This window comes from Dermacentor albipictus, unplaced genomic scaffold, assembly GCF_038994185.2.
Source record: "Dermacentor albipictus isolate Rhodes 1998 colony unplaced genomic scaffold, USDA_Dalb.pri_finalv2 scaffold_16, whole genome shotgun sequence".
Classification (NCBI taxonomy): Eukaryota; Metazoa; Arthropoda; class Arachnida; order Ixodida; family Ixodidae; genus Dermacentor; species Dermacentor albipictus.
In genome coordinates, this window is record NW_027225570.1 from 12,654,733 (window position 1) to 12,726,821 (window position 72,089).

General features: G+C 45.3%; 1 long non-coding RNA gene across 1 annotated transcript; it reads left to right on the plus strand.

Annotated features, from left to right (window-relative positions):
- Positions 1–16,114: 16,114 nt before the first annotated feature.
- LOC135921757 (uncharacterized) lies at positions 16,115–31,160 on the plus strand. Its single transcript, XR_010570608.2, has 4 exons — positions 16,115–16,448; positions 17,759–17,845; positions 23,928–24,141; positions 30,849–31,160. It is a non-coding gene; the product is annotated as an uncharacterized lncRNA (long non-coding RNA).
- Positions 31,161–72,089: the final 40,929 nt, after the last annotated feature.

Below are 72,089 nucleotides of genomic sequence, written 5' to 3' on the forward strand. Positions count from 1 at the left end.
CCCACGGCGGAGGAACGGTTCGCCATTATGGGGCCAACATACACAGCTGCACTGGTCATCCTTCTTGACAGAGTGGAGTTTTTACACTGGCCCGGATAAACCGACCGCTTATATGTATTTGTGACAAAATCAACACGCTCTTAGGTACTGAGGTTCTCAGAAAGAAATTTCGCGCGTTACCACTATCCCTGCACATTTTGTACCCTATTTGATAATATCGCATCTTGATACCCTATCCTATTCTGTCGCTGGTGCGAGGGTTGGTTGCAGCCCTAAAATGTCACGGCCAATGAGGAGGAAGGTACAGTTGAGATTCCTTTCTACTCAGGGGATAAAATAAATTCACTACCTTTGATTTTTTTTTGGGGGGGGGGGTCTTTTGCTGCAGCACTTCTCGACACCCTCGTATTTGAGCACTTGAGCTGTGAACGCAGCAAAAGGAAGCTTGCATGCTCAGGCGTTGTCGCTGTTACCTGCTCTGACGCCAGGAGGATCACAATTGATGAGGCAATAGGCATCGATAATCTCAGGCTAAAGGAGAATGCAGGTTAGGACATTTAGTGCGATCACTTCGACATAGATCTCCGTGCTTGTAAGAGTGGGCGCCATACTTGGTAATTGGTATACAAATAGTGCGCCCCCCTCACCTCCCCCTCCCCCGCTACTTCGAACCACTCAACTTTCCATATAGAAAAAAATTTAAAGAATAATGTTATACGATAGAAATCACCGAAAAAGTTGAGTATTTGCCTGGCATCTTGAGCGTAAATACTGCCTTTTTTGTCTATTTCATCGCAATGAAAAGTTTATCAGAAAGATTAGTAAACATCTGTAAAGCAACCAGACAGGTCTTATATCTTGTAGCACAAGCTGAACGACAAGGACAGCGGAAAGGCATATTTGACGCACACAGCGCTAACTTTCAACAATCGATTTATTTCCACTTCTCGTCGCTCGAATCATACGATGCTTGTGAAGAAGGGAATCGCGAAGATGTGTTCATTTGAAGCAATAAAGAAGTCAGGCCTTCACCGAATGCACGATAGCTTCGGATGGCAAGCCTCACGTTTAAGCAGCGCTGGTTACCCGAGCCACGTGCTTGTGTCAGTCGCAGCAGTTACAATAACTAACTTTATTGTAACAAAGTTACAATAAAGTAACTTAAGTAGGCGCAGGAAAGCAGTTCGGAGGAAATGGATGGTACAAGTATTGACGTAAACAATGGAAATGTTGTCATCATCCCCTACATACATTGGTACTCCCACAAAATAAAAAAAGATGGCTGGAAGGAGTGGCATCAATATTGTAGCTGCGGTGCCTAATAAATTGGTTAGCCTGTGTAGAAACACAACACCAGAAAGAATCACAGGTACCGCATGCGAAAAAGAACATAAAAATAAATCCATTCATTGCATCGCGGGTGTGGTATACCACATTCCTCTCGAGTGTGGACGATCCTACGTTGGTCAAACATGCAGATGCATAAATGATGGGCTACGAGAACACAATAACAAAGAAAACAATGGGGCTGCTGGTGGCTTTCTTGGCTGGTTCCCTCCCCGCGTTCGTGGTCGTGGCTTGCCTCGTAGTGCCAGAGCACTGTCAGTGAAATTAAGAGTTGACTCTGAGTTGGTGCGCGCAGGTTTGCATCCTCAAGGACGTGTGTACAGTCCGTCGTGTACGTCCTGTGGCTCCTGTGAGACAATTGAACAACTTATATTTGAGCGCCCTGCATTCGTCACACCACGTGCACTGCTAATTAAGGAACATGGACTGATTGGACTCAAGTGTACGACCCTTGATGATTGCCTGTTTCCGAGAGGGAGCGTTGCTCAACGCGACCAGGCCCGTAGAGCCTTGCTAAGTTTCATGCAGTAAACTGATTTCGCCTCCCGTTTATAGATATTTATTTCCGTGTTCCTACTTTATTTCGTCCGAGTCTGTCATTTCTTAATTTTTTTATTTAATTTCCTATTTCTTTGTTTCCTGTCTTCTTCTCCTCTTCTTTTTAAATTCCCTCCTCCCAAAAAAGTAAGCAGGCGTTGTGTCCCACTCGGTGGCAGTTGTCAGCTTGCTCCCTCCCTGTTTCTTTTGTGTTTGTATGGTTCCATAAATAATAATAATAATAATAATAATAATAATAATAATAATAATAATAATAATAATAATAATAATAATAATAATAATAATAATAATAATAATAATAATAATTATTGCCACTTTGTAGAGGCTACAGAGAGGTTCAGGCCCGTCAAAGCCAACAGGTGCTTGAAGGACTGGGCCCGGCAGTTTACGGCAGAAGTTACAAAATGGCAACAACATGCAGAACATTGAAAGGAACAATAGGTTCAGCTGAAGAAATAGAAAAACAAGGCAATCACAAAACCAGTATCAAGGACATGCATACTAACTCCAAGGAAACAAAGCTCATAATACATAATCTCATACATCTAAGCACCAACTGTAAAAGAATACAAGAATCAACTCAATGTTTTCAAATGAGTTTTTAGGTTCCGCATAGAGTTGACAGCAAAAAGTTCTTCTGGTAGCCCATTAAAAATTTCCGGCACATAAGCACACCGTCTTGCCTTTCCATACCTTGTTACACTCCGTGGTACAAAATATCGAATGGTATTTCTCAACTTCCGGTTAGGCTCATATTTAATTAAGAATTCTGAATTCCAAAAGTGGCGACGAACAACTGTTTGTACAAAAAGAGTATGGAATGAAGGAAGGCGAAAGAAGCTGAAAATGTCGGCCCCGGAAGGGATATGACAATTATATGCAATGCTCTTTAACATGTTTTTTAAGATACTATCAATTCGGCAATGCCAACGGGAAGGACAGGACGCAAATAAGGTAATTCCATATCTACGAACACAATACGCAAGTGCATAAATTACAGTTTTCTTTACATACATAGGAGCCAAAGATCTGATATTAAAGAGTAACCATGAAACCTTCCGCAGCCTGGTACAAACGTAAGCCAAGTGGTCATGCCATGATAAACTGCTATCGAAAATCACCCCGAGGTATTTGAACGAATTTACATATTCAACGGGTTCGCAACGACAAGAGAGAGAATTATGATCATGTAAAAATACAGTGTTTGTTTATAAGGGCTGTCTTTAGCGGATTTCTGAAACATAATATTTTGGTTTTCTGTGTGTTAACTGAAATTCCGTAATCAGCGAACCATTTCATTACATGAATCACGTTTTCCTGCGATGTATTAACTGCAGTCTCGTAGTTTATATGTCTTGTGAGCAAAACAGTGTCGTCTGCATACTGAAATATATTATTATTATTATTATTATTATTATTATTATTATTATTATTATTATTATTATTATTATTATTATTATTATACATCATTTGATTAGAATCTTTTCACATGTGCGCTATTTTTAGATGTAGCGAAAGCGTTTGACACCCTGAATCATCAAATCTTGTTAAGTAAACTGCATTTTTGGGGATTTCGTGGGCCTTTTTACAAAGTCCTCGAAAATTATTTGAGCAATAGATTTCAGGTGGTCTCTACCGATGATAAGGGTATATTTAGTTCTAAGCTGTCGGTAAAAGCTGGAGTTCCTCAGGGGTCCATTTTGTCACCATTGTTGTTTAATATCTTTGTTAACGACTTCCCTTTGGCAATTTCGAAATCTTCAGTATTCCAGTATGCTGACGACACTGTATTATTAGCGAAACACCTTTCTTATAAAACATCAACTGAAATGTTGCAAAATGACGTGCACAAGGCAATGCTTTGGTACTCTAATAATGGAATTGTTGTAAATGCCCAAAAAACAAAACTTGTTTGTTTTCGCTCCCCACTTAAGACTACTGTTATTAACTTGCCTCTCTACCTGCATGAGTCAGACTGTGTTCATTGTAAATGCGCACCTATTCCATACGTGGATTGTGTGAAATATCTCGGAATCTATTTCGATAGTAATTTATCGCGGCAACATCACTTATCACTTATTTGTTCCAAACTGAGGTCAGTAGCCTGGCTGTTATTTAATATCAAAAGTATTGCACCCTTGTGTGTAAAAAAGATTATAGCACAGGCACTAGGTTACAGTGTGTTAAGGTATGGCATTACAGTCTTTGGCTTTTGCTCGGACCGTTGGAGATGTAGAGTTGACCGGATTCTAAAAAACATTCTTAAAAACGTTGCGTACAATTCCCCAATAGTAACATCTGCAAACATCTTCCGTGAACTTGGGCTACCAAACTTCCATTCATTACTTATAGAAACAGTTGTCGTTAAACATTTCTGGAATTCCGATTTCAAACAAAAACGTGCCGCCGCAAGGGAGCTAAGAAAACATGTCTGTTATGTTGTTCCACGTTCAGCCACAAGGTATGGCGCGGCCAGACGCTGTGCTTATGTGCCTGACATATTTAACAAACTACCAGAAGAGTTATTTAACGCGACATCAAAAAGAACGCTCAAACACATCTTAAAACAGCTAGAATAAAATTACCCTCTTGTACGTCGCTTTTTTTTTTCATCGCAATATTTACCTCTTCAATTTTTTGTTATATGTAGATAAACAAATGTTATCTTGTTCTTAATTTTTTGCCTTTCATTTTTTTCTTTTTTTTTCTTTTTCTCTCATCAATTTTTGTACATCTTTTGCCTTGTCTATCATATTCATTGGCACGGTCCTACAAGCCAACTAAGGCTTAGACCGGCCTGCTTGTGTTGTTTTGTATATTGTGTGGCAATAAACATTATTATTATTATTATTATTATTATTATTATTATTATTATTATTATTATTATTATTATTATTATTATTATTATTATTATTATTATTATTATTATTATTATTATTATTATTATTATTGAAAACACCTATTGCCAAAGATGCCAATGCAAAGCCCGATTTAAAGACATAGTCATCAAGAGTAGAAGCAGGGCCGCTATATTGTAGCGATGCCTTATGCCTTATTCTGTGCTATTCTTATCATCCACCACACACGGCCGCCTGATCGCGTTGATAATGTGGGCAGACCGTCGCTCTGGCCAGTAGCCAAGCGCGAGAAGCCTGAAAAGGCATAGAATCGGAAAAAGCATCGCTACGAAATACCGGCCCAGGCGTGAGATGACGTGTGTGATAATAGAAGCTAGGTACACATGAACATTTGGTGACACGTTCATCATTAAGCCTTCCATTTCATTATCTGCAAAAGAGCTCGACTATTTTAGAGCGCAGCTCTTTGGCGTCCGTTCCTGGGTTTCGCGTCGTCGTCGGCGTTGTCGTCGGCCTCGTAACCAGCTCGCCGACGAATCTGCTCCGCCGCCGCGCATGCGCGCTGTCGGCTCTCCGGGCGAGGGAGGATGATGGAAGGGAGGAGGAGAGACTGTGGAGGAGGGCCGGCTAAACAAATGGCTCTTTGGCGTCCGTTCCTGGGTTTCGCGTCGTCGTCGGCGTTGTCGTCGGCCTCGTAAACAGCTCCGCCCCCCTTTCATCCCCCCCAGCGCTAGCAGCGACCGACTGATACCGCTTTCGTGAGTCCGCTACCGCACTCATGAAAGACGTCGTGCACTTCCTGCAACTCGCATTAACCGTCCATCGATCCACACCGATGTTAGTAGTGGGGGACTTTATAGTTGACATAAAGACAAACAGCAATTTCCTAACACTTATGCGGGAGAACATCCCGTTCCTCTCGCTCGTAACGCGTCCCACGGCTGTGACAACCTCGCGAGGCACTTGTATAGATCTCGTCTTTGAGAATCAAGCATTGGTGTACCAAGTCGAACATATATCAGTCTATTTCTCCGACCACAAAGCTTCCTTCATGACTGTCAAGAACTGTTAGTGGAGTCTTTGTTAAAGGAATACGTGTGAAAAATAAAAAAAAAAATTCTGTGACAGCGCATACATGTGTTGCTCGATTTCTTTGCTTCAATCTATCGAAAAGGTGGAACAGCTTATTTGCTGCGCTCAAATTTCGCATTAGGAAGTAACGTAATCGTCGGTAATTTTTTTTGTTCTCGTTGAACGTTACATGTCTTTAAGTCTGTGTGGTAAAGTGCCGCGAGTGATTCGCAGTTTTGTTTTTGTTCCTGTTTACTGAGATTTTACACGTGTTGTGTGACGTTTTGAGGATTTATATATAGCGACGACAACTTAAAATGCACCTGTAATTGAAAGTTAGCGCTGTGTGTGCCAAATGTGCCTTCCTGTCGTCGTTCTCATTCAACTTGCACTACAACGAAATAAGAGATGCCTTACGAACAAGCCCCTATAGCTATCCTCATTTGCCAGACAGGCGTAAGTAGAGAGAGCACTAGATTACCTAAAAGTTGAAATAAAAGTAAATATACAACACGACACAGATGCAAGAAGCGCCATCAGTAAAGTAACTAAGAAAATAGTATTTCTGTACTTCACATGGCATTGCTTTCTGGCAGTCAGGACGAGTCTTCGTGTGAGTGAACGTTTCTTGGGCCAGAGCAGTGGAGGCGCTGTCACGAATGTGGCCAAAGAAATGTTCGAGTTGTTTCGCGCGCCCCGCCGCAAACTGCGTAGAAAGTGACGCACGATGTTTCCCTCCGATCGCCCCAATTCTTTCACCAGCACAGCTGACAGCTGGGTAAATAATTTTCCGCAGTGAAATTAAGGTAGCGTCTACTGCGCAGTCTATAGGACAAGATATAATTAGAATCCTTCCAAAGGAGCTCGCAGTGGCATCAGGGCCAAGTAAGCCATGTCGCTTGCGTAAATTTTCTTTGTTTCGGCGGACAGCAGTAAGGCATAAGAGAGATTATAATGTCTGAGCCACAGGACACGGTGCAAAAAAGAAACCAACGTCTCATGAGAGGCTTGGAGGAGGCATGAAAGAAAAAAGAGTGCGCAGCCAGGAAAGTTGCTCTCCACAACTTGGGAACCAGACAGTGCGGTGAAAAGGAGCTGTCTCGAAGGGAATTCCAAAGTGATTACCCGTTTGGCGTTGACAAGTTTGTTATGACGGCACCGCTATTGTCTCCATCTATGTGGCGGCTGCTGCTGAGGGAGGGCGGGACCCCTTCATCGGCATGGCGGCAACGTGTGACGCTTGCTGGCGTCGCAATACGAAAAGCAATTGCCGCATAGAAACTACGTAGAAGCTACACAAAAGGCTTGATGACGCGCACAACCGCCGAGATGGTGACAGCTTGACGGCTGTTCCGGCTTCCTGGTGTCGGTGTTTCCGCTAATTCTTTCCCCGATTTCTTCGTGCACGACAGTGATGGGTTCTGGTCTGAAGCAGCTACGTACTTTCCGGCGTGACTATGATGCCTAAAAAAAGGGGACACATGTGAACTTTTAGGATTGCAGTCGTAGCAAACGTTCAGTTTCTGAACATTGTTGCAAGCACCTCTGCGTGCCTTCTACATTTGACAAGATTTTGTAGCTGTTGCCATCATAATTTTAATATTTGTGTTTCACTTCCTCAGATGCATCCTAGCAATACTTCACGCTTGCTGAAGTTCAAGAAATTAAGGTAGTTCTCTCCTACAACAATAGTCATCAGGGCGAGTTATTAAAGTGTCGTAATAAAAGGAAAAGGAGTGCAACCTGGACAGAGACACAAAGAAAAGACGACGGTATGAGCGCTTACACAGAACTAGTTGCTTTCCCTTAAATACGTGTATAATTGGTAGAATCGCGAAGAGTAAAGAACAAAGTTCACTAGGCTGTTTAATAATGTACAGAAACTATTCAGAGAACACTAGAAGTGGTTTTCAAGGTCGCATATTTTTTGTCACAAAATGAAACTGTGTCATGGCTATTCCGTACATATATATTTTCCTATGAAATGTCTCGACAATTTCCCGCGGTGTTGGTTTATTATGTCTAGCCATGATAACTGTGGTATGAAGATCAAGATCAGAGCATAAAGCGAGGCCATGTGCTGCCAAATGTGAATGGAAAAATGTCAAGGGATACTTGTGTTTCCCTTGGTCGCGTTAGTACATCGACCACGTTTTTCCGCGTCAGTTGTGCGCCAGGTCACGGGGATCTGGCACACTACTGACGCACTCTATGGCACAAATTTAGTGACTGCTTCACGCGGCAATCTTTGCTTGATTCTTCCTTGGCTCAAAGGCAATGCCTGCAGCTGAATAAGTGTTCATTGGCAGTGACAGAGACAGTAATGATGATCATGCACATGCGCCTCTTTTGTGCATTTTTTATACTGACTGGGCACCCACATTTGTCAGCTATGCGTTCATAGTCACCTGCCATGCATATCTAGGAGTTTACTACACTCCTTACCTCGTAAACACGTCACCTTACTTGCAACATTCAAACAAGAAATGCTGACTTCGTCAAGCATACGTGATCAAATAATGACCTAGCGAGCGAGTGAGCGAAGCAACATTATTAGGAATGCCTGCAGAACGATTATCCTTCCCCTGTAAGGGAGGCGTCACCGTGATGCGGCCATGACGTCTTCCCGGCGTGTGGCGCCTCTACTTCGGCCATGGCCGCGCTACTCCCTGACCAGTTATTCCCGCAGCATGCTCAGGATATATAGTATAAAGTGTCGAGCTTCAAGACTGCGTAGCCAAAGTAAACTTGATTACGACATCACATTTGCTTTGCCACCCACCTTTAGTATACTCTACTGCATTGCTACAGCCGAGTGTTGCGGTAGAAAGTGAGTACGTACTTCGTTAACGTGAATGCCACTCTTGAGAAAACGCTGCTTCGGCTGACCGGCAAATGCAGACAAGGCTGGTGGGCTAACAAAGTACGGCGTATTCCGCAACCCACACACTAGAGCAGCTTAAGCCGATTTTAGCGAACATAATATTAGCGAAATTACAAACGAAAACTGATTTTTTGAAAAGATAGGCAAGCATGCTATGCGTCACATGAATTACCTGCTAATATACCATGATGTGCTCTTAATCTATGCTATGTTATTGACAGGAGCCTTTCCGTCGGGGTAACGAAGTTTGTGGAACTTCTGCTTCCTGCAAATAGCTTTGTTCCCCTGGTTGTTTCTATTTTTGTTGCTAGTAAAAACATAAAGAAACAAGAAAGGTCAGGCACAATATAGTGCGAGTCTGTTAAACACGTCCATCTTTTTAGGATTGGCGAGAGTTTGTCTCAGCCAAGGTGGCAACAGCACCCACGTTTTAATTCGCGAAAGTTCAGTACGCCTGTGTCCGAAAATAACGTTGGAAAGCCGCAATTGTTAGGCTATATACAAATACTCTTCTCACACGCGTCCTTTTCCCTTGGAGGTGCTCGTACCTCAATATTTGGTATTAATATAGAAGACAACAACTGCCCCCTCTCGTGTACATACCATCATCATCATTAATACTGAGGTTCAATTTAATATGAAGATAGGGGAAGCCATGGTGTGCGTTTCGATTCTTTATTATCGGTGCCGAAACCCTAGACCGAACCACAGATCTGCAGCACAAGTGTCACCACAGAAATGGTCGCCCTGTCCGCCGAAGCCGCCAGAACACCGAATGCGGATGTATCTCGCCACAGCAACGACGACGGCTTCAAAGTTCATAAGGCTGACATAGCTTGTGTCATCTTGAAGCTTGATCATCGAAGCGCAGAACTCGAATCTACCGCCTGTGTGCCTGCTGATCTTCGGCGCCTTCATTGCGCCGATCACTATAGCTTTGCGAGGCCGGGATGCTGTGTTTCCGTCCGTCTGGATCATCCAAGGGGCTTTTTCCTTAGAGCAGCCAGCGCTTTAGTAGTGGTATCATTGAATGCACGAGCCACGCTCAACATTGACCGTGCACTTCATTCAAGTCCACTTGTCGGAACCTTGGCTCCCGCTTTTAACTTCTCGTTTTGCTTGTCGTCTGAGGTAAGCATGAAAGAAGAGCCCCATCGAAGTGGGCGCCTCATGCATGACTAGTTTCGACGGTAGCAATGCGTTGTGTCGCTATGCTGATTAAGTCGTAGATCATTAGCGTCGACAGTTATCGTTTGATATTCTCTGCCGCACTTTTCTTCTTTCAGCTAAACGAGTCAGTTAGTAAACTTCACCGTTGTAGGTCTCGGACGTTTGATTAACCAAGACTCATTGTAAAAAAAAATTACTGAAATAATCTTCTCTTCCTGTGTTTTTCTGACTACGAAATTTAAGCTGCCGAAAGGCTATATTACCGGCCTTTTGTAATAGAGCGAGTTTCGAGAATAAATGAGTTTCAGGAAGCCTAATCTAGACACATCCACGGTGACCCCTGCACCCTGTGGGACAAGGTCAAGTACCGGTTCTGCTCAATATTACAAGGCTGCCTTAATCGTCATGCTGACGCCCACGGAGGAAACCAAAGCCATATTTCACCTTAATAATTTTGGCATGAAACTATCAAACTATCATTACGCTTTTTATGCCGTCTTGCGTGATCATCCTTTCATTGGCCTTCTTAGCCACATGAGTACGCGACAAGTGCTGTGCCACGGGAAGTATCCGCAGCAATACATTTTATTGTTTAATGATATTACATCTCTGTTTCTGTTAGTTCTACGCCCTATTCAAAATCCCAGCATTGCCCATCATGAATTTTATGCTGGGCATGATGGAAAATGTGCTGGGCATGATGGAAAACATGGTGGTTATGGTGGAATTCATCGTGGGTATAATGGGTGGATGGTGGGTACAGTGGTAGATGGTGGGATGTATTGGTGGGATACATACTGGGTGACTTGTCTCAATGGTGGGCGGGCTGGGTGAATGGTGGGTGTAGTGGGTGGATGGTGGGATGACTACTGGGTGACCTGTGTAAATGGTGGGTGAATGCTGGGCGTGCTGGGAGGATGGTGGGTACATACTGGGTGAACTGTGGGAATGGTGGGTGAATGATGGATGTGCTGGGTGAATACTGCATGTACGTACTGGGTGAAATGTAAATGGTGTGCATGCTGGGCGAATGGTGGGTGTACTCGGTGGTTCGTGAAGCACATAGTGAAGAAAAATTTTGCTTTATAGTACGATTTCTACAGCTTGATTGCTATGATATTTCAACCACACTAGAGGCATTATACTGTCAAGCAGGAACAGGGAACTTATTGAAGAAGGCAAAGAAGACAAAATTAGTCACAATGTGACGTCATGTCCCACTTTGAAAACACAACCTGATGAATATTTAATTAAAAATTGAGAGACCTCTTTAAGAAAATGTAAATTTCTTTGTAAAAAACAAGTATAAAAAAAATATTTTCTCAACCGGGATTCGAACTTGGGACCTTCGGATCACGAGTCTAGCATCTTACCACTGCACCACGACTGTTTTTTTTTCTTTATTGCCTGCTATGCATACAACAAAAGCAGATACAGTGCATTGTCACTTGTAAGAGTGCTGTCACATCACCTTCAACACGTAAGGGGTTAAAAACGCAGTTGTTTCATGATAGAGAATTCCCCTAAAAGGGGGTACCACTCAGGCTTTTCAGTTTGAACTGTGTACACTTCTCTCAAGTATTCTACACTCTCAATGAAATACTCTCGTGCCGGTCCCGAATTCAAGTCCTCGTTGCGCACGGCCATCCGCGTCCTCCACACGCTGTGGAGTACTAGTGCCATGAACATGTCGTAGGGCACACCCCCTACGTTCTTGACAGGCAGAAAACGGATGCCGTACGGGGTAATGGGCAAGTCTTTCTTCAAGGTCCTCTGGAGGATGTCCCAGAGAAAGACTGCATCACAGCAATCCAGAAATACGTGTTCAACTGTCTCCGGCTTTTTGCAGATGATGCAGTCTACAGACCAGGCAACAAAAATGCCCTTTTCTCGCAGCCAAGGTTTTGTAGGGAGTGTGCCACTATGTAGCTGGAAGAAGAACGTTTTTACTGATGGTCGTACAGGCATCCTTTTAACTCTTACTAAAACATCGTCCCCTGGACCTCTTGAGTACAATGATCGGTATACAGGAAGCGGCAACATGGTTTCTACAAGATCTTTATATAATTTCTTACGCGTCACCACAGAGAGATACTCCATTGAAAAGCGTACTTTTAGGATTTCAAAAGCACTAATGATTTCACGCATATAACCCCTTGGCCGTCTTTGTTCGACATTGACCGTTGAAACAATAAATTCCTTCAAATAATTTGACAATCGCACATGTAACACTGTTCTCAAGAAGCAATCGCTTTGATCGCGTAAGAAAATAAACCTAGCCACGATCTGCCGCAAGAAAAGGTGGACTAGGCCTAGCCCCCCACTGCGGACCGATCGAAACAAATTTGTGCGACTGGTTCTTTCCCACGTAGAACTCCAAACAAATACTGCCATCACTCTGTGTAGCTTTTGAACTGCATTACGTGTCATAGATAACACTTGAAGAACATACCACACTCATGAAACAAGAAATATGTTGCACACAATTGAGCGCGTAAACATTGAAAATTCTCGGCCACCCCATTTTTGAGTCTTCTCGCGTAGTTGCTCCGTTTCATTCTTCCAATATTCTGTTGTGTCCCGGTAGTGCTGGAGTGGTACGCCTAGATACTTATCAGGCGTCACCGTCCATGTAACATTTTCAAACAGTGAGGGTGTACTTCGCCAATTCCCATGCCAGATACCAAGGCATTTATTCCAATTAATTCTACTACCGGTGCACCCACAGAATGTCTTCACATCATTTACTGCCACTCTCACACTTTCTTGATCATCACAGAACACTGCGATATCATCCGCATAACTAAGCACTTTGACTTCCGCGGTCATCAAGCGGAATCCACGAAGTCGTTCATTCTGAAGCATTTTTTGGCAAAGGGGCTCTAGGTAGAGGGCGAAAAGTAATGCTGATGCAGGACATCCTTGTTTTACGCTTGATAAAACTGGTATGCTTTCGCTGAGCTGTTTGTTCACTACAATCCTCGTAGTGCATCCCGTGTATGCCATTCGTACCCCATCCAAAACCACAGATCCCAGTTTTACGTAGTCGAGGATGCACAAAAGGATCTCGTGACTCACGCGGTCAAAGGCTTTCTCGAGATCGATCTGTAGCATCGCTACCCTACTCTCAAAATCTTCACAACATTCTAAAATATTCCTTGCAACGTGAATATTCGTCGTTATAGATCTACCTTTGATGCCGCAGGTCTGATGGGGCCCTACGATTTCTTTAATAACAGTTTGAAGTCGCCTGGCCAACACACTCATAAACAGTTTATAATCAACATTGGCCAAGGTTATGGGCCGATACGATCCAATAAATTGCTGTTTCGCGGGATCTGTTGTTTTCGGAATCAACACAATGTGTGATCTGCGGAAGGACCCTGGTAATTCTTTCTTTTCATATGCCTCGTGCAAAACTTCACATAAGGCTGCTGCCACAGGGCTTTTAAATTTCTTATAGAAAGCTGCGCTTAGGCCATCTGGACCAGGTGTCCTTCCAGAGGTCATTTTCTCAATTGATTTTTCAATTTCCTTGACGGTGATAGGTGCCTCTAAGCTTGCCTTTATGTCGTCGTCGAGCTGCGGCATAAGTGATAAGAATTCATCCTTGAATGTGCTACTGCCCTGTCTTATGCTTCCTAATAATTCGCGATAATGTTCCACAAACGCTTGTTCAATTATTGCTTTATCTCTTGTGACGACGTTTTGATATTCTATCACCTTGATTTCATTTTTAGTCGCGTAGGTCCTCTCGTCTGCCAGCGCACGTTTCGTGGGCATCTCGCCACACCAATGCCTTTCGGCGCGTGCGCGCACCACAGCTCCCTTATATCTTTCTACGTCCATAGCCTCCAACTTTCTTTTCACGTCTTTAATTTCTTTACTGCGCATGCCCGGTTGCACACATTCTTGACAGAGTAAAAAATCTAACTGGCACTGCAACTGCTTTTCTTCCTTCATTTGGCGGTGTTTTATACAAGATGCTCTTTCAATCGCTTTCATTTTTACTTTTTCTTTAAAAGACTCCCATGTATGAATTGCACCACGACTGTGGTAACAGTTTAGCAGCTTACCACTGCACCAGGACGCCGTTACGTTTTAGCGTGCATTTTGGCTATGTCAACAGTAAAAACCGCTGTCTGCGTTTCTGTTTACATTTGTATTTTAAAAGCCAAGATGCGGGTTCCCTCCACAGCGCCAGCTGCCGCATCTCTAGAAGAGCACAAGTGTTGTTACCATCGACAGGTAGTACATCGTGGAGTGATAGAACATCGCTTTTGCTGTACGATATGCATATTGAATAAGAAATTCGGAAATAGACAACGGTGACCGGGGACATAGTTAGGGTTGTTACTGCTAATTTCGACAGTTGTCTCTCGCTCTTTACACTTTTGAGCGCGCACATAATTCGTGTGCTCAACGCAAAATAGCTACATAAACACTCGTGGATGAGTCTTCATTCTGACAGCATACTGGCTTCTCACGGCAGCGCTGTACCAGATTAATGAGACTCGAGCGAGACAGGTTTTCACGCAACTTTGTGGAACAACCGAAAACTTCTTTTCCGCTTCGCATAAGCTTGTGCAATAATTCTGGGAAATTAACTAATGTGACAGTGTAACCGCACATATAAGTCCACAGGCTTGTGTGCCACGTCTTACCAAATAAAACAAAACGGATACGCAGCCATTCCCGTAGATGGTATGATTTTGATCAGCGGCCGACAATGTCAACAATTTCTAATGCTACAGTAGAGGGTGACGAAAGCAACAAGTCGTTTAAAACGAAGTGACGGCGCAGGTAGCACGGGTCAATGCACGGGCAGTAGCGCAAGGCGTCGTGGGTGGGCATGGATGGGCTTCAAAACAGCTGAAAGTAGGCGGCAAACTTTCCGGAAGGGAGCAAAGACTTGGCTCGCCAGCCTCGACCAGGCACGGCGGACCGCACAAGCCAGTGGAGTTCTGGGCTAGGGGCTCCACCCCCTCGCTTTCCACACCGTTTTTAGAGCGCAGCTCTTTGGCGTCCGTTCCTGGGTTTCGCGTCGTCGTCGGCGTCGTCGTCGACGGCGTCGGCCTCGTAACCAGCTCGCCTCCGCCGCCGCGCTCCGCCGCCGCGCATGCGCCGCTGCTCCGCCGCCGCGCATGCGCGCTGTCGGCTCTCCGGGCGAGGGAGGATGATGGAAGGGAGGAGGAGAGACTGTGGAGGAGGGCTGGCTACACAAATGGCTCTTTGGCGTCCGTTCCTGGGTTTCGCGTTGTCGTCGGCCTCATAACCAGCTCCGCCCCCCTTTCATCCCCCCAGCGCTAGCAGCGACCGACTGATACCGCTTTCGTGAGTCCGCTACCGCACTCACGAAAGACGTCGTGCACTTCCTGCAACTCGCATTAACCGTCCATCGATCCACACCGATGTTAGTAGTGGGGGACTTTAATGTTGACATAAAGACAAACAGCAATTTCCTAACACTTATGCGGGAGAACATCCCGTTCCTCTCGCTCGTAACGCGTCCCACGGCTGTGACAACCTCGCGAGGCACTTGTATAGATCTCGTCTTTGAGAATCAAGCATTGGTGTACCAAGTCGAACATATATCAGTCTATTTCTCCGACCACAAAGCTTCCTTCATGACTGTCAAGAACTGTTAATGGAGTCTTTGTTAAAGGAATACGTGTGAAAAATAAAAAAAAATTATGTGATAGCGCATACATGTGTTGCTCGATTTCTTTGCCTCAATCTATCGAAAAGGTGAAACAGCTTATTTGCTGCGCTCAAATTTCGCATTAGGAAGTAACGTAATCGTCGGTAATTTTTTTTTCTTTTTTACTAAACCTTTTTATACATATTTCTTCAAATTACAGCCCAGAAAAGGCTTCCTAAGAATGGCCTACGCGAATCTCGAAGGCCATCTTTTTACTGCCCGCATGCGGCGGAAGCTTCTGGAAATCGAAAATACGTCTTAGAATTTCTTTCTGCGCTAAAGTATAGCGGATAATATAAACTGTGCGACGGTTGTTTATGTATTGCAACATTTATATGCAGTTCGGTGCAATAAGGCACAAAGCGAGTGTGTGCTGGTTATTATTTTAGTCATCGCGGAGGCCAACCTAACTCCCAAGTTCACAGGTGACGCCACCCACCACCCCATTTTAAAGTCGTTGCTCATAGTATCCATCCACCAGTCTTGTTCCCTTGTTTACATGTGCTGTAGGTCGTACGAGTTGCGACGATGTGTTTGTTTGATCGTGTTTTTGCGTTTGGTGTAATGAATTGTGACTTAGTTCGCGTGCACAAAAGTGCCAGAAGATAGCTTGTGTCTCGCTGCATACTCGCGGTATGCGTGGTGCGCCAGGCAAACGTGGACCAACGATTTTCATGCCATGGAGTGCGTTCCCTTTGTCCGTGGTTGTTGTGGAGAGTTCGGTGGACGCCGCAAAGAAATGATGCGCATTATTAGCGTTCCGCAGGTCGTCCACTACGCCACTGCACGTATGCGGGAATAACTTTGCAGCTCCGGCAACTTGGAGGGCGCTTTTCGACCGCATCGTACCATTTAAAAGGTGAGTACAGGCATGCTGTGCTTGCTTCTCGTGTGTGCCTAGAGTGCCTTGCGGGCGCAAGAAATCGAACTCCCACGACGACATTGACTGTGCCGATGCTTGCTGAGCGTTGGTTGACATAAATTGCTTGCGCAAGTTTATTGGCTTAATGCTAAATTTAAAGTCTTGGTGAGCGCTTCCTTCCGATGAGAGGGATTAGGTTCGGCAACAGTCCTCACTTGCGCGAGCTGCCAGTTTTCTGCTGAAGTTGGATAATAAAGACTCATCTGCCTCTTTACCTATTCTTACTGCAATGACGTTTCCTCTCTTACTTATGCGTCGAGGTTGTAAATGTCTGTCTAAGCGGTTGTTGGTTTGTGAGCAGTTATTGGGAAAAAGTATAAACACCATGCGAGCGGTCTTGCGCGCGACAGAGACGTGATGTAGATGGCTGTCGCGCTCGCTCGTTCCCTACAAGTCGTACCCCATGCGAGCGGTCTTGCGCGCGACAGAGACGCGATGTAGATGGCTGTCGCGCCAGCTCGTTCCCTACAAGTCGTACCCTATGCGAGCGACGACATTGAGAGCCGTCTCCCCGGTGTTGCCGGTATGAGGGCAGCAAATACGCGCCAAAAGTGTGCATTATTAATTTATTTTGCTGTGTTTTACTCAAAGGAGCAGCGTAAAACATTTCTTAAAATCTTGCAGTAGGTTCTTAACCTTGCACGTATGAAAATAGTCGTTTGCTTGTTCCGTGCAACAAGCGGTAGTACTCGACTGATGTAGTACATCCAGTTCTGGCTTCGCGCTATTGTCTGTTCGCTCATAGCACTTCTGGGCGACGAGCGACGAATTCTAGATTTCCAGAACCAGGCGACAAAGAACGAGCGATATGTTCGCGCGACGGCCCGTTTTCTCGCTCAAAGCCGTCGCGCGTCGCCGTTGCGCACAAAATCTCCCTCATAGGGTTCGGGCAAAAAAATTTAAGCAATTGCGGCTTGCTACTACTACAGCTTACGTTTTGAGACAAGGTGTTTTGACATAACTAGAGATGACAAGGGAAAGTTGCTTAACCGATAGAAAAAAATGAATTGTTACGTAAACAAACATTTGTTTGTAATGTACTGTAGCTGTAGGTCTTAAAAATTTTATTGTCATGAAGAGGACCCTATTATCACAACATTCATCAGTAACTTTGATCTTGTGCTTTGTTCCCACCCTGCAGTGGTGCAAACATTGTTTTTGTGACTTTTTCTGTGCTCCTTGCATGTGTTCACAATGACTTCTTTAAAGTGCCACTGCTATAAGTTAACACAGAACCTATCTTGCAGTGGCAAGGCCGTGACCAACAACAGTGTCCACGTCAGGGAGGAGCTATGGCTGCAGCAGCACTGTGTGTAATCGGATGGTCTGGTCAGGTATGACTGAAGTGTATGTGTTTGCAAAAGTAGGATCTCGGTATCATTCGTCAATAAGTTTATGGACATATTACTCAGCGGTGCTTACTAAATAGGCTAAATATCTGCTCAACTTTATTCAACTCGCTGCTTATTTGTGTTTGTAGACATTATGTACACATTACCTCGCTCACTATAAAACTAGACCTAACATGTCTCGAGGTTTATTTTTTCTTGCATCAATCACTTCGCTGCGCGTTACATTTTATTTTGCTTAGTACACATTATACCTACCTCTTGTTATTTTGTTTTATTGATTTGAAACTTTCCTGTGTTATACCTTTTATATCCACTTTTTTTTTCGTTTAGGCTACACGCTTGTGCAGTTTCTGCACACGTAATCATTAAAAGTGTAATGGGCCAAATATGTCACAGGTCTAAGTATGCAGCATGCTTACCATTGTTTAACATTGGTATTACAATTATTGTGATGGTTACTTGCACGAACAAGACTAATTGAAAAAAGTTGGACAAGTCAGTGCACTAGACTTCAACTTACAAGCTTTATTCAGAAAACACGCAATGAGGCCCCACCTTATGCTCAAAAATATCTGCAGACAGATGCATAAATAAATGTGCCACATGGGAGGAAACCAAATGCACAACAAAGCCAATACCGCCCACCACAACAAGCCATTACAAAGCATTCAGCGGGTTCTTCTCAAGGTACAACAAACACTCCTTTATCAGTGAGTTCCAGTGAAGGAGTGCTTACACATTCATCAACAGCCTTTGAAATGCCAAACACCAAATATTTCCTTATCTAACTGCCTGCCAAACCATCTGAACACTTGCTTGTTTTGAAAACACAGGTAGCATTTACGAGCACATCTTCGGCAGTGGTCCGCCAAACGGGCAGTGCCTGCTAGAGCGTTTACAGCGTTCCGGTGCTCCCTAAGCCTCTCATTCAAGAACCTGCCCTTTTGTCCAATACAGCACTTTCTACAGGGAAGTGAAATCCTGTATACCACCCCCACATTGCAGTTAAAAAAGTGGATGACATGCTCCTTAGTGCATGTACCCTGATTCCCGGCGTTGCTTACCAACCTGCACATTCTTGCGAGCTCTAGTGGTGCTGAAGAAAACACCTACACTGCACTGATTTGCCACGTTGTTTAGGTGGTGGGACACCCCACGTACAGATGGCACAGCCACAGGGCGCCCACTGGGACGTGCGTTATTGCACCGAGCAGCTGCCAGATCTGTTTTTACCTCTTTAATGAGGCTCCCACTAATTGACACCAAGGTGTTCTCGAGATACCCGGCCCTACATAAATGGCTCGCTTGTTGCTGAGCGCTGCAAGAAACCTGGTGCACAAGATTTTACCAGAACAGCTTTCGGGCAGCTAGGAGCTATGCATCCTTTAACATGGAGTATGCCAAACGGTAGTCGAGCAAGGGCTTCTTTTTCTTAAGAGAGTATATATAATAAAGGAAAGCATGATTTAAAATTATACGAATATCGAATGATTGCAGGCGATCTTCTTCTGGCAACTCATGTGTGAACTTGAGTCCTACTGAACACTGTTCGAAAACACCCAAAATGTTTTTAACAGCAAAGCCAGCACATCAAGAAAGTCATTGGCACTACCACATTGCCCACTGGATGTGCAGTAACGCATGTCCCAGTGGTAGCCGTGCAGCGCTGCCATACGTACACAGGGTGTCTCACCGCCTAGAAGAAAGGTGGCGAACAAGTTTGGTGTAGGCATTTTTTCAGCACCGCTAACGCTCACAAAAATATGCAAGTTGGTAAACATTGCCGGGCGTCAAGGTACATGCGCTAAGGAGCATGTCACCTGCTTTGTTAACTGAAATGTAGTGGTGGTATACTACATTTCACTTCCCTGTGGAAAGTGGTATATTGAACAAACAGGTGCCTGAATGAGTGGCTTGGGGAGTACCGGAACGCTGTAAATGCTCTCACAGGCGCTGGCTACTTGGCTGATCACTGTTAAAGTACCCATAAATGCTCCCCATGTTTTCATAACACACCAGTGCTCAGTCAGTTTGCCAGGCAGTTATATAGGGAAATGTTTGGGGTGTTTTGCATTTCGAAAGCTGCTGATGAATGCATAAGCACTCCATCACTGGTACCAGCTGATAAATAAGTGTTGTGTCTTCAGAAAAATCTGGTGAATGCTTTGTAATAGCTTCTTGTGGATGCTTATCAGCTTCTATGTGCATTTCGTTATCCCCCTATGTGGCACATTCACTTATGCATCTGTCTCCACATTAACTGAGCATGCGGAGGCCTGTTTGCGTGTTTCTTCTGTATAAAGCTTGTCAGTTGAAGTCTACCGCTTTGGCTAGTCCGACCTTTATTCCATACACCTTGTTTGTGCTAGTAACTATGTCACAGGAGCTGTGTCAACACCAACTAGCCCAACCTTCTCCATTAATTTCACAATTATTCCTCAAGTTCCCAGAACAATGTACACGAGCTTGAATTTCTTTAAATGGTACATGAAGGCCAGTATTCACTGTGCTGTAAGTACTACAGCAGTGAGGAGTTTTCTAGTAAGCTTGCTTTCTTTCTCTACATTTTTTTATATTCTTCTTAAGCTATACCCATTCATGCAAGTAGGCATTGTGGCAGAGTCTGTGTCCAGTTGCATCGTTTTCGACTTTGTCTATACTGCATAGACCACATAGTTGGTACATAGTTCAGTCTATTGATGTACTATCATTAAATAAGCATACAGTTTTGCACATGCAAGATTGCCTGCTCGCTATTGCTAAAGCATTTGCTGGTTATTGCTATGTTGCGCATCAAGTGAACTTGATTTCAACAGCACCACACAGAACATCTGCTTGGTAGTGGTGTAATTTTAATGGTGATTATCAGCCAACAAGCTCTAAGTCTACAGCTGTCCAGAAATAATTCTATTAGTTTGGGTCTCTCCACATATTTGGTTAGCACAGTGGGCTGTTTTCTATTTATTCTGCTTGGTGCTGTTCAGGTGAGAATATTTTCAACTAGCAAGTACAAAGTGTAATGCTGTCAAACGCCTTTGATTACTGGGCAGATGAATTGAAAGCAGTGTTCGTAATCCAAAAAGTATTTTTCACAAAATACTAGTGTCATGAACAAGCATCATATGCACTGCAACTCATGGTTTTATGTTGGTATGCAGGTATTTCAAGTTAAGGGTGCTTGTGCATGTATTTTCCACATATTAGCTAATGCTTTAGCTATATGAAACTGCCTATGTTCTGGCTGCTGAAGTCAAACTTGTGGTTGATGAACCTGCTTGTTTTTGCTGTGCACTTACATTTCTGTTGTTTCTTAAGGGTTGTAGCCATGTGACAACTGATGTATTGCAGCAATGTCAAAGGTAGCTTCCACCCATTATTGCTACAGTGTGCCAACAGACACCTGTCGCCGTATTTGTGCATTTTCTGAGAACCAGCCGTATCCTCTAGGTGAAATTTGTAGTGTCGTTTTGAGTTTGCCAGTGAGTTCATGTAACTCTTGAGGACAAAATTTACACAGTGAAGGAAGGGAGACCATACAACATGACCAGTGATGACTGAATTTGATAGAAGGAATAAAATTAACACTGAATGTGTGCTTATATTGTGCACAAGTTCCTTCAGAAGGAAAATGTGAGTTGTAATACAAAGGTGAAAAATCACAATAAACAGTATTTGCGTAAAAAAAGGTGAATAGTCAGACTAATTTCTATCCCTTGTCATCTAGAAAGGACGCCTTTTTTCATGCATTCATAATGGGGGCTTGCTCACACGTCTTGTGGTATGCCTCTCTGATTTCTCTTGTCATGGCCTCAAGCCCTATCGCGGCAATGCACGGCCAAGTCAGACCAGCTTGCCGGTCTTCTCAGTAAAATGTGGTGATTTCTTTTGTACATATTTAGTTCCTAACATTAGAATGCAGTACACTGCCCCTAACACGCACTAGACATATTTCGTGGTATGTTTAACCAAGCGTACCTCGCTTGCCTGCTCGCTTTTCTCAGTTCACTTGTGGATTGTGCTGCATACCTGCTTACTTTATTTTTTCGCTCGAAATATGTGTGCATAGCATTCCACAAGCGCATTGAGAAAGGCGTCCAGACAAGGGAGATTTGTATAAATTACCACTAAATGTCTTGTGTCCGTCATTAGTAGTGTAGTCTATGCCTCTGTTCATGTGTATGTTCGGTCAAATGTACAGGGTCGTCAACTCTTGGCACGAACACGACTCAGCGTGACCACGCCCCGCGGAGTGCCAGCGTGCATGGCGCAGGGGGGATGTGGAGCTTCGTGTCATCTGCTAAAGTGCGGGAGCAGGCCATGCTTTAGCGGATGACACACGACATGAAGTCCCACCTCTAAGCCCCTGTGCGCCTGCACCGCTTAGCTCCGTTGCACAGCCATGCCATGCGCGCTGGCAATCCGCGGAGTTCGGCCACTCTGCACCATCTTCGTACTGAGAATGGACGGTCTTGTACATGGGGCAGACTGGCCGGTGTATAAGCATGTGCCCAGGAGAGCACCATTATTCACTCAAGGGACAAGCATGCTCATCCCACTTGACAACGCATTAACACAACTGGTGATGTACGCCAGATTTAGATTGTTCATCTCTTTTGTTTACTTAAGGCAATCGATTGATCAACAATATCACTGAGGCATACCATTTAAAAAAGAGGGACATCTGTCAGCCAGTGCTCATTATGATTGCATTACAAAGAGGAATACTCTCTAAATGACACAGAATAGTGATCACTCTGTGCATATTTGTTCTATTTTTATGCAAGTACTGTTTATCATGATTTTATACATTTGTATTGCAACTTGTGCCCTTTGTTTTAAAAGATCGCTTGTGCAGTGCAAGGGCACACGCAGTATAAATATTATCTTTAATTTTTGCATCAAAATTATAGTTGAATTGGTAGTTTTCGTGTCTTGTCTTCTTTCTGTCCCTTGTGTCACTCAAAAGGTAAACATTAACGTACACCAACTTTCTTAATTACTTGCCCGTCAGTGTTGATAAACATGAAATGTTGTTTTCAGCCAGAATATTCTTACCATTTCTCATTTCCGGTCAGCATAGTGCTAATCCTTTGGCTTTTTATAAAGCGTGCTAATATGTACTTCTGATTAATGCAAAACTTAGTTCTAGTTGGTGGTAGCTGAACTTGGACGTCATGACAAGTGCAAGGGCACACACACACACAAAGAGACACAGTCTGAACGGGCGCTAGACATCAACTGAAGGGCTTAATGACAAAAAGCAGCAACGCACATATTGCACAAAAACCTACAAAAAGATGTAGAAGGTGCAATTGTCCCTAAAGAGAATTCCGCTGCCGCTGTACTAGCGCTGTATTGTTACAACAAACATTTCAAACCTGGTCGCAGTAAAAGGAGCGTGCACACCGAGTTCTGAAGTTTGAAGTTGTGACGGGACTTGGCGCATTCATCGCTGCAGTTTAGTCATGACGAAAATATAACTGCTGAGATCAGTGAGTGGTGCGAGTGGTTTTCATAGCCCACAAAAGAATTCACTTGTTTTCAACCATGCAAGGGTAATCATACTTTCAAGGCATGTCTCCAGTGTTCTTTAGAACAAGGCCATGTTGTGTGTGATGGTGGTGGATTTTGGAGACTGGCGCGCGTAGGTCTCTAGGTAACATGTGCTGCACTGTTCTCCGTGTGACACTGCAATCTTGGAGGCCTTGACGTCACTCGTTCTTGTACTGTTCTCTGCATGGCGGTGCGCCTATTTGAATCAATTGTTTTGCTTTCTCTGTTAATTTCATTATTGCAAGGTTAGACTGTACGAGATATGAGTGTTTGCTGCCCTTAAAATGGAAAAATTTTATTAGTTTATACCTTTACACAAAAATGAATTTCTTGGTGAGGTTGGGTTTAACCCCAGTTTCTTTTAAAACTTGTTCGAGGGGCAGAAATTGGAAATTATAGAGTTGCATCAGAAATTGACGGACCTAATTACCCTATATCATATTGTTTTATACAAGTGCGTTTTAGTGTTAAGAATACTGCTCAGGAAAAAAACACTTCATATCTATTGCAGGTACAGATTGGTGTGGGATTTGTGATGCCACTCAACAAGTGGCATTACATATTCAAGTGTGCTTCCGACGGAAAGTGCCCATTAGAGGTGGCATGGCACCTGTGGACACCAGTGCAAGCAGGTGAAAGCAGCCTGACTGGACAGGCCTGCCGAACAATGTGCCGCGCATCTGGGAAGCTTCCGGCAACACCGGAGAAAGTGGCTGCTTTGAAAAGTAAGTCAACAGTCACCTCATTTAAGAAACATAACTGCATATCTGCAAGTTATCTGAATGAGTTAGCATTACATGATGTATACAGAGCGACAAGAAATGCCAAAGCAAGAATGAGGCAAGTGCCTATATATTATATCTTTTTCTTCTGCTGTATATGCACTGTGTCTCGACACACAATTTAAATGTCTCTGTGCGTATGAAAAGCAGCACAAGATAATTTCGGGATATGGGTTTCCTGCGAAAACCGCCCACAAAGCTTCCCCCATAATCAGTTTCAATTAAAAACAATCAAGAAAGTCGGGTGGCTACACGAGCGGTTAATTTTGACAGGACCTTAACAGCTTGCATTCACCTGCTGCTCATTGTCTTAACAGAAGTGAACATTTAAGCACCTCATTGTCTTTGAAATTTCTAATGTAGACTTGGCATGCGTTATTGTAGCTTTTCACGCTTCAGCTTTCATTTCACTTTTTTGAAATAATGCTTCTCAAGAAAATTGGGTTCCGACACAGCTTGGCAAATTGTATGGTCTAAAAGAAGCTTTTTAAACCACTGCCTTCTTATGTGTTGACTGTGGTCACCTGATGTGCTGCTTTACAATCTGCAGCGTTCACAGCCATGCAATTTCAAAACACTATTCTCATTATTGGGATGTAAAGTTATAAACAGGGATAAAGTGCCTCAGAAAGGGTAGCCAACGTTTCGTTAGGAAGACCTATCTTCTCAAAGGCTGCCTCGTCATCCTCGGCATGTTAGTTTTAAAGTGTTAGTGGAGTGACGTCACATGCAGTTGTCGGGAGTGGCTGGTTGTAAAGGGAGAGACTTGAAGGAGAATGAGCGCAGTCACTTGATGTCTGTAAGCATGATTCCTAAGACGTAGGAACAATTGTGGGAGTGGGAAGGCGGGGAGAAAAGGAGAAAAATAACATCGGTGTGGATCGATGGACGGTTAATGCGAGTTGCAGGAAGTGCACGACGTCTTTCGTGAGTGCGGTAGCGGACTCACGAAAGCGGTATCAGTCGGTCGCTGCTAGCGCTGGGGGGATGAAAGGGGGGCGGAGCTGGTTATGAGGCCGACGACAACGCGAAACCCAGGAACGGACGCCAAAGAGCCATTTGTGTAGCCAGCCCTCCTCCACAGTCTCTCCTCCTTCCTTCCATCATCCTCCCTCGCCCGGAGAGCCGACAGCGCGCATGCGCGGCGGCGGAGCAGCGGCGCATGCGCGGCGGCGGAGCGCGGCGGCGGAGGCGAGCTGGTTACGAGGCCGACGCCGTCGACGACGACGCCGACGACGACGCGAAACCCAGGAACGGACGCCAAAGAGCTGCGCTCTAAAAAGAGACACCAAGAGGGAAAGAAAGAACAAGAAAAGAAAAAAATTACCGACGATTACGTTACTTCCTAATGCGAAATTTGAGCGCAGCAAATAAGCTGTTTCACCTTTTCGATAGATTGAGGCAAAGAAATCGAGCAACACATGTATGCGCTATCACAGAATTTTTTTTTATTTTTCAGAAAGAACTGGCAGATAATTTCGCAGTGGCGAACGGCAGTGGCAATTTCGGCTCGGGCGGTGCACATATACAGATCTGCCGCCACCGATCTGGCTCTCTGATTGCCACCGCACAGGGGTTGCATTGGAGGAGGAGCGAGAGTCGCAGGAAGAGGGGGGAGGGGGGCGGCGTGTAGACCCAGCGGCAAACGATGGGGGCAGAAGCGCGCGCAGCAAGCGTACAACACGATAAAGGGAGGAGGGAAGAGATAGCAGCGACTGACTGATGCCGCTGACGCCGATAGTGAGTCAACCCCAGCTGCGGAGTTGGTTTCAGGGACAACGCCGCCGATGCGGAACAGGGGGGGGGAGGGGGGGGAGGGCGACGGTGTTCTATGCAGTCACGTTATCTTGACTCTCTAGCGGCGTCAGCGGCATTCAGCGGTATCAGTCGGTCGCTGCTAGCGCTGGGGGGATGAAAGGGGGGCGGAGCTGGTTACGAGGCCGACGACGACGCGAAACCCAGGAACGGACGCCAAAGAGCTGCGCTCTAAAAGAAGGGCAAAGGAAGGTGTTGGGGAAGCAAGAGGTTAGGGAGCATTCAGGGGTGTCTTTGGCAGCATGTCCTTGTGGCTTTAAAGGAGCCGGTGAGGCGGTCAGTGCTCGAGTAACAAAAACAACCTGAAAAGACATTAGTTGAAAGAATGACTTGAGTAGCATAGCAGCAATGCGTCGGATAATTTAGAAGGAGTTAAGATGGCAGCAAGGAGTCCGGAATGCAGTGCATAGGGCAGCTGGAAGGCAGCGGCATGGTCTTTCTAGGGACGTTAGTCCCAGTAGCTCAACGTACGTGTCGTCACAGCGGTACACAGAAGTGGCGATATCCTGTGTGGCTGAGGCACCGAAGAAGGTATCCTGGCGCCTGGGACTTTGGAGTGTGTTGGTGAGGGTGTTTCGAAAAAATATAATAAAGAACAGACAAATATGGGGGTGAACTGAAACTGGAATAACAAATAAGAGGGTGGCATGAGCAAAAGCGGGCGGAAGCAGATGTACATGGGAAAACATATTTATGCGAACATATTTATGGGGATTCTACAGACTTCCTATTGCGCTGCACTGACAGGCCCCACACATACCTACGATACATAGACGACATATTCATAATATGGTGACATGGTCAAGACAGCCTAGATAAATATGTAGGATTTCTAAATTCTTTTCACCCAACAATAAAATTCACATCAAAATCTTCAATGGAGCGCATAAACATTCTGGACACAACAATATACATTGACACTGGGACACTAATGACAATGCTATATGGAAACCTTTGACAAACAACAGTACCTAGAATATACAAGCCACCATCAAGCCACATTGCAAAGAAGGCATCTTTAAAGGCCAAGCACATGGCTACGTCACATGTGTGTTGAAAACCAAGACTACATAGATAGACTTGATCACCTTAAAGAAACCCTATCAAACGGGAACCACCCAAAGAGTGCCCTTCAGAAAGCCTGCACCAATGCAACCAAACCTGACTGAGCCGAGGTGCTCAAGCCCCACCCTAGGATCACAAAGAACAGCGCCTCTTCTTACTACTATATTCCCAAACACACTGCCAAACATGAACAACATCCTCAATAAATACTACCCAATTCTCGCCAGCAACCAGAAACAAGATTTTTCCCGCCCTGCCCAGAGTAGTCTTGAGATGCAACACTATAATATTAAGGATATTCTTGTACGTGCCAAACTAAAAACAACAACGAAGTTGGGAACCAGTCCCTGTGGCTGCCCGGGTGCTCTACATGCAAACACATTTAATCTACTACTACAGTAATAAGTACAGCATCAAATTACTCAAACAAGGTAATTTCGAGTTTCATCTGCACATCAAGCAATGTAGTCTACTGTCTAGAATGTGCCACTTGTAGCAAATAATACATAGGTGAGACAGGACAAAAAATTCATAAAAGACTGAACGGTCATCGCGCAGATACAAAACAATTTACCTAAAGCAGTAGCCAGCCACTTCAATGAACATGTCATATGTGACAAAGCAAGGCTCTATAGACTACAAATTTCCGCTCACCTCGCTAGAGGAAATATATGGAATCATACCTCATACACAAGTTTAAATGCCTACATCCAATGGAAATCAATTTAACACATAGCAACTTAGAATCTTTAAAAACTTTAAAGCTGGAACTTAAATCGGAAAGCCTCATGTCATCAACCAAGGCACAAAACACATTGTGCCACCACCTAAACTTAATTCTTAACCTCACCTATTCCACCGTTTCTAATTTTTACCTGCTTACTACTCAATTTATTATATTTCATGTTTTAATGTTTATATCAACTGTATGACCCCTTTTCCCATGTGCACCTGCCTCCGCCCGCTTTTGCTCATGTAACCCTCCTATTTGTTATTCCACTTTCAGTTTCCCCCTTTTGTCTGTTTTCTATCATATTTTTTTAACACCCTCACCACCACAATCCAAAATCCCAGATACCAGGATACCTTTTTCTGCGCATCAGTCACACAGGGTATCACCAGCTCTATATACCACTGTGACGACACCTGCGTTGAGCTACTGAGGCTGACATCCCTAAAACACCATGCTTCTTCCTGCCAGCTACCACATGCATTGCATCCCAGACTCCTTGTCGCCATCTTAATTTCTTCAACATTACCCTACGCGTTGCTGCTACGCTACTCAAGTCATTCTTTCAACTGATGTCTTTTGGGGTGTTTTTTGTTACTCGCACACTGACCGCCTGACCAGTTCTAAAACGGCAGAAACATGCCGCCAATGACACTCCTGAATGCTCCCTAACCCCTCACTTCCTTAACACGCTCCCATGCCCGTCTTTTTCTTGTCTTTCTTTTTTTGCCTCTTGGCATGTCTTTTTTTTTCTCCTTTTCTTTCGTTTCTTTTCTCGCCGCCTTCCTATCCTCACGGTCTTGTGCCCTCGTCTTAGGAACCATGCTTACAGACGTCAGACGACAGCGCTCATTCTCTTTAAAGTCTCTCCCTTTACAACCAGCTGCCACTGACAACAACTGCACGTGACGTCACCCTACTAGTCCCTTAAAACTAACATGCCAAGGCTGATCAGGCCACTTTTGACGAAGATAGCTCCTATCGAAACGTTGGCCAGCCTTTCTGAGGCACCTCATCCGTGTTTATAACCTTCATACCACAGTGTGCTATTCCATCTGTCAGCCGCTTTCTTGATTTTAGATGTTCTGATTATTGAAGTTTGTAAGACATGGCCTATCAGCACTTTCGGCATACTTTCAGTGATCTCATTTTATTTAAGCATAAGAATGAGGAAAGAATTGCTACACAAAGAAAGCACCTCGTACATTATTCGCATGTACGCTCTGATCTGCATAGCTAATCTTGTTCTACGCAAAGCATCCTAAAATTTTCATGCCTCTCTTCGGTGCGAAGAAAAGCAAGGTGCTGGGCATCATGCGGCATTCCAGCGATTTCCGCCAGCCTGGATTAGAAAGGACTGTATAGTGTGGCTGTAACTGGCATTCTTCTGCCAAGATTCAATTGTTTTATGGATCAAAGTACCAGGTACTCTTGTAGTCGCATCAACACTCTGCCGAAGATTTCATTTCCTACAGAAATATGCTTTTTTTTAAACAGACGAGCATGAGAGATTGCTCTGTATTACGTTAAGATGCTTCTTTAGGCTTTTTTACATTGAAGATGTAGGTTAGCTTAGCAAAGTAGCAATATGGAGATTGAAAAGTAGAAAAAAAATGGCAGATCCCATGCCCTGTGAGAATCGATGTACACGAAGCACACATTGTTTGCATTGATTGACAATAATTAACGGTGATGTTAGTAGCAAGTTTGTAATTTTTTCTGCGTTTAGTCCAATACGAAAGTGGCGAGTTGATGTTAAGCTTTACCTTGCATGCACCACTTCTGTTTGTCTGCATAGTCCGCAGAACACACAGAGAGATGTGTTTGCTTGAGGTGTTGTTGCGAGTCATTGTTCATAATCTCTGAGAGGGAATTGAGCGTTGTCATTGCCTCACATGGCGCAGCGCATCATGGCAGAAATATTAAACTTTAATTGAATTATGAGGCTGTGCATACTTCAATTAGGTATTGTAATTGTATGTATACATAAGTTCGCGGTCTGCACTACATTTCACTGCATAGCGAAGACGCTCCTGTTCTGTGTGACACTTCTTTCAAGTCTGGGTGTCCTCGACGTCGAGTGCACGTCCGCGTGTTAATGGGCTCCTTCTACATACATGGCCAACACACTGTTGAGATTCCAGCTCAAAGCGCTCTCTTCAGACTAAGGACGATTCTAATGTTAACACTATCACAGCCCAGCATCTGCATTTTTCTCGCATAGAAATTAAAATCAGCACAGTACGTGCAATACACCCTAACGGTGAAATGCTGGGGCAGCAGCGCCGGTCAGGATGTGCAGAGGTGAGCGCCATCTGGTAATGTTGCAAGAAATCCAACGGCATGCATGACAAGACCATAGCAGCTGCAGCGCCCGTAATGTTGGGAGAAGAGGCAAAAAAACCTTCACTTTAAAACATTAGTTGCCATCATTTGCAGCTAAATAAAGCTTGCAAGCCAGCCATTATACAGCTTTTACATGAAATCTTTTATGCCTATATGGCAAATGCTAAAGTTACGACTTCCTCACCAACCGCATGAGCAACAAGTAAAGCTAACAAATGATAGAATGGACAAACCAGACAGCTTGCACTTTGCAGCTCTCCTGCATGCGTTAGAGACAGTGTAGCCAAATTGTGGTTCTCCAAATTTGACAGGAATTTGGGTGGTCGAAGAGCAGACAAATTATGCAAAATCAGAAGCCAAATATCCACCCCATGAGGCTTTGAGTACAGCTCCCATGTGTCTAAATTTTGCAGTTAAGCCAACCTCCAGATGAGAAGAGGCGTGGCTTTGGCAAAAAACATACAAAAATTCCATGTAAATCTGCAAAACAATGTGATGCATGTGTATGCATTCTCACTGCAAATAAACCTGTGCCTGCTTGCGCCCTGGGTAGCATGTTTGTGTGTGACATTTGCTGCATTTTGTTATCTGAAACTTTTTTTGAAGTGATAAGAGCAGATTTTCTTCATTCACTTATTGCTGGAAATCATTGGAAAAACAATTTACTTATATATTTATTGCACTCTCCTTTTAGACTGCCTGGAGAAATACATAAGTGACCATCCAATGATGCCACCTACACCACATCCGGAGAACCACCTTGCTTCTCTGCGAAAGCACCTTTGGAGCTTTCTTTTACACAAGCAGGACGCCAGGGCAAGCGAGTGGAAAAGTAAATACAGTACAAGTCCAGTGATGCTTTTTCAATAAAGTGTGATGATATGCTACGTAGTATGGTGCTTTACAGATTGATTCGTTATGGCATGAAAATAGCCGCATCTTGGCAACATGTATATACAGACTGTACACTTCATAAGACTCAACATCACATATAAAGATAGCCCGTCATGAGCTTCCGTATAGCAATGGCTGCTCCTTCAATTCATCACACAACTTGCCTTTCACGTGCTGCGCCCACGATGATATCCAACCAAGTGCCCACCGTGCCACCCATCACCCACCGTGCCGCCCAGCACCCGCTGTGCCCAGCAACCAGCATGCTGCCCAGCACCCACCATGCCACCCGTCACCCACCATGTCACCCAGCACCCACCGTGCCACCCGTCACCCGACATGCCACCCAGCACCCACCATGCCACCCGTCACCCGGCATGCCACCCATCACCATAATCCACCATGATGTTGGATGATGGATTCCACTATGCCCAGCATCGGGCAAATTTTCAATAGGGCGGAATCTTTATCGAATTTAATAAGTATGAAGGCAACGTTTGTACCAATGACTTGAAAAACGGAAGGAAAGACGCGAAAGCTTACTGAAAGGTTATTACTCACACGGTGTTCTCTTCTGTGATTCATTTCTCTACGTGTTGCTGTTCATTTCATTGCAATTTATTACACGTTTGCCTTCTTAAATGCTGCACTTTGCTGCCTCCTCGAGGGCCCTGGTACAGTAATTAACCTTGAGACGAACGACTATACGGAAACGGCTATTCAATTTCTCATCTGTGTGTCATAAGATTAAAAAAGAAACGGCCACGCATGTCGATTGAATTGGAAGACGCCTTGTTGGCAGCAACATCAGCCCGTTTTGCTTGTGCCTAATATTGCGACAAACACGGAAACCTTCCCAGAAAGAAAAAAAAAACGAGAACGAGTGCCATCTTCGAACACCCGGCAAAGCATTAATCCAAGCACGGTCTTTTGTTCTCAGCATTCTTCGTAACAGAAGAAATCTACTGGCGCAGTCTTAAGCTCGGGGTGCGTCGAAAACGTCGCCGGAAACGGGTGAATTTGTGGGCTCACGTGTGCCAGCCATTCCTCTCTCGGAAGACGCTCGCTTAAAGAGTGTAAACTCTGCCACCGACGTAGAAAAAAAAATTGTGTGTGTGCTCTGCTCACTTTCTTTCTGTTTACCTCTCTTGCGCCGGCTTAAGGCGCCGACTTTGAGACAGCTGAAGACAGTGAATCCATGAGCAAATCGATTAAGCCACGTACGGGCTCTCATTGCGCTCCGTATAAAACTTCGTGTCTCGCTTAGAGGCTTAGAGTATTTGCGAGGCACTACGAGCACAAGTTGTCGTACCGGTTTGTCGTACCGGTAAGCGTAAAGTGCGTCACAAGCAGTGCATGTCGCGAGCTCATGCCTCGTCACTGGCATGAAGCAGTTCTGTGCCTGTGCGACCGTGTGAGTGTACCCAGCGCACTTCTGAATGAGTCGTTTCCTCGTAATGCGGTTTCACTCATTTCTCGTTCACTCGTAGGACATTTATTAAGGAATGCTTTGAGTGTTTAAAAGTAAAGCTTCTTTTCCCACTTGATCTGGGTTTTTTTTTTGTCAGCAGCCACCGCGGTTGCGGCCTAGTAATTTTTCGAGTCCCGGACGAGCACGGATTTTTTTTCAGCCTCGAGGTTTTTCTTTCGGGGAATCCGTATGGATTTCCTCTGTCTGAACTGGTGCGATTGGATGGATGTCTCAACTTTCAAACATTCTTAAAGGTTGCATGAGGCAGTTACCACAAGTCCAGCTCATGAAGTTGTCTACTCGAAGCAGGGGACACTACTTGCATAAGAAATGGAAATGCACAATCGAATAATAAACAGACATAGTTAATTTACTTTTTAACGCGTTACTTCGTGGCCTATAATTCAATTTACAAATTCTAGCCGTAGAGTTCGCAAGGAAGAACGGCTTGCGATGAATTCTCAGTACGACACAAGTTTTGAAATTCCCGAACTTTGCAGAGAAATGCATTGGAATTCCAGTTGCTTCTGTGTCTGAATGCATAAAAAGATGTTCAGAAAGTAACTGGAACGCCAATGGATTTTTCGGCAAACTTCGGGAACTGATATCTGGAAACTGGTGTCATCTTGAGAGTTTGTTCCAAGTGAATCCGTCTTGCGAGCTCCACGGCTATAATTTGTAAATTGCGATACTGGCCGTAAAAAATTAGTTAAACATAATTAGTGAATGGTTGGTAATTTGTGAATTATGCATCTCAAATTTTGGGGGCAAGTAATGTCTGCGTCTACGAATAGAACAGCTCATGAACTAGTGCTATCTGCCAGAGGCAACGCTTAAAAAAAATTGATAGTGTTTTCTCAAGCACCCAGTATATTATTGAAGGTTGCATATGCGGCGAAGGCCAAAACCAGTATCGCCTATTGTAATTCCGCAATAATTTATCTCATTTGTTTTTTCCCTAATTCCTCTGATTTACCTATTGGGTATGCGCCGCTGTGATATAAGAGGTACACAATCCTTACATATAGAGCTAGATATGGGACATTGACTTTATTTCATCTGTCATCCCTAATCTTCCCTTCACAAGCACCAGACATCGCTTTCGTTTTTCAAGATTGCTACGTACACATCTCCGATTCTGCATTCATCAGGATTAGTCTCGGCATTGCTTATGAGTGGTGCAATGCAATAAAGGTAGAAATTGTATGAGGATCATGTTGTAAATATTGTGCAAGATGAATACGCACTTTCATTTGCGGTGGCACGCTGTATCAGATGAACACCAACACAATTTTTAGCATTGCTGTTAGTTTATGCCAACAATCTTGACAAAAGCTTCGCTCCACCTAGAGTCCAACATATGCGTTCGGTATGCCGATTTTTAGCGTACGAAACGTCATTGCTTCCCGCAAACCCTTATAAATGTACTTTTCGCTTGCCTCAATATTACAACAAATGAGCTCCGATGTTTCGTTTTCTGAATTCATTTGGTGCCAGACGCGATGCATTCGATCGGAGCACTGTAAAGCACGCACTTACCTACTACGGACTGGTAAATAATCCATAAGCGCACTAAAATATTGCTTTTCGGGAAGAGATAACGAAATTAGAAAGTCAGCAAATGGAGCCGCGCATATTGACAACACACACCACAAGCCTCTCCTACTAATTATTCCGAGGAATAATTACGTCCACTCGACGCATAAAAACTCGATTTTTTTGTTGCTATCATTTCACATTGTACGGTCGAAGATTGTTTGCAGGCATTGTCGGTAGTGTGTAGTTGTCGAGCTTGTTATATACCTGATTCACAGTGCAGTCGACCTGTCAAAGTTTGATTAAGTGCTCCGCAGTATGGCCTTCTTTCTTCGCTGTGTATTTTCTGTAACTTGAAGTATTCATGCCTGTGCCACTGCTTCAGATTCTACATATAACGGGCTACGCCTTGGAACTAGTGTCTCGTCTATCGCCCAATTTTGTTGACTCGCTATACTACATCAACTAGATACCTCCTGTGCACGAAAATTCCAATTTTTTTTTTATCAGATCGCCCAATTTTGTGTCGTCCTCGACTACAATGTCATTCACATGGTACTTGTTTTGTTATCTTCACAAACTGTCCGTCGTCTGCTCCACGCCTCACATTACCCGCGAAACTCCACATCTTTCTTTTTATTTTCGCGCATACAATACCAACTTTTTTTCTCGCTCTCATCCGTGCTATTCTGGACTTGGTGTGTTACATCCTTGACTTATTTAGATGGTATAACACCCTTGACCTGGCACGTGTGCGTCCAGAAGCACGAAGCTGCGTCAGAATGTTCCAGTTGCCGCGTGGCTAGCGTGACCAAGGATTATAACCCCATCATTTATGTTCTATAGGACAACGCCGAAGCCGTCGCACTGCCAGGACGGATCCGAGTGTGCCTATGTCCGCTCAGCCACGCAATTTATATCTGGCTGTAGGTGCTGCGGGTGTCATTTTTTTTCTGCCAAAATTGGCCCTTGGCTTGCAGTTACTGTCGCGCAAAAAAAAATTACTGACGATTACGTTACTTCCTAATGCGAAATTTGAGCGCAGCAAATAAGCTGTTTCACCTTTTCGATAGATTGAGGCAAAGAAATCGAGCAACACATGTATGCGCTATCACAGAATTTTTTTATTTTTATTTTTCACACGTATTCCTTTAACAAAGACTCCACTAACAGTTCTTATACAGATCCGCCGCCACCGATCTGGCTCTCTGATTGCCACCGCACAGGACGAACGGCAGCGGCAATTTCGGCTCGGGCGGTGCACATATACAGATCCACCGCAACCGATCTGGCTCTCTGATTGCCACCGCACAGGGGTTGCATTGGAGGAGGAGCGAAGAAAGGAATTAAGTTTGAGCCGGCGCTTCGACAACCGGAGACTCGCAGGAAGAGGGGGAAGGGGGGCGGCGTTTACACCCAGCGGCAAACGATGGGGGCAGAAGCGCGCGCAGCAAGCGGACAACACGATAAAGGGAGGAGGGAAGAGATAGCAGCGACTGACTGATGCCGCTGACGCCGATAGTGAGTCAACCCCAGCTGCGGAGTTGGTTTCAGGGACAACGCCGCCGATGCCGACACAAACAATATGATACCCTCGCTTCCGCAGCGCTAAGAACCAGGTCTAGCCGTGGGAAGGTGGTCACGTATTCGTCGACGTGCTGGGGCCTACGTGAAATAACCGGCGCGTCGGCAACTGAAGAGCACCCTATCCGCCACACAAGAACAGGGGGGGGGGGGACCCTTTCCTCCTCTTTCTGCATGGCGGCGACGGTGTTCTATGCAGTCACGTTATCTTGACTCTCTAGCGGCGTCAGTGGCATCCAGCGGTATCAGTCGGTCGCTGCTAGCGCTGGGGGGATGAAAGGGGGGCGGAGCTGGTTACGAGGCCGACGACGACGCCGACGACGACGCGAAACCCAGGAACGGACGCCAAAGAGCTGCGCTCTAAAAAAAAAAGCGTCGCGGTGTTCCGCTTTTATGAGGTTTGTGGCGTGGTGGTGGTGTGGGTCGATGGCGCCTTTTATTATCTGACCGCGGGGAGTCACCGATCAACGCGGCTGCTTCGCTGAGCTGGAAATAACAGCGCGCGTAATTGATCGCTCACACGAAAGTGGGAGGGATACATTTGCCGTCCGTTGTACAGAGGTGGAGCGTTGCCCCGTTTCTGTTCGAAAATATTGCCTGGCGCGCTTTGGTGAGTCTAGCCGTGCCCGTAGTGTAAGCGAACAAAATGGCCACAAGCGACGCGATGCGCGAATACCTCCTAGTCTATCGTTGTGTTGCATTTGGTTTGCATTACGCTTCTCGGCGGAATGCCTGCCAATTGGGATGATAGATATCCCTATGGAAACTTCGCTGCACTAATGAAGAACTACATGAGTGGCGTATAGGTTATGAAACGAGTCCTTTTTTGTTTCTCGCAAATAATTGTTACAGAGAACAGGACATGTCGGGAAGAAATGGCCCAGTTGTGGTTCTTAGTTCAGCACCCTTTGCTTCTGGCTCGGCACAAGCTGGCGTCCGAAAAGATAATCTGGCTTCGGATCGAGCCAGTGGTCAAGTGATTTCAAACTGAGCATGGACCAATAACGGCAGCATTAGTCGATAGCTTCTATACGTAATGCCTGCAGCTCTAGTGCAGATGCACCTCAGGATGCTGCTTGCTGCCGCTGAGTTCACCTTTCGCTTCAGGAGCTTGTCGTAAGATTTTGCTTGCTGCGAAACGAATGCTGACGACAAATATACCAGAAGGAAAGGCCCTGAAATCCTTGCAGCTTGCAAAAAAGTGTTTGATGGTTCTTCCAATCATGATGGGATTCCTAAACGCAGCGAGTAGTCAGCTTCTCGGTAAGTACCGCTCAAAATTATTGAATTCAAAGGATCTTAGAGTTAATGGAGGTAGGGACGTTTTCCGTTTGTTTATCATTCCTTACGACGTGTAACGTCGGTGAAAACTGGTGGGCGCCACTAATGATGTCTTATTTAGGAAGCAGTATGCCAAAGGGTATACGGTGAAGCTGGGTTAGAGAGAAGCATTCTTTGCCTAACTATTCCTTTGTTTCACCCGGGTCGGTCTGTCGGTCGGGTGTTCTTCAAGTTGATTCGCATTCACTACAGAAATTGAGAACATCCGGCAGCCTGATGCAAACCTCGGGCCTTCAGCGCAGCAGCACGATTCTCTAACCATTAGGCCGCAGCCACACGTACAGTGTATGCGTGTCAACTCTATCACTTTCAGATGGCGGCCGCGTGCTGATTACGATGATGATTTCCCTACTAAATTATTAGGGAAATCATCATCGTAGTTCCCCACAAAGTGCAACTTATCAAAGAAAAGAATGCAGATCGAATATACACGTTGATATTCATGTGCATGGAAGCTCCAGTAAAACCGGCAATTATTTGCTTTACGACAAATGGCGATGCATACAATTGTGTTCACGTTCCTGCTACGACAACGTGTAATATCATGTAATGCCAATTTGTGCGCCCCGCAATGGTGACAAGTTTAGTGGCATGCACATTTTATTTTTATTCACAACACCGCTGATATGCTATGGCGAAATCCCAAAAATTAAATGAGTTCAATGTACGTACAGTGCACGAATTCTTGGCTGTGACGCTTCAACGCAAGCTGAGGGGTGAAAACACAGCCTAGGTAAAGCTACGAGCCACCGGCCCACCTCGACCCCCGTAGCAGCTCGCTTTCAAGATAAAGCCCGCACGCCCACGCACAGCCGAAGTACAACGCCCCGCCTCCCTTCTTCGGTGTCACGCGCGTGACGGAACACGGCACGCTTCCCCACTTGCGCACGCGAAATTGAGCCGCCATCGTCGGCCTCTGCGTCGCACGCTTTCACTCGCACACGCAGTGGGCGGCGCGCATGGGCGATGTTATCCCAGTATGTCTGTATCGCAAACAGAACCTGTAGCAACTGGGAAAGGAGGTCAGCCCGGCCTGCCTCTGCCTACCCTCGTCCTCCGCGACGCTTCGCCTGGTTTGTACATTCCGCCTTCGCGTAACGTTACCTGCACATTCCTCTAGGTTGGGCTACCTTGCCGCGCGCTCGCGCTCCTAGGCCCTTTCCCCCGCGCGATTTGCTTCACCCGCAGGCGCCTTCCTTGTTCGCTTGCTTCGCGGGTTTACACACGCGCTGTAGTTTCGAAGAGCTGAACAGTGGCGCTTGCGCGTAGAAGCCTCCCTCCACAGTGCGCAACCACGTTTATTGAGGCGTCAAAAACTTGCTACCAAGTTTTCGGCTCTTGTAAACTTTATGGGGTGCTAGTCTGAAGCTTTGCACTCAGTTGCTGGGCTTCTGCTTAGGAACCTAAAATTGTGGCCAAACGGGAAGCAACAAGGAATAATGCAGTGAATCACTTTATTACCTATCCGGGACATTGCGACATCTCATACAGCTTTCATAAAGACAAATTCGACATGTTCCAGACTTCAACCACTACAGTGCAACAAGAACAGCTGGTACATGCATATACTATATATATTAAATACATTAGTGAAAATAGAACAGCCGGTGACCCTTTCAAGCAATTATGATGTCTACGAAATTACTTTTGTTTTTGCTTGTTTAAAGCTGTCGAACGTCGAGGTTCATATTGCGCGCGATTCGCACCCCAAGAAATATGAGAGCACCTGCAATAACTGAGCGTACAAAGACTGCGTTAGGAAAGTAAAGCGACGTTCTTTGCAAATCTTACCGAGAGGCGGCGTCATAGCTTGACCCTGCAAACACTGTCTCTGGAAAGTCCAATATCCACCTCTAGGGAAGTCTGCACCAAAGCAGATACAACGTTGGTGCTCCGCAATCTGAATTGGTAATGTGTTTAAAGTTGCAGTCTTGCTGCCAGCTCGACGACTACACCGATATCGAACCAGGCCACATTCCTAGTATCCCCCCTCCTCCTGTAGTGATGGTTCGCTTTCATTGTACGGAAGCAACGGGGGGAAGAGAGCAACTATCGAGGGGCTACCGCTGTGTCGCTGGCTCCAAATACAGTGAAACCTCGTTATAACGAACAGCTAAAAAGTTGGAAATTAGTTCGCTATATCCATAATTCGTAATATAAAATTTCGTAAATAATATATGCAAGAGGAACAAAATTCAATCAGAGAAGGCACAGCAAGTCGAACGATGCTTACTTGGGTCACGTTCATTTATTTACGCACAAAGAACTGCGTTATCGCGGCCTGCTTCTTGGTGTTGATCGCATTCCGTATCACGCCCTGTTCCACAGTTTGCAAACACTCAACAAGGGCAAACCCACTGCCCTCAATAGCACTGCAGTGTCGGCGCAGTAAACTCGACACGTTGAATTATCTCGAGCTTGGTCTTTAACGTCAGTGCCACTCTTTTTTTCACATTCATCACCATCACAGCACTACGCACACCCGCGCACCGCACTCGACACGACAACCGAAAGAGCCTCCACACAACGCTACGATGGCCACGCCACTGCTAGCACTAAAATGCAAAAGCAACATTCGATCACGCCGCTTATGAAGCGGCGCTGTCAGCGGTCGTGAGATGCGGACGATTTCTTTGGCTGTCAACTTTCGATGACAACGTGGCATCTGGGGCGCTGTCAGCGCCTGCGAGGTAGTCCTGAACGTTTGCTGCGCCGCACGACACACTTGTAGTGCAACGAAGCCTGCCACCTGCTAATAAAGTGAGTTCGGGCTCGGCGTCGCGAAGTTCGTTATATCCGTTTTATGCCAAACCGCGTTCGCTATAGGAAGTTAAAAATACATGTGTTTGACAAAAATATTTCGGGAGAGTTCGATATATTTAATAATTGGTTATATGCGTGTTCGTTATATCGAGGTTTCACTGTACCAGGAAGACATGCCATACCGAATTCCCTCGGCATGCTTCGACGATGACAGCTCGGTTTCATCGTATACCTTTATTATACCGCAGCTAGTTCCCTCACATGTTTTCCCCCTTCTGCGAAATATGTCTTGCGCTGTACGTCTTCGACTGGTCTGTGACATCTAGATGAATAGTTTCGATCTTTAGCTGCAGGTTCAGGAATTGAAGACATATATCGTTCAGGAAATTGAATCTGCAGAAATCTTTGGCACTGTATGAGCACATACAAATCTTCAACATGCATCCGCTACAACCTAAAGGCGTATTCCGGTACTTAACAAGGCTCATAGAAGAAGAAAGTTCCAGCCTCTCGAAGGGATGCACGAGTACATGTACCTTTTTCCTGGCCCCCAATGGTTCAGGGGGCCCCAGGAGCAAATCAATAAACTATTATCGATCTATATACTTTAGAAGGCACCCGAGGAAGTCAGCCGTTTATTACTAATCTAAGTTTACTCAACTCATGCGAGCATTGGCAATTGTTAAAATTTTGATGCTGGCTTCAGTAACTTCTGCTGAAATGGAAGTCCAGGCTAGAAGTTGAGAAGCAACAGGCAGCGTGGTAGCAACGTAGCAGCAATGCATCTACTTTTGCGCCATTCTTAGAGGGAGGGGAAAAGGTAACGAAATTGAAAGAGCGAGAGAAATAAATGTTTATGTCTAAACTAGCGATAGAGACAAAGGTATGTATCTTCGCCTTCAGGTGGGTGGTTTCCTCATTCCAGCCACCCGTGGGCTGTCGCTGCTACCTGGGCCCTGCCCATCAACTTTCGCTGGCGATCCTGCCGTTAGCGAGAAAGTATGGCCTCACACAGTTCCTCCTCGTCCTCTTCTGCCGTCTCGCCTTCGGCTGCTCTTTCGATGTCCCGTCTTCGTTTTCTGCGATCGTTCCAAGGGGCCTGAGCACTCCGTTACCATTTGGCGCAGAGTGCCAGAGACGCCGCAAAACTTGCAGAGGTACGGAAACGGTGTTGGAGATATCCTATGCAATAAAATACCGTTAACAATCTAGTTAGTTTGTAGCCTTATTAGTATAACTGTGTCGTCTCTGTTGAATATCAGGGGAACTGGAGGGTGCATTCTTCGTTGGAGTTTATAGTACTGTAGAATATTAATGTATTTAGGCATGTCTTCTAGCCTCGTTGCCATTGTTTTCCCGAGGTCGAGAACCGTTTCCCGAGAACTGGAACGAACCGTCGGCCGCTTCGTTCACACCCAGGGACTTGTGTCCCGGGGTCCAGACGACGTATGCCTCTGAAAATATATCCTCCTGTTCAGCTAGAGCTTTCTGTGACTATGCTCAGTGCTTTATTTGAGAGTTTCCAATTTCTTTTTGTAGTTGCGAGATGCTTCTTGTGAGCCGTTGCTAATCACGGCTCAGTCGGTGCGTGATTTCTTCTTCCGCTGTGTCTGGGTCCCTTGCAAGAGAACAGAAAATACCAGATGATAGAAACTTCGATGCTCAAGAAACCATACATCGCAATCAGCTGCACTAACACAGTCGTTACAAGGAGTTATTGTCTTACTTGAGAATAATGAACGTTGGGCTGGACAGTGTCACTACTTGCAAAACAATGTTTTAGATTCTTACTTGAACAAAGTTTCTCACAATAAGAAGAAAAAACAGAACGCCAACCATAGTTTTTTTCTTCCTGTTACGCCATTATTTCCCGACCAGACGAGATTTCTCCTAACTCTGATTTCATTCAAGCTTTCTCATATTCTAAGAGTGTCTTGGTGGTTGAAGACATATGATGGTTATAGGACTTCACTGTAGAAGAACTGATCTCGTTAATGTGGTCAGCTCTTGGCCATCTGAGATAGCACTGCGACAAACATATCGTGCACTGGAAGATTACAAAGACGGCGCCGAATAAAACAACACACGAAGAAGGGGAACACGAGACAGCGCGTAGGCGTATGTCAAGAAATATAACACTCAGTTGTTAGTGCGCCTACATGCTTGTTCGTGTTCCCCTTCTTTGTGTGTTGTTTTATTCGGCGCCGTCTTTGTAATCATGCTTAACCAACTAGCCCACCAACACATGCTCAGTTGCACTGGAACATTTCTTGAAAGAACCAAGAATGCTACATGGTACCCAATCACAGGACAGAATTATGTAAGCGATACAGACTTTACTGATTTGTGTCCATGTGAGTAGATTGTCTAATAAGTGTTCTATAGTTATCTGCGTGCGTCTTGTGTAACGAATGAGCCCATGAGTTGCGTGATTTTCTGTTTGTGTGTTATTCATATCTGTTTGCTCACCCAGCACCTGCACATCTCTTACCAATCGTGGCTTAGTGTGCGTGCTACGGAGTCTGTATACGTGTATATGCAAGTAGGTAGTATAGTTCCTGGTGCTACTTGCATTCGAATTTTTTCCTTGTTGCAGTGTACCTAATGGTTTAGGTTGTTTTCTTTACTGAACTCGGCTAACTCGGCTCTATAGTTATCCAACCCGTGATGGTTCGTCATATCTATAGTTCTTTTAATATGATTGTATTATCTGCAAAGCTGTAGCAAGTAATATATATGGGGTGACTAAATTTATTTCTTTTATTATATCTCATTACAAGCTAGACATGTACGCTCGTGCTTAGTCTCATAAATCTTCTTGGAACACATCTAAAGAAAAGGACAGTCGAGATCCCAGTTTTCATACATAGTGGAAGAACTTCGAAAACTTTTTAACAGCACTACAAACGGCTTCCACTGTGGCGAACTTCACGACGATTAGCTTCTCGTGGCTCCCTATAGAAAACATGTGCCGGATATCTGTGCTGCCTTGAGAGCAATAAAAAAGGACATACAGTTGTATTGCCTCGCACTCTGTGGACTGTGCATGGTAGTGAGACTAAGATAGACACTAACCAGAACTATAGCATAACGATGATGACGTACTTGAGAAATATGGCAGTCAATGACACTACCATGAGCAGTACACCATATCGAGAGTGTGGACTTGATGAAAATGATAGCCCACGGCACCACAGTACGACGGCGTACGCAGGAGTGTTAATACAGCAACCGCGAAACCCCAAGAAAGAACTGTACGGCAAGAAAACGGTGCATCGCAAGATTGAGAAGGAGTGTTATTGCAGCTTCTACGTTACTTTGATACTTTTGTGCATACAGAGTATACGTAAATAGGACTAAAGCTGTTATCTCCCTGGGCCATGTAAATATTCAACCTGAGGCGTACACATGTTCTCTGTATGCAAGACATATATATATATATATATAAATATATATATATATATATTATAATACCGAGACCGATCAAGTTGCCCAGCGCTGTTTATTCCAAAAAAGGCAGCGCCCGCAGCTCACGCGCGAAGAAGTCGAAGAAGAGGGAGGATGATGATGGCTATGTACAAATGAAAACGACGAAGTACGTTAATAGTGCTTACACTAACTTCCCCCCGTCATGGAAGCGGCCAGCCTGGCCGCAGATTAGAGATTATCTAAACGGGGAGTGAAGGGCTTCATCCGCGACACGTGAACGATTTCGGCATTCCGGCGGCGCCGGTCAGTGACGGAGTGTACTGGGCGGACGAGATAGTTCACTGCAGATGTTTGCTGCACAACGGTGTATGGACCAATGTAGCGTGGAAGGAACTTCTCACAGAGGCCTGGGGTGCGGACTGGAGTCCAAAGCAGGACTTGGTCTCCTGGGTGAAAACGTAGGTCACGGCGTTTGTTGTCGCAGTAACGCTTGCGCTCAGCTTGGGTAGCTTCCGTGCTTTGCTGGGCGATTTGACGGCAATGTGCAACTCGGGCAGCAAAATCTTCTGGAAGCGACGCGTTAGGCGAAGAAGGTGCGAAAAATAGTTCTCTGTCGAATATGGTGGAAGGAGATCGACCATACACAAGGAAGAAAGGGCTGTAGCCGGTAGTCCGTTGAATAGCAGTATTATATGCGAATGTCACAAAAGGAAGAATTTTATCCCAGTCAGTGTGGTCAGGACGGATGTACATGGCAATCATGTCAGACAGCGTACGGTGGAAGCGCTCAGTAAGGCCATTGGTTTGCGGATGATAAGTAGAAGTAGATTTGTGGACGGTATTAGTGGCTCGAAGAACTTCCTCGAGAACTTGTGAAATGAACGCCTTGCCACGGTCACTGAGAAGAACGCGAGGAGCCCCGTGGCGCAAGACGATGGCGCGCAAGAAAAAGTCGGCGACCTCAGAAGCGGTGCCGCATCGCAGAGGGGCAGTCTCGGCATATCTTGTTAAATGGTCGACCGAAGTGACAATCCAACGGTGACCGGAGGGTGTCAACGGCAAGGGACCATATAAATCAATGCCAACAAATTCAAAAGGTGCGTCCGGGCAAGGGAGAGGTTGTAGTAAACCGGCAGGAGGGGATGTCGAGCGTTTGCGGTGCTGACATGACGCACAAGAGGCAATGTATTTGGCCACCGTTGTTGATAGGCCAGGCCAGAAGCAGCGGGTCTTTATGCGGTCGTAAGTCTTGTGGAAGCCTAAGTGGCCAGCCGATACATCGTCGTGAAGTGCCTCTAATACCCGCAAGCGAAGGCAGCGAGGTAGAACTGGGACCCACCGGTGACCTGTTGGGTGGTAAACGTAGCGGTGTAGCACGCCACCTTGAAGGCGGAATTGTCGAAGTTGGCGTCGCAAGCGGCTGTTGGGTGGTTCGGTGAACCCACTAAGGCGATCCATGAGAGCTCGACAGTAGGAGTCGGCCCGCTGAAGCGAGACGAAATCAGAGCGTGATGAAAGCGTAACTTGGTCCAGGGGCGTTATCGAGAGTTGGTGGGAGGCAAGCGTATCATCGGAACGACGTGGTTGGAAAGACGACGGCGCGTTACCGGGAGAGAGTAAGAGTGGGCAGCGAGACAATGCGTCTGCATCATGATGGCGTTTTCCAGACTTGTATGTTATAGTGAAGTCATATTCCTGCAAGCGCAGTATCCAGCGTCCTAAGCGTCCTGACATGTTTTTCATTGATGACAGCCAACACAGAGCATGATGGTCGGTGACGATGGTGAAGTGGCGGCCGTAAAGGTATGGGCGAAATTTCTGAATCGACCAAACGATAGCCAGGCACTCTTGCTCTGTAATGGTGTAGTTCCGCTCAGCTGGAGAAAGTGTTCGGCTGGCATATGCTATGACTTGCTCTTTAGATTCTGTATCACGTTGCAGAAGTACTGCGCCAATACCTTGTGCGCTTCCGTCAGTATGGAGTATGGTGGGGGCACGATTATCGAAGTGGCGAAGCACTGGTCCGGAAGTAAGATGCCGCTTGAGAGCTTGAAAAGCCGACTCGCAGTCGCTAGTCCACGTGAAAGAGGCACCGGTAACCAGTAGCTTGTGTAGAGGAGCTGCTATCGCTGCGAAGTTCCGTATAAATCTACGAAAATATGACGCCAAGCCGAGGAAACTACGTAGATCTTTCTGTTGCTGGGGGCGAGGAAACTGAAGAACGGCACTAATCTTTTCGGGGTCAGGCTGGATGCCAGCTTTTGAGACGACGTGGCCCAATACTTTTATTGTTTTGCTTGCAAATTTGCATTTTTTTGTATTGATTTGGAGACCAGCATTCGCAAGGCACTTGAGAACTTCGTCTAATCGATGAAGATGTTGGCTGAAGTCAGACGAAAAGATGACAATATCGTCCAGATAACAGAGGCATGTCTTCCATTTTAGACCACGAAGGACGTTGTCTATCATGCGTTCAAATGTGGCAGGAGCATTACAAAGGCCAAAAGGCATCACGTTAAATTCATAAAGGCCATCCGGTGTAGCGAATGCGGTCTTTTCTTTGTCAGTCTCGTTCATCGGAATTTGCCAATATCCTGACCGAAGATCAAGGCTGGAGAAATACTCCGCCCCTTGTAGTGTGTCCAAAGCGTCGTCAATTCGAGGGATTGGATATACGTCCTTGCGTGTAATCTTATTGAGCGCTCGATAATCCACGCAAAAGCGAACTGAGCCATCTTTTTTCTTTACCAGGACCACGGGAGACGCCCATGGGCTAGATGAAGGTCGTATTATCTTCCGCGCAAGCATGTCAGCAACCTGTTGTTCAATGACCTTTCGTTCGGACGGCGATACACGATAGGGGCGTCGTCGTATAATAGCGGAACCATCGGTTTCGATGCGGTGTGTAGCCGCAGGAGTTTGGCTCAACACAGGGGAACAGCTGTCGAAACAGGCTTTGTGTTTTGCCAAGACCACCATTAGGGCTTCGGACTGCGCGGCTGTTAGGTCAGAACCAAGAACGGCTGGAGGAGGGAAAGAATCATCCAAACCTGAGGTTGGGGCTGGCGACGAAGAAGGGCAAAGCGTGACTAGAGAGATAGGTTGAGTGTCGGCGAGGGTTGCCACAGTCATCCCTTTGGGCAGCATCACAGGATCTGGGGTCGTGTTGCAAGCAGACAGAAGGGCGCAGCCGCGTGAAAACCGGACGAGACAGGTGGCAATGAGAATTCCGCGAGAAGTACAGCGGGAAGAAGGGGCGACTAGGGCGTCTCCGTCGGCGATTTGACTGGATGTTACGGCTACAACGTCTTCGTGACCAGGACGCAGGACGTAGTCGGCAGCGATGGTCAAGTTCACGCATGAAAGTGAAGAGTCCGCAACAGGTTCAAGCTCTGTATCCGTGATGTGGACAACTTCCTCTCTACATGAAATGACGGCTGAAGCAGAATGTAGGAAGTCCCAACCCAGTATAATTTCATGGATACACGTTGGAAGGATGAGAAACTCGATGTGGTGGCGTATGCCGTCGATGAGAACACGAGCAGTACACTGTCCGTCAGGGTGAATGAATGCATTATTAGCACCACGCAAAATAGGTCCAAGATAAGGCGTTTTTACTTTACGGAGCCGCGAACACAGATCACTCCGCAGAACAGAAACGGCGGCACCGGTATCGATGAGAGCTGACGCGGGAACACCTTCGACAGTCACAGAAAGCATGTTGGCCGGGCGAACAGGAGGAATTTTTGAAGACCGATAAGAAGCAGTTTCCCCTCCAAAAACTGCAACAGTTAGTTTTCCGAGTGCTGGTCGACAAAATGGGAAGTGGGGCGAAGCGGTGATGTAGAGCGCCGGTAAGGGGATGGAGAACGACGTCTGGCCGAACGGGAACTATGAGGCAGATTGGGAGCAGCTGGTGGAGACGGCGAACGCTGTGGCGGGGACGAGTACGGTCCGGAATAGTAGTCGGCTGATCGGCGAGTGCGGTCTCTTTCGTGCTCAGCATAGCCTCGCCTTTCATCCTGCTGGCGCCGGCGGCAGAAGCGGGATATATGGCCGCGTATACCGCAGTAAAAACAAACCGGACGAGGTGGACGCCACTGAGTGTACGATGGCGCAGCAAGTGCTCTGGGTCCCATCGAAGCCAAATGGTCATAGGAAACGCCAGTAGGCACGGAAGGCACGGAAGGCACAGTAGGGGTGGGTAGCGAAACAACATCCGCGTAGGTAGGTGTGGAGCGCGCTACCGGAGCAAGATGCGTCGTGGGCGTGGTCATCGCTGTCAACTCCTGCTTTACGACCTCGCGCAAGTCGAAGGTGGGGGTTGGGGCGCAGGCAGCAGGTGGACGCCTGAGGTCTTGTAGTTGAAGCTCTTCGCGGATGATGGTGCGGATAAGAGCCCGTAGATCTGGAGAATGGGGAACCTGAGGATCGCTGCTGTCATGTGGAAGACGAATAGACTGCAGCTCGTCGAGGCGTTGACACGTTGAAGTGATGTCTTGGATAGAAGCCGGATTTTGCACGATTAAGGCGTTGAATGCGACAGGCCCAATGCCTTTTAAGATGTGGCGAACGCGTTCGGCTTCCGTCATGCTAGGATTCGCACGGCGGCACAGAGCCAAGACATCCTCTATGTATGAGGTGTAAGACTCTTGGGGAAGTTGGCGCCGCGTTCCCAGCTTCTGTTTGGCGACTTCTGCACGGCCAGACGAGGAAGCGAAGATTTGCCGCAGCTTCGAGGTAAACGTGGACCAATCCGCGATGTCGGATTCGTGGTTGAAATACCACGTCTTTGCAACACCGGTCAAGTAGAAGGCGACGTGCCTCAATTTCTGGGTGTCATTCCACTTGTTGCAAGAACTCACGCGGTCGTAGTGGTCGATCCAATCGTCTACGTCATCACCGCGGAGTCCCGCGAAGACAGGGGGATCGCGCTGAGGGCTCGTCACAGTCCAAGAGGGCGCCGCAGGCGGGGTCGTCTCTGTGGGAGGGTTAGAGGCGCCGGAAGGGCCGGGGTTGGAAGTGTCCATTGTTGTAGGGGTAGCTGGGTGCAGGCGGCGACCGGAACGGAGCTCCAGGGAGGACGGGAACGCGAGAGGACGTCGGGATCTTGACGTACCTCCACCACTTTATAATACCGAGACCGATCAAGTTGCCCAGCGCTGTTTATTCCAAAAAAGGCAGCGCCCGCAGCTCACGCGCGAAGAAGTCGAAGAAGAGGGAGGATGATGATGGCTATGTACAAATGAAAACGACGAAGTACGTTAATAGTGCTTACAATATATATATATATATATATATATATATATATATATATATATATATATATATATATATATAGAATTACGATATTATCGGTAGATACCCGAGAGACGAGCCGCCGCGAGAACGATGACGAAGTGGGTCTGTGCCCTTGGCGCGAGTGCATGTCGGCCTGGCGCTCTGGTTCCAGTCTAGTGTAAATAGCCTGTAAATAGCCCCTTTCATCTGTATCTTTCAACACGTAACATTCTGGTGGCGGTTAGCGATCCCCGTCCTCGCCACGGAACTCCGGAGTGGTCGGTACATCGAGCTTGTCACCATGCCTCCCGGTGACAAACCCGCCTTTGCAACGACTTCGGCTGGTTCAACTGCTCCAATCGTCACGGTTGCCGAACATCGCGACCCTGGTGTGTTCTCTGGCCTGGAGGGACAGGACGTTGACGAATGCATCAAACTATATGAACATGCCAGCGCTAATAACAAGTGTGACCCAACAATTATGCTCGCCAATGTCATCTTTTATCTTGGCGGCACACCACGCGTGTGGTACCAGACGCATAACGAAAACATAAACAGTTCGGACACTTTCAATGAAACGGCATTACTTTAAAGTAATGCCGTTTGGATTATGCAACGCCCCTGCCACCTTTGAGCGCATGATGGACTCCTTGCTCCGTGGTTTCAAATGGTCCACTTGTCTCTGCTACCTCGACGACGTCATCGTCGCGGACTAAGCGGATTAATATGATGACAACTAATTAAGAGAGCGACTAAGCGAATGAAACTAATCCAATTAGGAGGACGGCTCATGAAATTAGCATGAGTAAATGGAATAAGACGAATACTCAGCGAGTTAGGAGGGATGACTGAGCTAACAGGCTCATCGAATTAAGAAGGTGACTAAGCGAAGTAAGAGGGATGATTAAGCGAAGTAATAGAGGTATGTACGTCGTGTGTCCATCTTTAGTGCATCCGCACTTGGGCTTGCGCCTACAAGTTGTCTTACGGATAACACTTAGAGACCCTGTGACTTTTGAGACGATGAGCAAAACTAGAACAAAGTAACAGCGGGAGTCAACGTTTAGACAAGTGGACTTGTCTTTTTCAAGGGGACATAGGCTTTTCTCTGCACAGAATATATAGGTAGGGTGCTTGTAAAGGGAAGAGCGGGTAAGGCGGGTGGATGTGGCAATGACCGAAAGAGTGTTAGCAATGAGCTTGTACAACTGAGAAAAAAGGAGTGCTGTGCACAGCGCTGGTGACACGGCCGTGTGTCAGCCGGTGTGTCAACTGCCGTGCACATGTGCACAGCACCCCACTATTACCTGCTTCGCTGGTGTTGGTGGGCTATCGTGTATCTGAAAGAGATAGAAAAGGAGCAGCAGAAAAGGCTCCTCACGAAATAAAAAATAACTGAAAATGAATAAATATATAAATAAAATGGAAAGAAAGGCAGGAAAAAAAACTTAGCAACCAAACTAACTCTCGTTGCCTATAGCTTGATATTTAACATAGAAAATAGATTCTAAAGCTCCCTTTGAAATGCTTATGCCTATTGGTTGCAATCTCTTGACTTATTAATAAGGTACGATTCTTTGTATTTCTTGATCAGAACAGAATTTCGACTGTAAGAGGTAGAGTTTAAGTTCATCGAAGTTATGACCTGGTCGGCTGAAATGCTCGGTGACCGCTTTGGGGAGCTTTTAAAGAGAAAGCTTTACTGGCCGCGAACTTGCGATTTCGCCGCGGCGGTGCTCCGAGGAGGCACATGACGTCACACCCCAATCCTCGTCGTTGCGCTCGCCTCTGCTCGCTTGGCCAGCTGCGTCGCATGCCTGATAGCATGTCGCAGGATTGAAAAGGAGAGCTAGCTTGCGTCGCAACCACAGATGAGGCGGCAGTATGGACGGCAACAATTCTGATAAGCAGGAAGAGGCCCGGAATCGACATCGGAACGAGATGAAGAGGAAATGAATCGCCCAGGAAACAGACGAACAGCGCGCAGAACGATTGGCTAAACGCCACAACATAGGTAGACAACCAAACTAACCTGGACTTGCAATCAAGATTAACCAAGGCTGACCATGCTATGCCTTAGCTTTCGCTACGTCATCATCATCATCATCAGCCTGGTTACGCCCACTGCAGGGCAAAGGCCTCTCCAATACTTCTCCAACAACCCCGGTCATGTACTAATTGTGGCCATGCCGTGCCTGCAAACTTCTTAATCTCATCCGCCCACCTAACTTTCTGCCGCCCCCTGCTACGCTTCCCTTCCCTTGGAATCCAGTCCGTAACCCTTAATGACCATCGGTTATCTTCCCTCCTCATTACATGTCCTGCCCATGCCCATTTCTTTTTCTTGATTTCAACTAAGATGTCACTAACTCGCGTTTGTTCCCTCACCCAATCTGCCCTTTTCTTATCCCTTAACGTTAGACCTATCATTCTTCTTTCCACAGCTCGTTGCGTCGTCCTCAATTTGAGTAGAACCCTCTTCGTAAGCCTCCAGGTTTCTCCCCGTAAGTGAGTACTGGTAAGACACAGCTATTATATACTTTTCTCTTGAGGGATAATGGCAACCTGCTGTTCATGATCTGAGAATGCCTGCCAAATGCACCCCAGCCCATTCTTATTCTTCTCATTATTTCCGTCTCATGATCCGGATCCGCCGTCACTACCTGCCCTAAGTAGATGTATTCCCTTACGACTTCCAGTGCTTCGCTGCCTATTGTAAATTGCTGTTCTCTTCCGAGACTGTTTAGCATTACTTTAGTTTTCTGCAGATTAATTTTTAGACCCACTCTTCTGCTTTGCCTCTCCAGGTCAGTGAGCATGCATTGCAATTGGTCCCCTGAGTTACTAAGCAAGGCAATATCATCAGCGAATCGCAAGTTACTAAGGTATTCTCCATTAACTTTTATCCCCATTCTTCCCAATCCAGGTCTCTGAATACCTCCTGTGAACACGCTGTGAATAGCATTGGAGATATCGTATCTCCCTGCCTGACGCCTTTCTTTATTGGGATTTTGTTGCCTGCTTTATGGAGGACTACGGTGGCTGTGGAGCCGCTATAAATATCTTTCAGTATTTTTACATACGGTTCGTCTACACCCTGATTCCGTAATGCCTCCATGACTGCTGAGGTTTCGACTGAATCAAACGCTTTTTCGTAATCAATGAAAGCTATATGTAAGGGTTGGTTATATTCCGTACATTTCTCTATCACCTGATTGATAGTGTGAATATGATCTATTGTTGAGTAGCCTTTACGGAATCCTGCCTGGTCCTTTGCTTGACAGAAGTCTAAGGTGCTCCTGATTCTATTTGCGATTACCTTAGTAAATAGTTTGTACGCAACGGGCAGTAAGCTACGTATACGTATATACGTATACGTATATCCTGGCATAGACGAGCTAAGCCACTGGTATTTTTTTAACTGTATCCATGTGATGTCCGTTTAATCTCACGTTCACTGATTGTATCGTTTTAACGATATATTGTTTCTTACAGAAGGAATATTCAAGCATATAATTGCATCCGAACTTCTAAAAATAAAGTTAGTTTTCGCTTCGTGTGTATAAGTACTTGCAGTGCTTTTAATTTTTATGTCACTTCGAAGGTGCCTGCTCCTTTTATTATCTCTTTCAGAGACACGATATCCCACGACCAATAGCTAAGCAGGTAATAGAGGGATGCATTACATACGGCCATTGACACGCCGGCTGACACACGGTGGTGTCACCAGCCTTGAGCACAGCAATCTGCTATTCTCAATTCTACACCCTCGCCTCTAACATACCTTCGGTCATTATCGCACCCAACCGCCTTACCTGCTCTCCCATTTAGAAGAACCCTAGCTACATATACTTTGGCGAGGAAAGCATATGTTGCCTTGAAAAAGACAACTTCACTTGTCGAAACACTGGCTCCCGCTGTTACTTTGCTCTTGTTTTGCCCATCATCTTGAATTTCCGTGTCCCACCTTCACCGTGTTTTCCCTGTGACTTTCGGTGATATAAGGAGTGTCAACTTTATTCACCAGACATGTGCTGTCTGCTGTCCGGGCTAGTTGACAACTCAGGCCATTGCGTATGTATGCCACTGAGTATGTGCCAACCAGACAACTCCTTCGCTGCCTTTGTGATTTTGGTAGGTGCCCATTTTTTTCCATCCCCCCCGCCCCCCAGAAAGGATGTACAACACGACTGCGAGTACTGGGCGTTGCTATGAAGTTTCAAGTGGGTTGCTCTGAGTAAAACAATATATACTATGCCGCGGTATCATTTAGCATCGTCCTCGCTGGCAAGACTGCCCCTTTGTCTGCTGATATGTGATTCACGGATTGCGCGCTTATATGCTGAAGGTTTCACAAGGAAGCTATTCCTGACTGGGACAGGCATTTTCGATTGTTTCCGCCATGAATAGTTGTGTCCCTTTAAACCGCACGATGAATATGCGTTCGCTGCCTGGGTGTCGGCTTCTTTTTTTACCTATGGCTGGTAAAGCGTGCACGTGAAGAAGACTATAGTAGCACTTTTCCGCGACACAATACGCCGGTTGCTTCACGTTTCAGGCTCTGTGAACGCCACTACTTTTTCAATATCTGTAAGGACATGGATCAAACGAAAGGAAACAACAGCACACCAGCGTGAACCTTTTCCTCAAGTTATTAACTTCAGACACGGCCCTGTCACCGACGAAAGCGGCCTAGTAGGACAACGACGTCAAAGATGCCGCTTACACATGTCTAACGCACTTATGGAAACACAGTCCTCTCAGCTGTCTCTTCTGTTTCCAGCGAAAGTGGCTTGTGACAGGCGCTGTCAGCGAGAGGCGCGTCGCAAATGCTTCAGCGCAGCTCTTTCCGCACAGAGAAGACCCTTGTAGGATGGCACGGCAAGTGCAAGAGGCGTGTGCCGGCCTGTATGCCACTTCTTGTAAAGGGTGTGTGACACATTGTCGGACAAAAATGACGCACCGCCGTTAAGCGACGCCCAGTTCTTAGTGTACCGGCAAATTTCGACCCCGCTTTCACACGCTATTAAGGCGAAAGCGCCATGAAGCGAAAGATCGGGCGAGCGCCGAGCGTTAACATCGGATGGCAAGAAAACCACATGATCGATGATGACGTCACGTTCCCGGCGCTCAACCCGCTACGGCCCGCACTGTGAAATCCAACGTTGAACAGACGGCATCGGACGGACACCGTGGCCTCTAGCAAAATTGAAATAAGATGCCTTGCAAGTTGGGACTTTAAGCACTTTCTGGTCACTTCAAGTGGCGCGCGCGTTTGCTTTTCCGCTGCTTCTTTACTGAATGCTTAATAAGTTATCTAAAGGCCACTAACGAAGCTGTTTCACTCTGCAGTCATTGTCGACGCTCATCAGTGCAAGTTCCGTGTATACTCCCACTCGCATTGCGACTTTCGTTGACTAACAGTGAACTGAATCTAATAAAGTAGAGCAATGTTTTCTATTCCTTCATACGCCATTTGCATGTTTAGATAGAACGCCCGCGCTTTCCCTTTTCTGGTAACTGCGTACATGTGTTCAAAACAAATAATTTGTGTTACAGGTAATGGCATTGAGAATTCATTTTGTACGTTAAGGCTAGGGATCTATTCAGGCTGATGATCTGTTCAGGAGGCGTGACGTGAGTTTGAAATTAGGTGGACGAGAAAGAGCAATGTTCGAATAGCCTACCTAAAAAGATGCGCCAAATATCCCTCAAGGCTAATACTTATAAGTCTACGTCCATAGAATTTCGCACAATTGGGCTTAAGACCGAGCAAACTCGGCTAATTCCAGGGTGCGTAATCAATGGTGGTGAGTTGGTTCTTAGATGCCAACGCGTTTGCTGGGGTGCTATGCAGGATGCGCCAGGTTTGGCGAAACTGGGGATCTTCACGAGCTCTGGCGATACCCCAAGATGAAAGCACAAATGGTACCTAGACACAGTTTATCTTTCGACAAGCCTCCAGTTTCATTGGTTTATCTAGATTCACTCTGGGTGGCTATCATTTCTTGGGCGTTGCCTTCTGGGCGGTCGACAAACTGGGGCTCACGTGATCACGTGAGCATGGTTGTGCCTTCTTTCACTTGTTTGTCGCTCCACCGAGTGCATTACACGCACAAGCGAGTAAGAAAACAAATGCATTTAGTACAATATTAGTTAGTTTTAACGCGGATTAAAAGCATTTTAAAGCTTACAAGATGTACACTGAATGTGTATTCGACTAATTTGTAATTTAGTAGGCTTCGCCTTATACCACGGGGGAACGCTGTGGTGGCGTCAGCATATACATTCATCGGGCGAGCATGGCGGCTAAACATCGAAGAGGCCCAGTGTAAACAAACTCGTACAGCGAGCTTGCAGTGCGCGACGTAATGATCAGGCTCGACGATGACCACTATTTCTTGAATAGTTCTGTTCATCCGTCAGCAATCTTTCCGTGTACCCCGAAAGACTGCCAATAGCTTCGGCGATTTTACAGATCGCAACGCGCACCTACTGTTCTCGGCACAATCCTGAACAAACAACTTATGCGGTGCTGCTTCTGTGAGTGCACTGAGTTCCTCCACTATGCGTGACTGCGAGTGCCACGAATATTGCATTATGTGCATAAGGAAGACAGCCGATATAGCTACGATGCGACAAAGAGTTGGTGCCGACGATGTATCTCGCAACCAACACAGTGAAGGACACATCGACAAAGTGCAGATAAGTATACTTCTACTGTTTCATATTTAGCCTAATTATAGTGCTCGGATTAAGTCACTTTCGTAGTAACGAACTGAATGTCCGGCAGTTTAAAGAAGGCATTGAGAACCAATGAGTGTTTGTGCTTTTACATGCACGTGGGCCCACGAAAATATGGAAAAGATAAAGGTAACCTTCACTAACTTGGTGAGATAACAGAAATTCATCAGTGACATTCAGTCCGCAGAATCAATGGAAGAGTATCTTTATCTAGGTGAAATATCAATAGCAGGTACTGATATAAAGCAGGAAACTTATACAAAAATTTCATGGGTTGAGCACATGGGAGCCATTCCCGAATCATGATCGCCACGTTACCGATATCCTTCAAAAATGTTTAGAATCATTGCATTCTACCGGTTATGCAACATGGGACATAAACCTGGAGGTTAACAAAGAAACTTGAGAAGTCGAGGACTGTGCAGAAAGCGAAGTAACAAAAATTGTTGGAGATAGCGTTAAGGCAGGAAGACAGTGGCGCAGTAAACCGTGGCAACTGATATGCTAGTTGAGATTAAGAAAAACAAAATGGAATCGGCGGGCAGGCCATGCAGGTCTTCAATCACTTGTTGCCAATTTATAAGAGGTGATTACATTAACGTGACAGAATGGATGTCAAGGAGAGAGAACTGCAGCCGAGGATGGTAGAAAATTGCGTAATGGGACAAAAGTATGTTTGTTGGCATAGGATGCAGTTAGCTCGCACAAGACGGGATTGTAGGGAGAGGCATTGGTTTTGCAGTGAACAAAAATAGGTTTGTGATGCTGAAAGTAGAGACCCGTGAAGGTGCAAGGACACTTCAGCTGTTGACAGGCTAATAAACTATACAATTTGCTCTGAAACAAAACAACCTGACATGAAAAATAAAGCAACGTTGTCCCGACAAATTGTTTTATTATGCACACACTAAAGGCTTCCAAAGTTAAGGGCATTTAGTACCAATAGTGCAATGAGCATGTTTATTTGTAAATAATGGCTTATATGTGGTTGATTCATTCCAGCAATCCACTTTTTTTGCAGCAAAACATTCTGCTGCTGGAGGCAGTCAACCACCTGGTGGCAGTAGGCGAGCGCCAGGCATGTGCTCTTGAGAGTGTGACAGAGGTCCAGAGGGCTGCTCTGCAACACTAGGATCATTGCCCTCACTGATCTCCAGTCGAGCCCCAGAACACACCTTATAAAGGGGCTTTCAATTGATTATTTTGTATATTATTCAAGAGCATGAGTAAAATTATTGCAGTAAACATTGTGCTGTGCATATTGGGAGTTGGGACACATGTAACATGCACTTGATGTCTCTTCAGAATGTGTAAAAACGTAAGACAACCTGTGCCACTCTTCGACAGTGTAAATGAAAAAGACACTAATGCAGCATATACGCCATTGTGCTGTTGGTTCTTTCTATATGCAAGAATACAGTGGGTGTTGATTAGCCACAAGATGACCGGTGTGTGTATTTCACGATGAAAAGACAGGAAACGGCATGAGCTGAATAATGCTATCACCTTTAGACGCTGCATATGAATGCAACACTCCCCGATCTAAACGTGCCATTACATGCATGTTTGATACCACCTATGCTTTAATATTGTCATATATTTGCATGTACCAATTTTCACACTGCTTAAGCCCATGTATAGCTCACTTGTGATGTATCCATTTCACAGGCCAAACAATTGCACACTTTGTCCTTTTGTGTTGTATGAAAAGTGTCATCCTCTAGTCGGATACAACTTCACAAGACAGGAGAGGCCCCGCCCAGATGACCAAAGCGCAGCAGCCGATTGCCTCCACGACTAAAGAAATAGTCCCTCGCAAATGAGCGGGTATAAGTGCGTCCGGCGGCACGACGTCAGTGTAGAGTGTGTGCCCATTGGTGCAGGCTTGTGTTCACCTGCCACTGAAGTGCAGATTCTGCGGCCTCCTAAAGTTGTATCCGCCTACAGAATCACGTAATGGCTTGCACTGGTTGCATAGACTTTAGCATCTTGACAGCACACAATGATCAGGAACAGAAATCTATAAAGGCACCCAAGCAAAGCTGGCCGGCCACGCTTCCATTATGAGGAGCTGTAGAAAGGTCTCGCAAAATATTCCAATGAAATCCTTGAAAAAGAGGTGGTGTTTGAAACTTCTTTAGAATCAAAAACAAATTACAGTGAATGTTATGTACCACGTTAAAACAAACTGAGCTTGCTTATTTGCACAGCATGTAATGGAAGCTTGTGCTTCGCAATGTAAACAAATTAGTCCGTCCAGTAGAATTGTAGAGTTCGGTGTGGCACCTATTATGTCATTAGTGTCAACATACGAATTTTCAAAGGCCATTCATTAAACCATTATTTTTGTATGACGGTTTTTCAATCAGTGGTTGTATTACATGAGCAGGTGGATTTGAAAGCAAAGCTTTGTTTGCAAACCTTCAGACTTCCATAATTGTGTGGTAAGGCACGGTGTCGAATAGCTAACACTTTCTCGGTCCTGCACCAAAGAAGCCCAATGCTCTATTTGAAGTTCGATTGCGCAACAACTAGACGGCACACAAAGAAGAGTAACACACACAGCAGATCGTTCTGCTGTGTGTATTTCTCTTCTTTGTGTCCCATCCAGTTGTCGTGCAATTCAACTTCAAGCTTCTATACCAATACAACCAGTCTTCAACATGACCAATGCTCTAGTTATTAAGCCACAATGGCGCACATCTTTGAAATGTCCCAACACGAATTAGCTCTCCAACAAATCACCGCAAGCGTAAAATTTTGCTGCACAGGTGTATGCACATGCCATATTCTGTACCACTAAACTCCCAGGAATCAAAGGGGCAAGCATTAACCAGTCTTACTCATGCCGTTACCATCATCATCATGACACCAATAGAAAGGCAGTGCTGCGTTTCAGTAAAGGGAGTGCTGGAGGGAAAGGCGTGACAGCGAGGCTTGGAACAAAAATAGCAGTTACAATATATGTTCAACGCCAAAATATGCTGCATATCGCTCATCCTACTTTGGCATTACGGCAAACTTTTACACAGTTGAACATGTCACTGTTTGTGTAATCATTGCTCTAAACCTGTACAAAAGGTCTATTCGCTCTGCAATCTTTAGTTTTATCATGGCCGGTTAAAGATCCACTTTTCATTGGAATCTGCACCACATTTCTCCCGATATGTAATTTTGCCTTGGTGGTTCATGACATCTTCACGTACAGAGAGTTCTGCAGAGTATCGGATGTGCATTGTTCTACCGCTTAAGCATTAGAGCCCCATTATGAGACGAAAATATACAATTTATCCGTCCAGAATAACGCTGCCCCCCAAAAAAAGAAGATGCACTGAGCTAACATACTAATTAATCCAGAACTGAAACGTACAACCATTCGCGGTAGTGTGGTCGACTTGCTTCGATCGTGAATTTATCATCCCGCGTACGTTAATAACGCGGTGTGACAAAATCAATCATGGTTGATTTGACTTTATTCTGCAACAACAAGGTTGCGAGGACGACCAAGGAAAAGGCTGTAACTGGGAAATCTGGCCAACTCATACACAGGGCAGCTTCATACGACGTAATCAAAAGGAGACGTATGCATAATCCATAGCCTTCAAAATAGAAGGAAGAGCATCTATGGTCTGAATTATTTAAAAATTTATCGTGGAAACACGTCGCACAGCTTTAAAAGAAAAATGGCATAGGGATCAAACAAAGCAAAATAGAAAGTACGAGTTAGATGGCATGCGCTCAGGCGCATCGAAAAGAAACATGTAGTCAAAGAACACTGACGGTTGAAGCGAAGTATAACCAATGTACTACCCCTGATTTAGGTGTGCAAGGTTAACCTTGTGAAATCAGCCTATCAGTGATTCTCTTGGCGCTGAGCTCATTAACATTCTGCAGCTGCGGTCTTTTAGTTTACAATGATTATAACGATGACGATGATGGTGGTGGTTGTGGTGGTCGTGGTGGCGCTGGCGGTTGCGATGGTGGTGATTCCTAAACCTGCTACGCATCCTCAATGAGGCATCGCCAATATTGTGACGGTTGTACGAAATGCTTAGATAAGTAGAGAAATCAAAGAAAATTATATTACCTGGGGTAAAACTTTTTTTAAGAGCTTCTCTACGATTGACACTGTGTCTCTCTCCTCCCCTACAGTACTGAATGCGGACCATTCTAATCAACCCTGCTCAGATTGCAAAGCGCAATCATTGCGCAACAGTCGCGTTGTCAGCGCTTCCGGATCTAAGTTTGCGCTGTCGCAGGAATATGATTTCGTATGTCATTGGCCATGGTGGGTATTTAAAACCGTCTCACTTGGGAGCCTTCAGCACGCATCGACGACGTTTGTAACACCTAATGTTTGGACATCTTAGATGTTACATCTCTCGGCTTAATATTGCAAGTTCTCCTGTAGACAGGTCTGTGTGTCCTTAAGCTTACAAGAAGCGACTGCACAAATTGCCTTATCGTTATCTCGGTTTTCATTTGATTAGGTAGAACTAATATGTGGCAGAGACTGTGCTACAGAAAGCCGACTGGTGTGCCCAGTGCCTGGAGTTCGAGCAATGCAGTGGTGGCAGTGCGCGAGGTCTTCTGTTTATGTGCCGTATCACGATGATGAGACGGCCCAACAATGACACGAAAACAATGACGCGAAAATGACCCCGACGGCCTAAAGGTAGCTATCCTCGTCAGCGCCATCCCTGATCTCACAAGCATAGCGGAAACGATAATTTGACAGGTGAATACATAATATGCAGTTTGCTACTCTCATCTTGCGTCACAGTCAAAACGAAAGCCTTAAGCGTAGTCGTCAGATGAGTCGAATAAACAGTCAAATTGAAATCCTGAAAGCCTTATATCAGATAGCGCTGCCAGTTGTGCATATTCAGACAAGTTTGGCCCACAATGACCGGCGTTCAGGGGCTCGGGCAGAGACTCAACATGTTCATGTGGTGTTTTAAGATTTATTGTTTTCGCGAGATTTATGTCTTCAACTTGGAGAGCTTCGTTTGAAAAACGCTCAATGCAGGGAGTCTTCTTTGTGCTGATTAAAATCAAGCAGACAAAATATGCCAAATATGGCGCGATTGGGGTGTAATATCCCAAACATTCATTTCTAAAGAAGGCTCGTGTACCTTTGACGATCACGCATTGAGAATTACTGCAGCTCCATTATTGAAAGGTTTTCGTGAAGGAAAGTACATGTTAGGCTCTAATGCAAAGCATTTTCGCTAACGTGTACTTGCGATCTTTTTTGTGTTCGAAAATATAATAGTCCCGTTGCAAAGGTTCGTGTGGAAAACTCTTGGAGGCTAAGGTGTGGCGCACAGCTTTCCTAGATCATGGGGCATATGTGAGAATTTACGAAGACGATGAGGACGCTGAAAATAAAAAAAACGCAGTATTCTACATATATATAACGCAGTACTATTATAGATACTATTCAAGCACAAGAAGTACACAAATGCAAAAATACAATACGCAATACCCTTGGTCAATTATACTTGGCCTTTATGGAAAGCAAGATGTGAAATTGAGAAAATTGAATCTGCTAAAAACTAAAGCACTGCAAAACTCAAACGCATAGAAAACCAGTTACAAAAATAGACTCAGCAAGTGATTGTATAGCAAACTTTGTTGATTGACAATATATGCCTCTATACAACAACAACAAAAAACTTTCCCACACTTTTCTCGAGCCGTTTTCTACTATTCTCCTTAAGACTACTAGTCTGCTTGAGATTGTGACTGCAGCTACACTTTCTTTCGCATCGCCTAAAAAATACCAGAACCTCCAAAGAGTTGCTTCTTGTTAGGACAGGGGGGCGTAGCCAACTATAGACAAATGCGCATTCTTTGCTTCACGATGTGTGCAACAGAGCCGAACAGATGTGCACCGTTTCGGAAGACCCACATTAGCCTCTGCGTGTCGGAATTCTTCCACTACTTTATCGTGTTTTCTCCCTCACTTAGCAGTTGTCTCCAAGAGGTTCCCTCCCTTCCTGTTGATCCTTACCACTTTCCTGCGCTTGTTATGCTGAGTGCGATGACAATCCGAAGCCCTTGATTCAGACATGAAATGCCGCATGCTACAACTTGTAATGACCATTACATATCTTTCCAGGACATTATACAAGAATGCATTGAGTTGGCCTCTTCGTTCTTTGAGTGAAGCGTGAAACGGTCACTTAACCATAAAGCCTATATGCATACACGTTACGGGTTTTATTACCCTCTCAATACTCAGAAACTCTTGGCCTCACTGTGGAGTTATAATTCCAAGTAGGTGTTTATTTCCTGAGGAGCAAAAAAGCGAACTATTGCGGCTTAACACGCCTATTCACGTTGTAAGCACATAATCAATTGCACCTCACCATCGAGGTGTTGGTAACGTTACATGGGAATCACCCTATCATGTTTCACATTTCCCATGGACTGTGAGAATTCAAGAGATTTGCTGAAAATGAGAGAGAGAGAGAGGAAAAAACCAAGGAGTGAGAAGACATGGAGGTCAACCAGAGGGACATTCGATTTGCTACCCTACACATGAGATAAGAGAAAGGGTAAATATTAACAGGAAAATAGAAAAAGTGAGCACTGAGTGTACGTGGAAGGATTGACAGGAGCACTATAAGCGGACTTTCAGGCCCGTGCACTTCAAGCACGGCACTTGTGAACGAATCACTTTTTGGGCCAGCGACGGATGTGGCCGTGGTTCAAATATATTTACCTCGACGAACGGTCTTTAGTCTAGTAGGCTTAAAATCGTGCGCAGCAAGAGGCGTTCCACGTCGTGGCGAAGATAGATACGCAACAGGTGATTGGTGGTTGACTGGTACCCACAGGAGTCGCACCTCATGGCTATTGGCCATTCCAATATGGCAAGAGTGAGCGCTCATAAACACCTCTCCCAGTCAAAAGTCGTACGGGAACGTTGCTTGGCAGCGAGGAATGCTAGACGATATTGTAGCCGTATCGAGTAGTTCAGCTCGGGCAGTGGCATTTGGAGGCAGTCGGAGAGCTCTCTGTATATTTACGGGAAAGCAGATGAGTTCCTTTCGTCAAGGAATTTCTAGTCTTCGTCAAAACGTATTGGCGGCGTCTCGGTGTCTTCATAGCACACCTGGCAGCATTTTCAGCAAAGTTATTGTGAGAATGCCGCACTGAGCCGGAAGTTACTTAAGCGTGATGACTTGCTCTGTTTACCGGGCACGACGCTGTGCGTCTCTGATATCAGATACCATCTGCTCTTATATTCTCCGACGTAAAGCAGACTGGAGGCTATGAAAAGCTACTTTGAAATCGCATCACGTAACCCAATTTCGCACCTGTTAATCTGTGGCGAAGTTCGAAGTGGCATCGACCGCTGCAAGTTCTGCCGCCGTAGATGTTGCGTGTAACACGTTGAATTTACCTGTCATCTGCTTAGTTGGAAGCGCAAAAGCGGCTGCGGCGTTTGTGAAGCCGATACCCAGCAGTACTTTAAGACGTCCAACGCAACTGTTTCTATCTCGCAGACGCAAGTGCCAGAACAAAGCCGGACACAGGAATAACATTATATTAAAACAGACTCGCACATTCTCCTGGACACACGTGAGCTGGAGCTGAAGACTCACATACGTCAGACGTTCGTATAAATTTACTACGTAATAGCAGTTGCACATGCTTAAAATAACATGTCGTCTAACGCTGAATTCTGTCTTGTTTAGCTTTAATACGCTCAAAGACATGGGGTTTATTCTGACAATTGTACGATATGCTACAAGTGGGCATTCCTAAGATATGTTCCATCAATTTATTTATTTATTTTTAGAGCGCAGCTCTTTGGCGTCCGTTCCTGGGTTTCGCGTCGTCGTCGGCGTCGTCGTCGTCGTCGTCGTCGGCGTCGGCGTTGTCGGCGTTGTCGTCGGCCTCGTAACCAGCTCGCCTCCGCCGCCGCGCTCCGCCGCCGCGCATGCGCCGCTGCTCCGCCGCCGCGCATGCGCGCTGTCGGCTCTCCGGGCGAGGGAGGATGATGGAAGGGAGGAGGAGAGACTGTGGAGGAGGGCTGGCTACACAAATGGCTCTTTGGCGTCCGTTCCTGGGTTTCGCGTTGTCGTCGGCCTCATAACCAGCTCCGCCCCCCTTTCATCCCCCCAGCGCTAGCAGCGACCGACTAATACCGCTTTCGTGAGTCCGCTACCGCACTCACGAAAGACGTCGTGCACTTCCTGCAACTCGCATTAACCGTCCATCGATCCACACCGATGTTAGTAGTGGGGGACTTTAATGTTGACATAAAGACAAACAGCAATTTCCTAACACTTATGCGGGAGAACATCCCGTTCCTCTCGCTCGTAACGCGTCCCACGGCTGTGACAACCTCGCGAGGCACTTGTATAGATCTCGTCTTTGAGAATCAAGCATTGGTGTACCAAGTCGAACATATAACAGTCTATTTCTCCGACCACAAAGCTTCCTTCATGACTGTCAAGAACTGTTAATGGAGTCTTTGTTAAAGGAATACGTGTGAAAAAAAAAATTCTGTGATAGCGCATACATGTGTTGCTCGATTTCTTTGCCTCAATCTATCGAAAAGGTGAAACAGCTTATTTGCTGCGCTCAAATTTCGCATTAGGAAGTAACGTAATCGTCGGTAATTTTTTATTTATTTGTTTGTTTAAAAAACTCTCAGTGCCTGATGGCATTGCAGAGAGGAGTGGTGAATCATTATAAAATGTTAGATATAGCGGTTTAAAAGGATGAATGAATCGGATTGCTGGCGATCGAGGCGGGCAGGTGGTTCCATTCGGATGCTATGTTGGGCAGAAATGAGTTGAAGAAAAGGTTTGTGCGGCAACTTCGTATAGTACCTTAACGTTGTGATTGGTCCGCGATAAAATATAAGGGGGTCATTTAAACAGCTCATCTTTCAATTCTGGGTTAGTATAGTACATGATATGAAAGCGTGATAACTGGGCGAGTTTCCTTCTTGGTGATAGATCTGACAGAAGAAGGCTAGTTTTGATGGCGTATACACTGCCACTGCCGGAATAATTGCATGCAATGAAACGTGCAGAGCGGCTCTGAATGGCTTGAAGTCAGTATGTTAGCTGTGCTGTAGAGGCATCCCAAATTGATGAAGCATGCTGTGATGATGCGAACACTTCACATAGAAAGCAATTATGTTAACCAGCCAAGCATTTCGTACACTGTCTTGTTCGCAAAGCACCGCATACTGCTAATAGTGAAGTTTGCATTACACTACTGTAATGCTTGAGTAAAACGCATTGTACGCGTAAATGAGAACCCTGAAGGAGTGACCAAACATTGGCGTCTCTTCAGTAAATGACAGGCTTCGTGATCGGAGTCCATATAAATAAAGAAAATGGACACCTATTTACAGAAAAGGACGTAGAGCCACGAGAGCTCACTCGAACATAGATATCCTTGTGTTGAAAGAAGGGCGCACTTGGTAATAGATTTTCTCAGCCTTTCGTGAATCGCAGGTTACCGCGAACTGACTGGTCCTGCCGATGTTTAAAGCAGTAGCGAAGCACTTGCCGTTAACCTTGGATTTATCTTCTGAATTGGGAACAACTGGATGCATTTCTGACCTGCCTGAGATGGCGGATTAGAGTGTTTGGTTGGAATTTGTTATAATGAACAAACAGCACAAAACAAAAACCTGGACACGCGGAAGACTTCGAATAAACTACCGGTTTATTGCAAGAGCCCGAGTGGTCATATTCAATCAAATTCTGTTTATCTGCGTTGTGTGTTGAATATGTATGAATGTCATTTCGCCCTCCGGTTTTGCTAACCTTTTGCCTAGAGCATTCGTTAATGTCCCTGATGTGCTATGTAAGCCTTAACGAAGTGTAAAGTTCACTTCCGAAATTGCTTTCTTTCGACTAATGAGTAGTTGTAAATGGTTTCAGTAAATCTCGTATTGTATTTCGAACGTTCTAGTAAATAAATCTCCCCTAAATGATTCCGATTGGAAATTAAGATCTGCTGCAGCAGAACACATTGCCGTATATTTTCTATCACTGATATATTATTTGTTTGGACGTTCTCACCTAATCGTCTATTCAAGCTGAGCGTTTTCGAGAAGGAGCATAATATGCATACGGCACGTATAGCTCGTGCTCAAATTGAAGTTTCTTTAAAAAAGGACAGCCCAAAGCAACAGCACCACAGCATTGTATAAGGCAGAGATAAAAATACTTCACATAGGCAGCCTGCTACCTATATCTATAAGATACCTGCGCTGGCATTTATACAACTCTATTTCTGTGGTAACCCTCGGTGGACTGTCAAAGAGTTCTGCTAATCGCCGCGCTACAAACCGATATGTTTCAGAATGAATGCCGTGTGCTCAATACAACGATGTTCGAGGGCAGCATTATTACGGCATTTTATTGGCTATGCCAAAAGCAGAGACGCCCAACTAAAGAAAAAGAAAAACTTGGCTCGGAGCACCTGAAAAAGAAATTGTAAAAAGGCATTACATTCGCTATACAATGATTGCAGATGTCAATTTGTCGCGAAATAAATGCATCACTTAGCGTGATCAACAGCCTTTGACAATGGACGGAACGCACCATAAGGGTATAATTACAAAAAAAATGCAGGTAGATTCGCTAGTGAAAAGTTTATCATGTTCATGAGTTCTTCAAGCACCAGCGTCACATGTTTTGAGCAGCATGACGCCGCAAGAATGTACTCCATTTAGTCTGCATGACCCAAATGTATTATGATATATTAATGGAAAATTTGTTAGAAATCTGTACGGGGAACTTGCGAATATTTTGTTTCGACGTTACACCACAGCTCTTGGCAGACCTAATCATTCAGTAGGGCTTCCTTGTGCTCGCATAAGTGTCACGACATACACACAGAGGCGATTCTCCTGCCTCCGCTACCTCGTGACGTTTTCTGTTTTTTCAGGAAACATTTGGCCCTTTATATAGCACACTTCAACATGCTTACCAATCTGGTCTGATTCTTGTATACATATTATAAATCATTGAATATATCCATAGACTTGGTGCTATTTGGCCAAAGATGCCCTTGCGCCGGTAAAACGCATCGATAATCATCTTTTGTTTCTGTGGTGTGCTTGAAGTGGCAGTTGCAACAAATGCGGCGCCGCAAGAAGTAAACATAGAGAGAGAGAGAAAAATAAAAGAGCCACTCACCAGTTATATGGACGGTGAATGTCATGTCAATATACTCATTTGTTTCAACAGCGTCTTTTTGGTAGCTTTCAAGGAAACAATCCGTAACATTTTGTATTTTCGCCGTGAAAGCGCCCCGCCATTAAGCATAGCAGATGTTGCACTTTCCGATCTGCGTCACTTCGTTTCGTGATTCAACCAAATAAAGACAAACACGTTAGCGAACAAAAAAATAATAATAAGCAAGATCAAGTTTGCAACGTGTTGTGCAACGCACATTGAAATGTGCTCGTGGAAGAAGGGCCCCTCTTTATTGAACAAGGCTACTCGGCCGCGTATGCAGTGCTTGAAAATTCGGAAATTGCGGACGCGGTTCCGGTAACGCCAGGTTGCTTAAGGAAAACATTTGATCCTCTAATTCTCTTTGCATTCTGACAATCTTTTCTAAAATATTTAGTTTTCTTTGATCTCGTTGAAATGAATTAGCAACATGATTTCAGCGATCTGTGCCGCTGACTTTTTTCCCAAAAACTAGCGCAAAAAGGTGATGAGTGCACAGAAGAGTACGCCAACAAATTTCAATGCGGTTGTGTTTTTTTTTTCTGGCTCCCCTGAGTCAATCGCACGCGTAACACGAATTGTTGTGCCATGACTTCAGCATCAGGACGCGAATGGTTGCATAGACAATAATTATACACGTGGCACTGATAAACACATCATTCGAATTTACTTTAAACTTTAAGAAAAGGATTCCGTAATAATATTTAGGACAATAATAGAAAATAAATAGTTTTTCCTAAAAATTTTGTAGGTAGTTAAAATATCAGCTTGCACTGTCGTGGCCAATACCCTGGTGGTGCAGTGATCTAACATAAGAAAAAAATGTTACATCCTTCTGTTCCGTTGCTGCCAGCTGAGGTTGTGTGTAACATTGGACTGTCTGTTGCTGCAGGAAGTGACGCTTCGAAGTCGCTCTATTGTAAGATTATCAGCTGAAACTTGTGGCGCTGTCATCCAGTTATGCCATTGCTACAGCTGGTGATGCTGATGTGCAGTAACGTTTTATCCTAACTTTAGAAGCTGATGTGCGTAGTAACGCTGCATCGTTACTAAACAAATTTGTGTTGTAACAGCAAAGGAAATTGTGAAATATCAAAACTACGTTGAGACACTGCTGCACAAATTGGTGTTATTACACGAAACAAGTCTGTTGCGCAATGGATCATTTGTTATCTTGTTCAGCTGGCACAGCTGAACAAGATAACAAATGAAAGTACCGCATACGAAAGTTCCGCAATACGTTATCTGATTTAGGTATACTGTAGTCTTAGGAAGCTGCAGGTTTTTTATTCACCAACCTAACCAGGATCCCTATTCTGGAAATAGCGCAAATACCCATAACTTGATTACAAAAAAAAAAAACAAATCAGCGTAGGTCACTTGATGTCAGGGATGTAGCTTTAAACTCTTCCACTTGGTGTCCGGTTACATAAATCGTGAATCAAAATTATGGTAAGTTTTTGATGAAGTGCAGAAACCTGCTTATTGTGTTTCGGTAAGATGGCCACACTTTCCCAGAACACAGATTATTTGATGTCTCTTTTCAAAACTAACTTTTTTTCTATTGCATGCGTAGATTTTGTGCAAATATCATGAAATTAGTGAAGGTGTTGCATAGAGTAGAGTTTCTCAATTTTGATTTAGCTAAGAAGCTCATCAATAAATTATTCATTAACAACTAAACCATGAAACTATTGCTCGGAGGATCGCATGGAAAAGAAAAAGGCACGGGCGAATACCACGAGATTCAAAGCACAGTAATAATCAAAAAGCAGAAGGATGCGATTTACAGGAATATTATCCCAGAATTATTTTTTTTGCAGTGCTAAATTACATAAATGTTGGAATTAGGATTAACGGCCACAACTATTCGTAATTTGTAACTTTTTGTCCTCAGAACAAACTGGAATGGTGGCGGTCTCTCGGGATAATGTTTTCTTTGTACAAAATTCAATTATTTGAGTCGTTTACTTTCAGCGTGGCGTTTCTTCAGTCAACCTTGGTTTAAATATTCGTTCGCCATAGCTATTCCTTTGGGCTTCTGGAAGACATAAACGTAACAATAACTTTCACTTACGTAATTTTTGATCTGAAAATTCTAAATATCTCCTTTCCTTCTACATCGTAAATTTCTGCGCGCAGCAGCTCGGTGAGTTTAATGTCGTCAATTGAGCACGTGAAAGACATGCACAAGGCATCCACATGTCTTTTACTGCTAATAAATATATTTTATAACCACAGCTTCGCATAATTTCAATTCAAAATAATAAACAATGTAGTTTTACGTGAGAAAACCACGCTCTGATTATGAGGCACGCTGCAGGCGGGGGGGCGGGGAGGCGGGGGGGGGGGGACTCCGGGTAGCGAAAAATCCCAATTTGGTGCATCTGTAAGCTAGCGACAGGCGGGGTTACTAGGCAAAAGAAAATTTTTAAACACCGTGGGCTCGCTGTCACCCTATCCAGAAATATTGTGCCATAAATGAACCATAATCCCGAAGTAGTGCTAAGCAATGTACTATGAAAGATGCAAGCCCTGCCGGTGCAGGAATAAAGAAAGATAGAAAACAAGCTTAGACGGTGAATCCTTCTCGAGGCCACCCGACAATGTTCGATGCTAGTGCGACAGCGAAAGCTAAGAACCAGGAAAATTTCGTAGACTTCTTCGCTAAGGCGAGAGGAGACGCCAAAACTAGAAGCGGCGTCTTTCCTCCCTGCCAGCAGCACGAACGATGCCTTGTCACCCGAAGGCTCGGTGCATTATGCCGTGTTTACAGTGTCAGCGGTTTAGAACGCAAAAAACGTATGCGGTGCTTTGGCATTCATGCGGCAGCCGCCTGCAGGCATCCAGGTAACGAAGTGCGTGGACACTGGAGCTGGGACTGCTGATAGGCGTACGATGGAGCCGAGAGAAAGAAAGAGAATACAAAGAAAGGCAAGGAGGTTAACCAGAGGTAGTTCCGGTTGGCTACCCTGCACGGGCGAAGGGTTAAGGGGGATAAAAACAGAAAGAGATTGGAAGGGGGAGGTAGGAAGAAAGACGAGCACGAAGAGAGCGTGTACACTGTCGAGCGGTAGCGGGTAGCGTTCCTAAAGTCGACCGTGAAGCCCTATAGACCGCAGGAACCTTCATAACGCGAGAAAGGCCTTCAATGCCGATTTTCTTTCCGAGCACTGTCCTAAAGCTTTGATAATGGAGCCGAGGATCTGGTTTTGTGGAAGTCAAACATCCATGCTTACAAATGCCCGCAGTGCGCGGTGTGCATGCCTTTCCGAAATGTAAGATGCAGCAGGTAGAATACGGCATAACTTCTCGCGTGGGTGCTTTTCGCATAAAGACGAATAATAATAATAATATTTGGGGTTTTACGTGCCAAAACCACTTTCTGATTATGAGGCACGCCGTAGTGGAGGACTCCGGAAATTTTGACCACCTGGGGTTCTTTAACGTGCACCTAAATCTAAGCACACGGGTGTTTTCGCATTTCGCCCCCATCAAAATGCGGCCGCCGTGGCCGGGATTCGATCCCGCAACCTCGTGCTCAGCAACCCAACACCAAAGCCACTGAGCAACCACGGCGGGTTAAAGACAAACAAAGGATGTCATGTAAGTTTCTTTTTTTCAGTCAGCGTTTTTCTTGCGCTATTCATTATGCAACTTTAGCAAACCCGTGCAACTTGCCGCACTTGCCAGACACATGAATTTCACAAACTTTTCCTTTGGATTTACTGAACTGGGTTTAACCCAGCGCGTAGCGACAAGACTTTAGTGTTACCACTTTGAGAGGCTTTTCTTCTGGTAAAGCACAAAAGTATTCAAGCCAAACGAGAACATTTTTATGTCATTTCTTGTCAACAAGAAGGCGGGCAAGCTGTACTACATTTTCTTTGGACGGGACGATCGTGTACTTGCTCGCACTTTTAGCGAGCGTTCTACACTGTATTGGCCCGAGGCTTCCAGCGACGTTGCGGTATGCCGTGCCACTGACCGGCTTCGGCAATTTTCTCGCTTCTGGAGAGAGAGAAAAAAATTATTCTGCGCACTCTAATCAAGCTTGATCTCCGGGAAGCCTCGGTGGCGTCTTTGTCTAGTGCATATTAAGGGTGTTACAAATCCTCACACACATAGCTGCTGTCTCCCTTCCTTACTGTTTTCTTCCAGGGCTTTCGAAAAGGTGTAGAAAAGTCGTGAGCATGGCAACTTGACAGAATACCCTGGTTGTTACGCATTGGAACGCTCGATGCCTTCCATAAACCCGCCCGCGATGGTAAAGGTGGCGGCAAGTGCAAATGCATGATACCAAACGTGAAGGATAATTGGCCCTAGTTACGAATGCTCGCAGGTCGTAGCTGACTAAGAATAGCTGTTTACCTGCGGTTTTCTTCATGGGTAACGTTGCTTTCTGCATCATCGAAGGCGTTTAGCTATTTCTTTTGGGGCTTTACGTGCAGTGTTAGACTACCGTTCTCCTTTGCTTTTCGATTCTGCACTGTCTTAGTCGCAACTATTAAGCGCCTCACCAACAAGGTAGTGGACTGGAGCGAATGGTACAGCTTGTTGGTGTGGCATCCCTGAAACTAAGACTGCGCAACACAGAGATGAAGCAGAGATAGAGGAACAGCCTGTTTCCAACAATTCATGTGTGTGTGTGTGTAATATATATATATATATATATATATATATATATATATATATATATATATATATATATATATATATATATATATATATATATATATATATATATATATATTAGCGATGCTGATAGCGATGCTTTCAGTGGCATACTGATGGGTTAATGGGCGCGAACCTTCTTTTGAGGAGTAGTCCACACACAGAGAAGCCCACTTGGTTTGGATGAGAGCAATTCGGAGGCCCTTGATCAGCTGCATTCTAGATAGGTGTGAGAGTGGGACACGACTGCGGTGAATTTGATTAGCTTTTCCATTGTTGTGCAAGCGCATCGTCCGACCGCAATGTTCAAGGCTGCTTGCCGATGTGGAGCCTGGGACCTCGGCATTGATTGAGGCTCTAGAAGGTGTGCTAGCATCGATACTTGCGCTTTTTTCTCTCTCTCTCCCACACACACACATACAAAAAGCAGAATGCACCGAGTGGTGGTTGCCATAGCTGAAGCTATAATGTTCGCCTTATAGGAGTTCTGGGATGTCCAACTGGCCGTATCGGCAAGCTTTAACGTCGTTGAAAGCACGCGAGTGTTCTGCATGTTTTGGCCGGTCTCCACGGAAAAAAATTTTTCATCGGTGCTAACAGTAGTAAAGTGTTTTCCATTCGCAGAACCTGGCAACAGTAGCTGGTATTTTCCGCCATATTTCTGTCTCTGCACCTCGGTCAGTAGTTGCCTTGATCGAAACTTGTAGGTGAACATTTTAAGGTCCTTTCGCATGGCTCTTCTCATTGTTGCCGCCGGCACACTCAGCTCTTAGGCCACCCTTCTGATGCTTCTCTGTGGCTGGCACAGGAATTTTCCTCTAAATTTTTTTTTAAGGAGAGAAAAGGTCGCCGAGACTGGACGACCCCTACGGTTTAGGGCAGTGTGTTCGACCTTTGAAAACCCAGTAGGCAATCTTGCGGTGAATTTTTAGAATTTCGGCGACGTAGGAAGCAGAGTGTCCGGCGTTGCTCAATGATAAGGTTGCTGGTTGATGTC